This window comes from Mandrillus leucophaeus, unplaced genomic scaffold (genome assembly GCF_000951045.1).
Source record: "Mandrillus leucophaeus isolate KB7577 unplaced genomic scaffold, Mleu.le_1.0 Scaffold925, whole genome shotgun sequence".
NCBI classification, from domain to species: Eukaryota; Metazoa; Chordata; class Mammalia; order Primates; family Cercopithecidae; genus Mandrillus; species Mandrillus leucophaeus.
In genome coordinates, this window is record NW_012110086.1 from 362,113 (window position 1) to 434,201 (window position 72,089).

The following is a 72,089-nucleotide window of genomic DNA, read 5'->3' on the forward strand; positions in this document are numbered from 1 at the left end:
TGGAGAGATCTCGGCTCACTGCAACCTCTGCCTTCCAGGTACAAGCGATTCTCCTGCCTCAGCCTCCGGAGTAGCTAGGATTACAGGTGCCCACCACCATGCCCAGCTCCTTTTTTGTATTTTTAGTAGAGATGGGGTTTCACCACGTTAGCCAGGCTGGTCTCAAACTGCTGACCTCAAGTAATCCACCCGCCTCAGCCTCCCAAGTGCTGGGATTACATGTGTGAGCCACTGCACCTGGCCTTTTTTGGAAATGAGTTAACATAAGGGAAGGGTGGTTAAGAGAATGTCCACTCTATTTGCAGTTCTTTAAATGTTCATCTCCAGGTTTGGCTTATGTAGGTCCTTCCGCTTGAGAACCTCTTTCCTAATTATGTTTCCTACTCATTCTTCTTCATGTCTCAGTGCACTCATCACTCCATCTGATAAGCCTTCCCTAAGGCTCCGGCACTTAGATGCCTCACTTTGTGCTACTGTGTGTTTCTGTTGCTCTCTAGGTTTTCCCAACATTTTGGGGCAGATGATGCCTTTTGGTTGGGTCTGTTCTGTGCCTTATAAGTTGTTTAGCAGCTGATCTCCCCAAGATGCCACTAGCATCCTTCCCCCAGTTGCAACACTCAAACATGTCTTCAGATATTATCAACGTCTCCTTAGGGAACAAGATTGCTCTGGTTGAGAATGATTGCTATAGATTACAGATGTTCATTGAATGACTGAATGACCTTAGTTCTTGGATTGCTGCAGAACTGATCAGCAATAAAGCAGCATATAAATTCAGGAAAGTGCTCACGTTCTTTTTAGAACAGTATCTCCATCCTGTAAAATACATTTCAGTGCATTTTTAATTTGGCTCAGTGCTGCTAACCTAGGAAGCTGTTTTTACTACCTACAGGAGAAGAGTGTTAGTGGTGTTTTATATAACTTACTCTGTCTCCCCTTCACCCCAATTTGCCACCTGCCAAAATCTTTGGCCCTCAGAGTGGGAAAAATACACCCTACCAGCCAACTGAAATCTACCAAGTGGATCATGGCCAAGTAAATGTTGAACTCTCTGCTCCTGAAGTTTTTGTGAGAATCAGTTTATGTAAGGGGGCGGGGCTGTGGAGTGAGGAGGCATGGGTTTGAAGTACAGTTAGCTTAACATCCCATCCTATTTAACAGTCTTTCTACACCCCTTGAAAGTAAACTCACCAAACTTCTAGGTGGGAACCCCTTTCCATGTCTCTGCTATCTATGGGACCTTTACTTATTTGTTTAATAAATATTTTTGGGCACCTAATATGTGGCAGACACTGGTTTAAATGCTGGTCATTATGCCTATGTTCGTGTGATTTGCCAAAATATCAGTTTCATTTATAGGGTTCTTGGCCCCACCTTGGGCTCCATGCTGGGCTGAATCGTCCCTGTCATCTGGTTTGTGGCTCCCACAATTTGAGAAAAGGTTGGGAAGTGATTCAGAGACAAATGAGTGGTTAAGAGGCTGGCTGTGTCTGTTGAGGAATTGCTAAGAACACCCACCGCGGCTGTCTCCTGAGGGAGAATCAGCATGAGGTGCGGGTCTATCTAGAAAAGGGGTCTCATACAGATTTTCAGAGCTTTGTTCTCCAAGTCCACGTGGCATAGAGAAGTGTCAGGCATGAGGGAAACAGGTGAGACGTGGCAAAGCACTTCCTGACATACCTGCTCTCTCCCACCAAGTGATGGGTGGTTCCCCGGACCCACCCTGCGACCGGGCACTGGCTGCCTTGCCATGCCTGCGTGCTGGCACCTTGGACTTCAGAGCCTGGGGAATTCTCATGGCAAATCCCTACCTGATAAAACTCTGCTGGGGGAAAACAGGTTTTGGTGCATGTTCCCAGGAGTCACTGTTGAGGGTTGTGTTTTTTTTCCTGTGAGCCGTTGGCAGAAGCAGGCTCTAAGACTAACGTCAGAAGGGCAAGGGAGCTTTCTGTTAACTGATCGCCTGCAGAGGATCAGGGAGGAATTTCTGCTGGACTGCCTGCTCTGGTCCACCCTGGCCTCGTTTTCCATCTCTGGATCCTTCCAGCCATGCAAACATACACAGCGTTGCCATGGCGACTCTGAGACAGACACATGCTTGGGAGAAAAGCGTGAGGCAAAATCTCTCCTCTGATGATGTGCTGGGAGGGAAGGAGGCCTTGAACAGGTTTCAAAAGCACCTTGTTTCACCTCCTGATTTTCACACGAGAGCAGCTACCCCAACCATAAACGCAGTGGCCTCTTTTCTTCTGCTTTGCTTGCTGAGGTGACTGCAGCTCTGGGAGACCGGAAGAGGCTCCAGGATGAAAGAGCCTCACACCCTTAAACCCACCCTCAGAATGTGTTGCCAGTCATCAGCTGGGGACACCACTGGATGATCAGGCTGTCCCTGGTGATTAAACTCATTACGCTCCCACCAGGACCCCTCACTTGTCCTTGTGAGTTTCTGACATGGTCCTCCTCTGTCTCTTCCTCGCCAGCTTGGCTGTCACCCCTCAGGCTGGGGTCACTGGGGCATGGCCCACCAGCGGCCTCTCCATTCTGGCCCAGCTCCAGCCGTCCTGTGAGCTCAAGTGGACTCAGCTTTCCAGGTCGTCCTGGAGAGATCTGGTCATGACCACATCACTCTGGATTCTGGTGCATTTCCAGCATTTTTCCCAGGTGAAATCAGGCTTAAATGAATATTACGCAGTGACAGGAAAAACAGCTGCTGCCTAAAGAAAGAACACACACAGCAGAAGAGAAATGATGGTGGCGATGGAGGTGGGGTAGATGTTCAGTGGGGTCCCTGGAGGCGGGGGTGGGGTTGGGGGAACAGCGCAGGGTTTATTTGTCAGCCCCCACCATGCTGGGTGTGTCCCGAATGCCCGTTCTGATTACTTGGTAATGTTTTTTGGGTGCTGTGCTGAGAAAGTGTGCGAGGCTGCACGAGGTTTTGCAGTAGAGAGCCCTGGTGCTCCATGACCAATACCTGTGACTGGTGCAGCAAGAGGGACGTTCCTCCCCTGAAATGAGTGAGTGCATCTTCCCTGAAGGTGGGTGTGGAGAAAGTCCATCACCAGGGTCCTGTTTGGAGGAGAAGCAGCAGATCTGAATCAATCAACTTTCATCAAGTCACACCATGGCTCTAGGAGAGCCAGCCCACTTTGTCATCAAGCCCCACATTCCCTGGCTGGCTGACTTTCAGCCTCCAATTTGACCTGGCTCAGAGCAATTTCAACTCCTGTTCTCAGCACACCCCTCCTGCTGTGGTCGGGCACGTGGCCTTCTTAGTCCTTGAAGGTAGCCCCCAACACCTGTTTCCATGCTCTAGTCCAAGGCCCGCTCTCCTTCCTCTGGCTTCCCGAAATCCCTCACGTTGAAGGCCAAGTTCAGGACCATGTCCTCCACACACCTTGTAGACAGCACCACCCGTGGTGGTCTCTCCTCTTCTGCCCTTTTCTCTGTAGTCTGTGCATTCCAGATCGGCACATGAGCTTTTGTGTGTGTGTGTGCACAGTGACTCCTGGGAATGTCCAAGGTGCCAGCACACAGGCATGGCAAGGCAGCCAGTGCCCAGTCCCTCTCCTGGCTTCCTTTGTGTTAGGCACAGATGGGAATCCAAGGCAGAGATGATGTTCTGCCTTTACTTCATTGCTGGAGATAGGATCAGACTTGTGGGACCTGCTTGGTTACCACCTGCTGAGATTCTATTTTCTTTTATAATTTTATATGGTAGATGTAGCACACTCTTGGTTGCTTACCCAGTGTGCATTTCCCTTCTCTGCCTTGGATACAGAACCTAATTTTATTTCAGTTAGTGCGATGCCCAGTTAAAAGGCATCCTTTCCATTTTATTATAAAGCTAAGAGTTAACATTGAAATGTGAGCAAACGTGGACAGAGATGGATGTATTACAAATATTTTCTCCCAATGTGTGGCTTGTCTTATTTTCTTAACAATGTTTTCCAAAGACTAAAAGTCTTCCATTTTGATGACTTCCAGTTTATCGCTTTTCTCTCTTCTAGGTCATGTTTTCTGTGTCATATCTAAGAAGACTCTTCCTGACCCATAGTAACAAAGATTTTCTTCTAGGGTTTTTGTAGTTTTAGCACTTAGTCATAGACCTGTGATCCATTTTGAGTTCATGTTTAGATATGGTGTGTGGTAAGCATCAAGGTTCAATTTTTATTCTTAATGTATTGTTATTATTATTGTTTTTGAGACAGAGTATCGCTTTGTTGCCCAGGCTGGAGTGCAGTGGTGCAGTCACAGCTCACTGCAGCCTCAACCTCCCATTTTATTTTTGTTTTTGCAGTGATTCCAGCACCATGTATTAAAATCACCCAGAGTTTAACCTAGCATTAGAGACCTCTGTGGATTTGCTTAGGGAGTTTTGGAACACTTCAAGTTGCTTGGAACTTTTTGAGTGTATGTGCTCGTGTGATTTGGGGATGGAAGGGTGGTGGAAGTGGAGATGACTAACAGCTTTCACCAGATTCTGGAAGATGCTTATCTCCCAGAAGCTTAAACATCTCCACTGTAGTGTAACAAGCAAGGCCTTTTTCTTCACCTCACTGAACAAAGGGAGCTACAGAAGAGAGAAAGGGATGTCAAAGACTGCGTGTGAGCTGCTTTTGAGTTCCTGGGAAGAAAATAATATGAACTTTGGGGAGTAAGCCTGTAAAAACATACACAAATTATTCTTAATAATAGCATTAAAGCCAAGGCAGTAAAACTTTGTTAAATCTGATACTAGGCATCTTTAACATAGCACATAATTCAAAGCAACTGCATGGTTGTTTTAAGTTCATTCTTCTGGGCCGCTGTGTTTTAAATAGATGAACCTTACTGAGCAAGAGAGTTTAAAATCTAAGTTGAAAATGAAATTTTAATTAAGGGGATTTTGTGAATATGGCTAGAATGAGTATTCTGCATTCAGGATCTTATAGTCCCCAAATGTCAACTAGGTCTAATCACCAGAGATCATTGGCCCCCTCACTCTATTGGATTGTTCACAAGGCTCTGAAAACATGAGCTGCCTAACTCCTGGAGCTGCAAAATGTCCGTTTCCCTGGGCTAGAGCAGCAGCAGCCACTTCCCCATGAGGGTGAGGAAATTCAATATCTTCCTGATGGGAGACAGAGCCAGACTCCCACCGGCTGTTCTTTCACTCTAGCAGCTGCTTGCCCTACATTTTCCACGTTTCTGGTCAGGCCGCCCATCAGCCGACCCTTCCAAGTCACCGCTTCCTGAGAGCCCTCCAGTGTGACTCAGACCAATCCCATGGGGCTCCCTTGAGCCATGGAAGGCGCAGAACCAGAGAGCTGGACGGAATCTTGGACGTGAGCTGCTCTGAGCCCTTTCATTTTCAGAGAAGAAAATTGAAGCCCAGAGAAATAAGGCCGGTTGCCCAAGGTCACACAGTTAGAGGTAGAACTGAAACTAGATGCTGGGTTATCCTGACGTGAGGCCAACATTCTTTCTATGATAGACGGAGTAGAAAAATGGAAAAAAGCACAAACTTAGGGCTCAGACAGATCTAGGTTTGGATTCTGACTTTTTGTTCACAATCTGTGTTACTTTGCGAAAGGCACTTTAGCTTTCTAAGCTTTAGTGTCCTCATTGGAAAACAGAGATAAATATGCGGCAGATATTAAGTTCCTTTTCTGGACTGGCACATGCTATTTTTGGTTCTGAGTACATAGCTGGAAATGAAAAGAACCAAGTCCCTTGGCCCAAGGCATAGAACTTACATCCCAGTGTGTGAAGGATAATACCAGTGCTTCTGAGGTTATTGTAAGGATTCAAAGAGACAAAAAATGTGAATGTAAGCCCAGTTCCTGGCAGAGTAGGTATCTAGTAAATGGTAACAGCAATTATAATTATTACTTTATGTTCCAAATGTCAGTCTCCACAAAGAAGGCGAACTCCTGGGATATAAGGGTTCTGTCTCAGTTTCCTCACCAGCACCCCAGTATATAGGACCCCCAGGAAGCCCTGGCAATCTTCGGTGCTCAGAATCCTGCCCTAACCTACCGTCAAACCCTTAGTTCTTGCTTCTGAATTCATCTGACATCCTATTGACTGACCTGTATGCTACCTTTGCTTCTCAGCTGGGACTCCTTTGGAGAGCCTGAAAGGTGGTCTTGCTGGGACTGGAGACCACCTGTCAGCCCACTGTGTCCTGCAGCTTGGATCATCCCAATGGCCTGCTTAGCTCCCTTGTGCTCCCCTGGCCTCTGAGCCACAGCCATTAGATCCCGGCTCTGGCCTGCCATTTGGCTCCTGACCCCTCATGTGGGGTTGGCTTTCTCTCTCCTGTCCAGCCCCAGCCCTGCCTGGCACCTCTTGAGCTGCCAATGATGCAATTCCTATTGGTAGTCCAGCAAAAGGCCTTAGAGTTGGAAGCAGTTATACCCTGCCTTGGTCTCAACCATGTCGAAGTCCATAGTCCATTCTGAAGTAACAAGACTCACATGTAGGGAGAGAAGCCCTTGACTTCAAGGAACCACCCACTCTGTACTCTTTCCACCCTCCCCTCATATATGAAGCAAGGTGAGCCATGACTTGGGTTGATGGGTGTTGTGGCAACTTTCAGAAAAGAGAGGAAATGGAAATTTGAATGACCCATGTACACATAGCGGAATGCTGCAATCACCTGCCTTTCCTCTCACTGCCAAATCTCAATGGTGTTCTTACGAATTTTTCCTAATATATTGGAGTCTCCAATCCCCATTCAATCCCCAGGCTCTCCAAAGCAGAAGATATTGGGACTGGAAAATGAGCAATATATATTTAAGGGAGTATGTTTCTGTACAAGAAGCCAATTTCTGAATAGTTCATCCCTCCTCGCTTTCTCTTTAGTAAAGATAACTGAGACTCAGGTAATGATGGCCAACAATTATGAAGCACTCAGAGATCCTGTTCTAAGTAGTTTACATATATTAATCTATGTAAGCCTCAAAACAACCTTGTGAGGTAGGCACTATCAAAATTCACTTTATTTCAGATGAAGAAACCAAAGCACCAAGAGCTCAAGTAATTGGTCCTAGGACACAGAGCAAGGATAACAATGCTGGCAACCTGGCTCCTGAGCCATTATGCAATACCACCTATGATCCACTTTCTGCTCAGTAGCCCACACAAGAGAAATGTCTTTTATCTTATCTCAGACAAAAGCAGTAATTTAATACGAGTGTGCATTCCAGCCACATTTTGTTGTCAGAAACCGTTACCAGGGGCAGCAATGGAATGTGAGGCATGATGGTATGTGCCAGGCTGTGGTTTCTTTCCCTGTTGCATCAGGGCACCTCCTTTCTCTCTTCACTTGGAAAGTTAGGCTGCAGCCTGCTGTCTCTCCTCAGTGACAGCACTGAGGAGGACAGAGTGGGGAGGCCCTCTCTTTGCTCAGATTGTCTCTTTTCAAAAAGAACTTGGTTCCCAGAAGATTTGTAAATCGAGGTGTGCTTGAAGGGGAAGTGACAATTCTGATTGGTAAATCGGGGATCAGGAACTGGGCAAGTGCAGCTCAGTCCCTCCCCTCTCCTCATGCTCCTTGTATCTACCCAAGGCACTAACAGTCTCCTCTGCTTCTGCAGCAGAGATTTTAGAGCGTAGGTTCTGCTTTTGCTGATGGGATAGAACTGCTATGGCTGAGAGGTTAGGTACATTGGATTTCAGAGTTCAGTGTTAGGAAGCCTGTTATTGCTGCAAATTTAGGTTGTATTTTCTAACAATTATGTCAGTAATTAAGTTGATATTTGGATCTTCCAGCCTCAGTTGGTTCTAAACACAGACAAAGAAAAGAGCAGATAATTATTGTTCACCCCTCATTCCTAACCATTTCCTTTCCTATCACTGGAGTTGGCTGAATTGGTCATGAGATATAGTTCAAAAATACATAGGTACATTTGCACAAATATATGTAGAGAGCTAAAAACCAATAATCGCAAGCATTTCAAGGAAGGTTGTATGTGGTGGTTTCATTACTTCTATCAGTTGAGTCTACTGTGTTTGCAAGCTAAAATCTGAGAAGACTGAGTGTTCCAAAGTAAATTATCTATTGTCTGTGGGTCTAAGTTGTCTTTTAAAGCTGTCTTTTCAAGTAGGCAGAATAGATTGCAGAAATAGGAAAAGAGCAGTGGTAGTGCCAAAACAATGCTGGGCTTGGGTCAAAAACAAATACGAGCTTTGGTTAGCCTAGATTTGGTGACCCCATACCTTGGCACACAGGAAATAATTAATTAGAAAGATAAATAGGTATGTGTCATTTAAAAGAATGTGTTCACTGCCACAATTTATATAAAATAAATACCATGTTCCTGGGTTTCTATTTATAGCAGACATTTTCACATTCACCACCTCAGTTATTATCATGACCAACATTTTGAGGAAGCTGAGAAACAGAGATTGAGGTTAAGTGACTTGTATAGAATCATATAGCAAGAGGTGAGATTTGAACTCATGTTTATTCATAGCAGGGTATATCATCTTTCCACTATATGATGTTATGGACACAGAATTGCATTAAGTGTGGACATAGTCACTATTTTTAGGAAACTTAACACTTGAACTGAAAGGATAAAAATACACCCATGATAAGAAATTAACAACCAAATATGTTCAAAGAGCTAAAGGAAAGCATAAACAAAAAACTAAAGAAAATCTGGAAAACAATGCAAAACTGAAGTGAGAAGATGGAAATTATATAAAGGAACAAAACAGAAACTCTGGAGCCAAAAATATTGTAACTGAAGTAAAAATTTTAATAGAGAGATTTAACAGCAGATTTGAGCAGGCAGAAGGAAGAATAAGTGGATGTGAAAATAGGACAATTGGAATGATCAAGTCTAAGGAACAGAAAGAAAAAGAATTTTAAAAAGTAAAAAGAGCCTAAGGGTCCTGTGCACGCCATCAGGTGGACCAACATATGCACTGCATGAGTCCCAGAAGGAGAAAAGAGAGAAATTAATAGAAAGGTTATTTGATGACACAATGGCTGAAAATTTCCCCACTTTGATGAAAGATATGAGTCTACAAATCCAAGAATCTCAACAACTTCAAGTACAATAAACTCAAAGAAAATCACACTGACATGTTATCATCAAGCTCTAGATTCTTGAAATAAGCAAGAGATTGTGATTCATCGTTGTATTAGTCCATTTCCTTGCTGCTGATAAAGACATAGCTGAGACTGGGTAATTTACAAAAGAAAGGTTTATTGGACTTACACGTCCACATGGCTGGGGAGGCCTCACAATCATGGCAGAAGGCAAGGAGGAGCAAGTCGCATCTTACATGGATGGCCACAGGCAAAAAGAGAGCTTGTGTAGAGAAGCTCCTGTTTTGAAACCATCAGATCTCATAAGACCCATTCACTGTCACGAAAACAGCACAGGAAAGACCCGCTCCAAAGATTCAATCATCTCCCACAGGGTCCCTCCCACAACACATGGGAATTATTGTAGCTACAAGATGAGATTTGGGTGAGTATACAGAACTAAACCATATCAGTTATGCACATCGAGTCCTCAATAGAATTATTAGCTAATTTTTTATTAGATAATTTGGAGGTCAGATGGCAGTGACCTTAAAATGCTGAAGGAAAAATCCTGAAAACCAAAAATCGTGTACTGGCAAAACTGTCCTTTAAAAATAAAAGGGAAATTAAGCATTCTGGTAAACAAAAGATGAAGGAGCTCGTTTAAACTAGCACTGCTCAACAAGAAATGCTAATAGGAGTTCTTCAGAATGAAATGAAGGAATGCTAAATAGTAACTCAAAGCTGTATGAAGAAATAAAGATCTCCAGTAAAGTTGAAAATATGGGCAAATATAAAAGCTGATATTATTATCATTTTGACTGATATGTTTACTTTTTATTTTCTATAGAATTTAAAAGACAAAGGAATAAAATAATTGCAAATTTCTTAATTAGACAATGCATAAGATGTAATTTGTGACATCAGTAACATAAAAGAAGAGGGCAGAGCTACATAAGATTAGTTATGGTATGTGATTAAGGTTAAGCTAGTATTAATTCAAAATAAATAGCTGCAAATTTAGGATATTATATATGACCCCCATGGTAACCACAAAAAAAGTATCTGTAGACTATACAAAGAAGGAAATCAGAAAGGAGTCAAAATGTGTCGCTACAAAATATCAACTAAACTCATACAAGGCAGTAATGGAAAAAATAAAAGACAGAAAACAAATGCAAAATGGCAAGAGTAAGTTCTTTCTTATCAGTAATTACTTTAAATGTAAATAGATTAAATTCTCCAATAAAATGGCATAGATTGGCAGAATGGACTACAAAAAAAGATTCAACTATATGCTATGTGCAAGAGATTCACTTTAGATCTGAGGCGACAAATAGATTGGAAGTGAAAGAATGGAAAAAGATATTCTATACCAATAGTCACCAAAAGAGAGCTGGGTGGTTGTATTAATTCCAGGCAAAACAGACATTAAATCAAAAATTGTTCCAAGAGACAAAGAAGTATGTTGTATATTGAAAAAAGAGTCAATTGTCAGAAAAACGTAACAATTGTAAATATACACACATCAAGCATCAGTGTTCCAAAGTATGTGAAGCAAACACTGGCAAAATTGAAGGGAGAGTTCAATATTCCACTTTTAATAATGGGTAGAATAATCAGATAATCAGTAAGGACATAAAAGACTTGAACAACACTGTAAACCAGGTAGATTTAACAGACTTACATACAAAGAATACCACCCAACAATAGCAAAATACACATTTTTCTCAAGTATACCTGGAACGTTCTCCAGGATAGATCATATGTTAGGCCCCAAAATAAGTCTTAATATATTGAGAAAGATTCAAATCATACAAAGCATCTTTTCTGATCACAATGGAAACTAGAAAGAGAAGGAAAACTGGAAAACAGAAGGAAATATATGTGGAAATTAAACAACACATCTTTTTTTTCTAACCCAAGAGTTCATCCCAGCTTTATTCACAGTAGCCAAAAACAGGTAAAAATCCAAATAAATTTTCATCAACAGGTGAATTGCAGTCCATCCATACGATGGACTTGTTTGGACAATAAAAAGGAACAAATACAGACAGAAAACAACATTGATGAATATGAAAAAAATGGCATGCCGAGTGAAAAAAGCCAGACACACAAGGCTACCTCCTGGGTAAATCTATTTACACAATGCTCAAGGACAGGTCAAACTAATCTATGGTGGAGAAAAACCAGAACAGTGGGTGCCAGTGGCAGTGAAGGTGGATATAAATGAGATGGAGCAAGAAGGATCCTCCCAGATCAATGATGGACACATTTGTTAGATGTCCATGAGAGGTACAATTATGATTGAAGGATGTTACTGAATGCAAATCATTAAATAGCCGTTAATGACTATTCATCAATACTGGCAAACACTAAATACAAGCAATAACCAAATACTAGTAAACTAAGTTCAGGAGCATTTTTTAAACTTTTATTTTAAACATGCACAGCAAACCCCCCAGTGACATGCAATTTATGTGTATAACAAACTTGCACATGTACCACTGTGCCATGCAGGTTCACTATATAGGTAAATTGTCCACTATATAGGTAAAATACACATAATCATCTTATTGTAGAAGAATAATTTGACAACATTCAGCACCCTCTGAATTTGGTGTTTGGTGTGCAGTTTGTTTTGTCATCCAGGTAATAAATGTAGTACCCAATAGAAGTTTTTCAATCCTCACCCTTCTACCACCCTCTACTCTAAAGTAGGACCTGGTATCTGTTGTTTCCTTCTTTGTGCCCACGTGTACTCAATGTTTAGCTTCTACTTACATGTGCGAACGTGCAGTATTTGGTTTTCTGTTCCTATGTTAGTTCACTTAGCATCATGGCCTCCAGCTTCATCCATGCTGCTGCAAAGGGCATAATCTTGTTCTTTTTTATGGCTACATAGTATTCTGTGATACATATGTACCACATTTTCTTTATCCAGTCTACTGTTAAGCACTTAGGTCGACTCCATGTCTTTGCTATTGTCAATAGTGCTACAATAAACATACACACGCACATGTTTTTATGGTAGAATGATTTATATTCCTTTGGACATATATCCAATAATGGGATTTCTGGATTGAATGATAGTTCTACGTTCTTTGAGAAATTGCCAAATTGCTTTCCACAGTGGCTGAAGTAATTTACACTCTCACCAGTAGTGTATAAGCCTTCCCTTTTCTTCACGACCTCACCAGCATCTGTTATTTTTTGACTTTTTGTTAATAGCCATTCTGACTGGTGTGAGATGGTATCTCATTGTGGTTTTGATTTGCATTTCCCTAATGATCAGTGATGAGTGTTTTTTCATATGCTGGTTGGCTGCATGTATGTCTTTTTTTGCAAAGTGTCTGTTCACGTCTTTTGCCCACTTTTTAATGAGGTTCTTTGTCTTTTGCTTGTGTTATAAATTTTGTTTAAGTTCCTTATGGATTCTGGATATTAGATCTCTGTTGGATATATAATTTGTAAATGTTTTCTCTCATTCTGTAGGTTGTCTGTTTCTTCTGTTGATAGTTACTTTTGTTGTGCAGAGGCCCTTTAGTTTAATTAAGTCCCATTTGTCAATTTTTGTTTTTGTTGCAATTGCTTTTGTCATCTTTGTCATAAAATCTTTGCCAGGGCCTTTGTCCAGAATGGTACTTCCTAGGTTTTCTTCTAGGATTTTTATAGTTTTAAGTTTTACGTATAAGTCTTTAATCCATCTTGAGTTGGTTTTGTATGTGATGTAAGGAAGGTGTCCAGTTTCAATCTTAGCCAGTTATCCCAGCACCATTTATTGAATAAGGAGTTCTTTCTCCATTGCTTGTTTTTGTCAACTTTGTTGAAGATCAGATGGTTGTAGGCGTGTGGCTTTATTTCTGGTTCTCTATTGTGTTCCATTGGTCTATGTGTCTGTTTTGGTACCAATACTGTGTTGCTTTGGTTACTATGGCCTTGTAATATAGTTTGAAGCCAGGTAATATGATGCCTTCAGCTTTGTTCTTTTTGTTTAGAATTGCTATTCAGGCTCTTTTTTGGTTCCATATGAATTTAAAAATAATAGTTTTTTAAATAATTATGTGAAGAATGTCATTGGTAGTTTGATAGGAATAACATTGAATCTGTACATTGCTTTGGGCAGTATGGCAATTATAACAATATTGATTCTTCCAATCTATGAGCATAGAATGTTTTTCCATTTGTTTGTGTCATCTCTGATTTCTTTGAGCAATGGTTTGTAATTCTCATTACACAGATTTTTTTTTTTACCTCCCTCGTTAGCCATATTCCTAGATATTTTAATCTTTTATGGCTACTATGAATGGGATTGTGTTCTTGATTTGGCTCTCAGCTTGGATGTTGTTTGTGCATGGAAATGTTGCTGCTTTTTATACATTGATTTTGTATCCTGAAATTGCTGGAGTTGTTTATAAGATCTAGGAGCTTTGGACAGAGACCACTGGGTTTTTTAGTTGCAGAATCATATCTGCAAACAGAGGTAGTTTGGCTTCCTGTCTTCCTGTTTGGATGCCTTTTAATTCATTCTCTTGCCTGATTGCTCTGGCTATGATGTCCAGTACTATGTTGATTAGGAGTGATAGTGATGAGAGTGGGCATCCTTGTCTTGTTCCAATTCTCAAGGCTAATGCTTTCAGCTTTTGCCCATTCAGTATAATGTTGACTATGGTTTTGTCATAGATGGCTCTTATTATTTTGAGATACGTTCCTTCAGTGCTTAGTTTTTTGAGGGTTTTAACATGAAGGGATGTTGCATTTTATCTGCATCTATTGAAATGATCATGTGGTTTTTTGTTTTTAGTTCTGTTTGTGTGATAAATCACATTTATTGATTTGCATATGTTAAATCAACCTTGCATTCCAGGGATAAAGCCTACTTGACCTTAGTGGATTAGCTTTTTGATGTGTTGCTGGATTCAGTGTGCTGGTAATTTGCTCAGGATTTTTGCATCTATGTTCATTAAGGATGTTGGCCTGAAGTTTTCCTTTTTTGTTTTGTCTCTGCCTAGTTTTGGTATCAAAATGATGCTAGCCTCTTAGAATGAGTTAGGGAGGAGCCCTTCATCCTCAATTTTTTTGGAAATAGTTTCAGCAGGAATGGTATCAGCTATTCTTTGTATATCTGGTATAATTCAGTTGTGAATCTATCTGGCCCAGGGCTTTTTCTGGTTGATAGGCATTTTATTACTATTCAGTTTTGGAACTCACGATTGGTCTGTTCAGGGTTTCAATTTCTTCCTGGATTAATCTTGGGAGGTTGTATGTTTCCAGGAATTTATCCATTGCTTGTAGATTTTCTGGTTTGCGTGCATAGAGGTGTTCATAATAGTCTCTGAGGGATTTTTTGTATTTCTGTAGGTTCAGTGGTAATGCTCCTTTGTCATTTCTGATTGCACTTATTTGGATCTTCTCTCTTTTTCTCTTTATTAGTCTAGCTAGTGGTCCATCAATCTTAATTATTCTTTCAAAGGACAGACCCCTGAATTTGTTGATCTTTTGTATGGTTTATTGCATCTCAAGAGCATAGTAAAAGGATTATACTCCTTGATCAAGTGGGTTTTACTCCTACAATGGAAGGATGTTTCAACATCTGAACATCAATAAATGTAATATACCACATTAATAGAATGAAAAAAATACACATAATCATCTTATTGTAGAAGAATAATTTGACAACATTCAGCACCCTCTCATGATAAGAAAAGACTCAAAGACTAGGAATAGAAGGAAACTATTAGTAAAGGCCATATATGAAAAACCCATAAGTAATGTCATACTCAATTGTGAAAGACTGTAAGCTTTTACTTTAAGGTTGCAGGAAGAAGATATGGATGCCTGCTTTTGTTATTTCTATTGAACTTAGTATCAGAAGTTCTAGACAAGCAATTAGGCAAGAAGAAGAAATAAAATGCATTCGAATTGGAAATAAAGAAGTAACATTCTCTCTGTTTGCAGCTGATATGATCTTATATGTAGAAAACCCTAAAAATTCCAAACACAAAACAGAGCTAATACATGAATTCATTAAATGTGCAGGATACAAAACCAATGCATAAAAATCAATTGCATTTTTATTTACTGGCAATGAATAATCCAAAATGAAACTAAGAAAACAATTTCATTTCTAATAGTATCAAAAAGAGTGAAATATTTCGGGATACATTTAAACAAGGAGGCAAAAGACTTGTATGATGAAAACTAGAAAACGTTGCTGAAAGAAATTAAAGAAGACGTAAACAAGTGGAAAGACATTTCATGTCCATGAATTGGAAGACTTACTATTGTTAAGATGACAATACTACCCAAAGAAATCTGCAGACATAATATAATTCTTATAAAATACCAATGGCAGGTTTCTAAAAAATAGAAAACCCCGTCCTAAAATTCATATGCAATCTCAAGAGACTCTGAATATTATTCAGCCTTAATAAAAAATGAAATTTAGCCAAGAAGAAACGGGTCATACTAACGCATCCAAATTCTTTTTTTCTTTTCTTTCTTTCTTTCTTTTTTTTTTTTTTTTTTGAAAAAATCTGACTCTGTTGCCCAGACTGGAGTGCTGGAGTGTAGTGGCATGATCTTGGCTCACTGCAAACTCTGCCTCCCAGGTTTAAGCGATTCTTGTGCCTCAGCCTCCTGAGTAGCTGGGATTACAGGCATGTGCTACCACCCCTGGCTAATTATTATTATTATTTTTTTTAGAGACTGGGTTTTGGCGTGTTGCCCAGGCTGGTCTCGAACTCCTGACCTCAAGTGATTTGCCTGTCTTAGCTTCCCAAAGTATTGGGATTATGGGCATGAGCCACCACTCCCAGCCTCATCCAAAGTCTTTTTTCTCATTCTCCTCTGTGGTCAATAGCATCCAGAGTCTTGGCAAGATGGCCAGCTGAGCTTTGTGGTCCATATGTGAAATCACATGTGGATTCATATGCATAAACCTTAGAAATAGTACGCTAAGTGAGATAAGTTAGACACAAAAGGACAAATACTGTATGATTCCACTTATATGAGTATCTAGAAAAGGCAAATTCATAGAGACAAAGTAGATTCGAGGTTACTATGGGCTGTGGGTAAGGGTTAAAAATAATCTTGGGAGTTATTGTTTAATGAATATAGAGTTTCTGTTTGAAATGATAAAAAATTTCTGGAAATGGATAGTGGTGATGATTTCACATCATTTTGGGATGTGCTTAATGCCACTAAATTGTAAAATTGTACACTTAAAAGTAGTTAAAATGGTAAATGTTATGTTTACTTTACCGTAGTTAAAAATCTCAGAAAGATTAACTCTCACTTAAAAGACAGCTATAATGTTACGAGTAATATTTTAATTTGTATTTTCTGAAGAACAATAGATCATACTAAATCATCCAAATTCTTTCACCTGTTCTCCTTTATGATCAGTAGCATCCGTGGCCTTTGCAAGATGGCCAGCTGAGCGTTGTGGGACAGTCGGTCCCATATGTGGGGCAGTTCTGTCATTCCTTCAACTCCCCACCTGTCATATATATGAGTCTAACATACTGATATTTGCTTTAAAACATACATATATATATTTAGGTTTTGCAAATTGGGATGTGGACAAACAGTACATATATATAATGCAGCAGCAATTTTTAAAATTACTCCCTCTGAAAAACTAGTTAAATTGAGGATTCATCTTATAATTGGTGATATATGTAAATTAAAAAGATATAGTTGTGACCCCAAAATATGAATGATATGGGAAGGTCATAAAGGACTAATAGAAAGGAACCAATTAAGAAAACAGGTAAGGAAGATTTCTTGGTGCTAACTTCTGGGGCTGCCTAGAAAGTGGCACAAATTAGAAGAAAGGAGTGTTTACCTTTTAAATAAAGCGAATAGATTAACTTAGAGAGTATTTCTATACTTGTGTCAGGAAATAATGTCAATCAGCATTAAGATCTTTATAGATGCTTATCCATAACCCTCCTAACAAGAGTATAAGGTGGATATTATTATTAACCCCACTTTACAGATGAAGAAATTCAGACACAGAAATCCCTACAAGGTTTCACAGCTGGTAAGTGGCAGAACTGTGATTTGAACCCAGGTAGTCTGTCTAGAGTTCACCCTCTGACTACTACTAGCTCTACCTGCTTTTGGTAGGAGTCATTAAAATAAAAATGGAAAAAGAAAAAGAAAGGAAATATGTAGTTACTGGATGCTTAAAACTACCAGCAAATGATCATTGAAATTATGTACAAGACACTGACTATTCATTGACCAAGTCCAGCACATTGGCTTCAAAGGGACTGCTGCTTGGGGATCTTGAGACAAGTGAACACTAATATAGGAAGTCAGTGTCAATCTGGAAATATGTTAGAGGTATTACAAGTAGAATTTAGCAAGGAGTTAGTCTGAGTATGCCTTATTGTATCTTTGGCAATAAGATAAAAAGTTTAGAGTGTAATGAATTTATAATGGTCAAACACCACAGCCAAGAAGAAAAAACTTCCTATTACTGTGAGTAGGCTACTTCTTATGGGTATATTTTGATCACTGAACAGTGGAAGCACTGTTGGACTTTAGGCCAGTAGTAGGTGAAGGTGCCTCCCTGTGTGTGTCGGGGGGATCTCCCCAGATGGAATGAATCTCAGTGTGTTTTGGGTGTGGGGATATGAGAATGTCTTGGATATGCAGGAGTTATTATATAGTCATTGGTGAATTATTAGGTGCTTACTTTCATGATTTTCACTTTCAAATAAGAAAATTGAGCCTTAGAAAAATGAAGTAACTCTCTCACAACTGCCACCCCAGTACAGGTCTGTCTGACTTGACCCCAGTGCACTGAACTGAAGAGTTAAGGCAGTCTGAGTCTTTAGCCAGACATATTTCTGGAGCTTTTCTCCAAAAAGCTTGGCAAGTTTTGTGTTGTGCTTTAGTAAGGGAGGTATTCTCTTGTTCTTTTATGTGCTGATTAATGCTTTAGAGTCATTCCAAAGGGAGGCCTCCAGGGATATAGGACTTCCTGTGTTACCCACAAGCTTGATATGTATATCTTTTATGTCTTCCTATGTATATCTTTTATGTCTTCATATAATTAACTGATAAAAATGTTTAATAAGAGATGGCTAGAACTGAGTGGTATTTCAATATAACCTCAAAAGACTGGAATTAAGGGCCAAAACCAATACGATGAAATTCAACTGGTAAAATGTCAAGTCCTGACTTGGTGTAAAGAAAAAATCAGTTTACATAAGTATCAGGTGGTAAAGACCTAGTTTGAAATTTAGTTGACTGCACACTTAAGATAAGCCCACATTGTGAAACAATGAATAAAATAGAGCTTGAATTCTTAGGTTGTATTGCAAGCAGCAGTGACCAGAGCAGGCAAAATGGCAGACCCATTGTACATGGTGCTAGTACCCCATCTAAAGATCATGTTCGAGTCTATATAAAGGAGGCATTGACAACCAGATTCTGGTCAAAGGGAGAGGGATGGTGACTGTTGAGAAAATCATGTCAAATAAGGAATAATTCGGGAAACCTGAAGTAGTTATAGCAGGGCCTGAATAAGAGAAGCCTTGAGGATAGATAAATTACATATTTTCTCCTGGAGCTCACCAGAAATTCTGAATATCTCCCTAGCCAGCAGGCATAGGTGTGGAGAATCATGAGGAAAAGAGAAAGGAAACAGTAGAGGAAAAGGAAAGGGGGCTATATCAGTCCATCTGCCCCTTTCTAAACCCACACATCATGCTGCCGTTTAACTATGTATGTCTTGGGGGAGCGAGGCCTTCACATCCTAGAGTCCCGGTTGGAAATGGGGCTCAGTCTCCTTTTTGCTTTCAGCTTCCCACTCGGTCCATCCAGGGCCTGTATTCTTTTGCCATGTGCCTGCCCCACCCTGAGGCCAAGACTTGGGTAGGCATGGCCTCCTGATGGAAGAAACCCATGGAGCAAACTGTCCAGATGCCTGTGTGGTCTGCACATTAAGGTGTTTTGTAATCCTCTATGATCCGAGCTGACCACATTTGGTTTTTGATACTTACAGGGAGCGTTCAGAATTTAGAGAGAATCTTTCTTCTTTCAACAAAGTCTATTGTCCAGCTGAGAACCCAAGAAAGAACCCAGTAGTTCTTGAAACCACTGCAGCTTGGCTTCTAGGTACATCTATGGAAATTTCTGTCAATGCTCACCTTCTAACTTCCAACTCTTTCCAGGACTCTTTTCAGTGCTATTTTTTTACTGAAATCCTGCAGCATTTGCTTATCCTCATCACTCTTCCTTTGCAAAATTTCTATTCCCTTGTCTTTTGTTCCATACCTCTGGCATGCCTTCTCTTTCCCTCATACAGTTCCTTGCCTTTGCCTGCCCCTTAAATGTTGATATGTCATACGTTCTCATTCATGACCAACTTCTCTTCTTATCCTTATCCCCTTTGGGGTGATTTAATCCACCTGCAGGGTTTTAACTATCACTGATATGTGGATGATGCTCAAGTCTAAATTTCTAGCCCACATGTTTCTTCTGAGATTCAAATTCAACCTGCCCGAAGTGGATCTCCTCATCCTCTAAAATACACCTGAAATTCTCTATCTCATTTGATGGCACAGCTGTCCGTATAGTCACCCAGGATAGGAATCGTATGTAGTTGTTGACTCTTTCTACTGTCCGTATAGTCACCCAGGATAGGAATCGTATGTAGTTGTTGACTCTTTCTACTGTTTCCCTTTTCGCAGAAGCTCTTGAACAGTCTTTTCTTGTCTATCCCTACAGCCAAAGTTTTATATCAGATCCTCCTTTTTTTCTGCCCAGATAATAGAAACAGCCTCAAAACGGGCCCTGCTGTGCCCAGATCCGTTCCCCTGCAGTTCACTTTCTGCAGGGCAGTCAGAGTGACCTCTTTAAACTTCAGCAAAGGATGTCACCACCCCCAGTGACTTCTCCTTTGACTACAGGCTCCATACAGACCCGCGTGTCTCTCCATCACCTTCCTCTCCAGTGTCACCTCCCATCACTTCTAGGCAGACCCCTCTCACTCCAGCAATGAGCAATGGCAGTACAGATGTTCCCCTACTCATTCTGCCCCGCACCCTGGAGCCCCAGCCCCTGTCTTCTCTGTCTCTCCCAACTCTGACAAAAGCTTCCATGTTCCTCCCTCAGGATTCCATACATACTACATCCTACCAGATAGAATTCCCACCCTCTGCCCAGCCCTGCTTGCGTGTGCTCAGGGGAATCAGGTATTCCTAAATGCTCAAGGAAGATCCTCTGAAGACATACACCACTCATTATACTGATTTAGCAAACTTATTTTTCCTATAATATTTATAATTTTTAAAGTGATTGAAGTGCTATAGCATACTCAGTTCAGAAGACCTGGAAGAAAAAACATCACTCACCATCCTACTAGTCCTAGGAACTTCATTATTAAAATATCAACAGTGGAAATATTATTGCCATCACTTTTGTGTGTGTACGCATACATATAGATTTGTAAGTAATGTGGTGTCATTCAAAATATATTGAGCATTTATCATATGCCAGGAACAGGCCCTACCCTCATTCAACTATAGTCTAGTTGGAGAGTCAGACATTAATTAAAGAGTCACACAAATAAATGCAAGTTACAACTTTATTTACATAGTTGAGAAATGCTAAGAAGGTGAGGCCATGGAGCTCTGAGGACATAACTTAAAGAGAACTGACCTTGTAGGAGATGAGGATGAACAAATTAAGATTTAAAAGAAACTAGGAGTTAACTAACTCAGGAGGGTGGTGTATTGTTGAATTTCTGCATTGAAAGCTTCTTTTCTTCCTTTAGGATTTGCACTTAGCAATAAATTGCAAACATTTTCCTGGTAAAAATTCTTTTGTGACACACAAGTATTTTAGGTATAATATTCAATCATATGGATATATTGAAGTTTAATAAATCCCCTAACATCAGATATTTAAAAGTTTCCTACTTTTTATTATGAATTATGCTGCAATGAATATTTTTGCACATATGTATGTCTTTATGTATGTCTCCAATAATTTCCTAAGGATATATTTCTACAAGTGGGAGTGCTATGTCAAAGGGTGTGCATATTAAGGTTTTTGCAATAGGCTGCCAAATTGCTTTCTGGAAAGGCTCCACTGGTCTGCTTTTCCTTCCATCAGCCACAGCCGGGAATGCCTGCTTCTCGCGGTGGTCACCAGCACTGCATCCTTGCTTCCTTTGGAATCTTTACAGATTTTAATTACCCCCAAAATTGTGTCTTACTGAAGTTTTAGTTTTCATGTCTTTGCTTCCCATCAAGGCTGAACTTTTAAATACATTTTTGGCAGTGCAAATTTCTTTTGCTAGCTGCCTATTTTACCACCGTATTATTTTCAAATTGTCGTTTCAGATCATCATTTTAAAACTGCCCAAGTGTTTGTTTCTTAATAGATCACTGAGGGCAGAGGCTCTTATTTTTGCCCAGTGTATTACTTTAAGCCTAATAAGTACTAATAAGGATATTTTTGAAGGTGATTTGGTTTCTAGAGCACCACCAGTTCCCTGACCAGAATGAGTGTGCAGAATCAGGATCGCTTCAGTCTTGTTATCCTAGACAATTGCCAAGATTAGAGAATTAATATTTTCTTTCTAGATCACATGATTCAATCATATGTACTATTTTCACTTCTAACACTATATAGCTCCAGGTACCTAATCTTAAAGACCTTTTGAGTATAAGAAAGAACCGAACTTAGTGGTCTACAATATCTCTTCAATATTGTCTTCTCCTTTAAACCTCTGGCTCCCTAAAGGTGGTAACAAACCCTGCAGTTCAGGACACCCTGGCTCTTCCCAGAGAAGGACAATGGGAATACATTGGATAGCTGATGGCTCTCAGCTGTGGACCTGACATCTCTAGGGGCTAGGAATTATCAGTCTTCAATACCCAGAAGAAAATAAGAATGACTGAAAGGATATAAAAGCAGATGATGAAATGAATGACTTAAAGATCTGTGGGCATTTAGCTGATAAAACAAATGATTTCAGGAGTGAGAAAATACAAAACCTGTCCTTAAATTCATTTTAATTATAACACACATTTTTCTTACCTAAACTGGATATAGCACTATGGATTAATAAAGGACATGATTTACTTTGCACCCGTTACTGTTGCTTGTAAGTTGGTTCATTCATTCATTCAACAACTCTCTAGTAAGTTCCTAACAGGAGCCAGATACTGTGGGAGGTGTTACAGACTCGAAGGGGAACAAGACAGCCATTACCCCCGCTCTCACAGAGCTTACAGCGGATCGGGAACAGAAACTGGCTGTGCTCTGGGAGGACATAAAGTGTCGTGTGTAACACACTGACTTTGAGTGGCTTCATTTATGATAACAGTGGAAGCGAAGGGTCTAGAAGAATTAGTGAAAACACTGTGTTAATGACAGTGCTGGTGCCCATAGGAGCCACAGGGAAAGATCTTTTGATAAATGGTAAATGTGAACAGATGCTGGATTTACTCAGTGATGTTTAAATTTTAAAACAGTCCACTTCAAACTGTATATCTTTATTGTCAAAATGTCTTCATGAAACAAACAAAAAACCCGTTTTGTTATCTTGAGTCTAAAGTTCTCCATCTTTAATTTTTCCTTTCCTTTTGAACACATGATTTGTGGATGCAGGTGTTCCTGGCATGCTGCTAATGAATGATAGGACAGACCGCTTTGAGCTCTATCTCTTGTTCTGCATGCCAGGTGTCAGTAAAGACCAATGACTGACTGCCAGCTGCAGGGAAGTAGTTTTTGGTTCAACATTAAGGTGAAGAATTTTGCAATGAAGGGAAAACAGAAAGGAGTTGTTTTTTCTTTTCTTTTTTTTTTTGAGAATAGTAGTGAGCTGTCTCTCTAATAATAATAACGATGCTGCAATAGCAGTGACCATTTTACTGTACACTCACTACCTCCCCTGGGTGTGCTCAAAGGTTTGCATGCATTATTTCATTTGATCTTCTCAAAAATAGCTAAGAGGTATTACAATGCATTTATATAGACGACGAAACCAAGGATGAGTGAGGCTGAAATATTGGCCCAAAGTCATGAAGTTACAAAGTGTCGGCACCAGGGTCTGGGCATGGAAGCGTCTCCTCCCGAACCCCTGTTCTCAATTACTGAGCTGTTCTGTCCGGTTTTCATCACTGGAGGAGTTCAAGCGTAAATTGGATTATTGCATGAATGAAACTCTACAGACAGAATTCAAGCTTCAGATGAGGATGGAGGTCACAGGGCTAGTTAACAGCAAAGTCAGCAGCTCTAAACATTTTTAGTAATGGGTTTTGTTGGGAATTTGACAACAATCTGTGGGCTTTCTCAAAAATACATGTGTGCACACAGGTGCAACCTATTACGATGTAAAAGTTTGAAGATGCTCATGAACCTTTTGATACCATCTTGGGGTTCTAGATTGAAAGCCCTTGCTTGAAAGACACTTTTGCTCTGAGATTGTATATGCAGCTACGTGCTTTTGGAGGTGAATTTCCCTCCAAGTTATGACTACAGGTGTTGAGATGGTGCTATCACCTTGTGGCACTATGAGAGAAACAAAACACGGAGTCATCTCCCTTCCAGAAGAAAGAGAAGCCTTCGTTCCCCATTTCTCAAAGTAGGCTTTGTGTGCCGCTGAAAATCTCTCCCTTGGCTGCTACAACTTCAGGTGCATTCAGAATGACTCAGAAATAGAGACCCGAACCATATGTACAGTCTCCATTCATATTATTATTTATGGGGCACAGGAGCCTGTCTCTCCCCAGCAAGCCCCATTGCCAATAAAGAAGTGAAGGGAGACTGGGGAGGAGGGGCGAGATCACGGAGTGAAAGTGTCTGTGCAAGGCAATATTTTTATATGTTGTTGATTTCTGGTTCCTGCCTGGCCTGACAGCGCATGTGTTTCCAATTGGGAATGAACACGTGAGCTCAGTATCTACAGAGAGGCTTATTGGGTGAAGGACCCTCCTCTCCTACCCTGCATTCCACTCCCACCTGCACTCAAGCGTATGGGAACTCTGGTCCTGGGAGTTTGGAAAACATCCCACAGCGGGCCTGGGCTCCCTCAGTCTGGCACCATCTCAGAAACATGTATGTGTGTGTCTGTGAGTACATGTGCATTGTATGGGGGTTCACTTAAACCTTCTCCTTTGGACATTTGGGTTGCAGCCATTTCTGGGAGATTATGGATGCAGGTTAGGGCCTTCTGGGTCTGCTGGGGAAGGCTATGGTGTTTATCCTCTCCTCCAGCCTGCCTTCCATTTTAATGCATTGTTACATGCTTAATTGCTTTGGCACTGGTCCTTAGAGCAGCTCTCAGCACAGGTTCCTGATGATTCCTGCAGGGAGGCTCTGTGGGGAGGTGGGTTTGCCAAACAGGAGACAGAAGGCCAAGGGGTGTGCAGAAAACAGGTTTTGCTTCTGGCCCTGCTTCTGCTCTGCTTTGGGCCCTCTTATCTCTCATCTAGCCTGTGGGAATAGCCCTTTCTCTGCCTCCACTCTTGCTACCATTCAATTCGTACTCCACCCTGCTGCCAGAGTCACCTTTGTCAAAGGCAGAAGTGTCATTATGTGGCTTAAAAGCCTCCTGTGGCTTCCTGGTATCTTGTTAGAAACAATAATCACGATATCTTCTACCAGTTTTGGAGCCCTCCCTCCGTGCCAGGCACTCAGCAAAGGCACTTGCCATGCACTCCCTCTGATAATCTTTCCAACATCCCTGCCAGGCACAGTTTATTGTTCTCCACGCTTTACGGATGAGGAAGCTGAGATTGTGAGTATGTAACTAACCTGACCAAGGTCACAAAACTGGGAAGCAAAGACAGTGCATAAGGTTGCACCGCTCACACTCTGCCCAAGGGCACCCAGCAGCGGGAGGCCTGAGGACTTAACTCCAGCCAGGCCTCTGCTGGCCAAGCTGTATGCCTCGGAGAGAAGCCCCTTGTCTAAATTGTCCTGTTTTCACGGAGCAACATGAATTCTTTAGCTCTTGACTTTCTGCCACCTGCTGTTACTGCTCTCCAGGCTATTCCTTTTGGTGCTGGTGTGACGTGAGCTGCTAGGGATACAGAGGTAATCAAATATAGCTGCTAATCTTTGAAACGTATAGTTCTGTATGAGGGGCAGATGGTCACAGATAGCTCTGTTTCCGTGGGTTAAGAATAACCATGAACTATGAGCAATGCATGGGAGCACAGAGGCAAGTCATCTTATCCACCTTGGACCGGGAGTAGAAGAAGGGTGAGAGGTCCAGGAAGGCCTCCTGGAGGAAGGCGATGCTTGGGCAGTCTTAATACTGAGTCCTGGTTAGTCAGATGAGAGTGGAGGTAGGCAGGAAGAAGGCATTTGAGACAGTAGGAAAAAGAGCAAAACAGGAAGGTATAAACAACATGGAGTACTCAAGGCTCTGTTTTGAAAAACAAAAACAAAAACATTGGTAAGTAAATTTGCAGTGGAAAAATGTTACATCTTAAGGCAAAACTTGGTTGGAGACTTAGATCACAGTAAACGTATGAAAACAAAATTTCAGTCTGGGCACGGTGGCTCACACCGGTAATCCCAGCACTTTGGGGGTCCGAGGCGGGAGGAGTGCTTGAGTCCAGAAGTTCAGGACCAGCCTGGGCAACTAGTAAGACTCCATCTCTACAAAAAGTTTTAAAAAAGTAGCCAGGCATGGTGGCAAGCACCTGTGGTCCCAGCTGCTCAGGAGGTTGAGGTGGGAAGATCGCTTGGGCCTAGGAGATTGAGGCTGCAGTGAGCTAGGATCACACCACTGCACTACAGCCTGGGCGACAAAGTGAGACCCTGTTTCAAAAATAAAAGATTACTGAAATAAGGACTGTCTGCTAAAGGCCAGTGACATTTGCTATGACTTGGGCTATTCTGAATAGCAGTCACCGTGCTGTCAGACTTGATGGTCTACCTTCGTTGTGGATCTGATGGGATGTGGTGAGGTCATGAGGCTTGTATGAAGGCAACGCACCATCCACAGGCCTTGGTTGCATTTCTTCCTCCTTTCTGATGTCTTGTGCCTTTCAGATTTCACTTCGCCTGCCTTCCTCTTGCCAGATCCCAGTGATACAGAGACTTGGGTGGAAAAAGCATGAGTCAGTTGTCCACGTTAAGCTGCACATGATTTCCGGGCAGGTATTTCTTAGACCGGGGCTTTATAGCCTTCATTTTGCTCACTCTGCACTTGGTGCAAAAGCTCATCCTGCCTGCCTGACTATCCCACCTGTCCCTGCTCCATTTCTGCTCCAAGCTAACATCCCTTCACTTCTTTATCCCCAGGGTATCACTATATGAAGATTCACTCTCATTATGCCTTTTCATTTCCCTTCTGTTCTCGCCCCACTTAAAAAAATTAACCAAAGTAATGCATAAAGTGTCAAACAGTGTTACAAGACTTACGACAAAAAAAACCATTCCACGTTCCACCTTTTCTCTTCCCTAAGTCCTACCCTTGCGAGGGTGTCATTGCAACTCTCGGCATTTTTGCCGGGTGTTTGCCTCCGTATTTCCTTACTCTTCTTGCTGTGAACCGCACCACTGGCTCCCCACGCCTGCCACACCTGCTACACCATTATCCTAGGGATTACCTTTCCCAACTTCTGATTCCAGCCCCTTAATCCTGAACACTTACTATATAGACTAAATGTTTGTGTCTCCCCCAAATTAATATGTTGAAACATATCCTTATAGTGACAATATCAGGAGCTGAGGCCTCTGGGAGGTGATGGGGTCATGCAGGTGGGGCCCTCATGAATGGGATTAGTGCCCTTCTAAAAGGAACCCCAAAGAGCTCCTTCACTCTTTCTGGCATGTGAGAAAAAGCACGTCTAGAAACCAAGAAGTGGGCTCTCACCAGACACTGAATCTGCCAGCACCTTGATTTTGGTCCTCCAGTCCCCAGAAGTGTGGGAAATACATTACTGTTGTTTATAAGCCACTCAGTAAGTTATTTTGTCATAGCAGCCTGAATGACTAAGACAATAGTACCTTTCTTTCTCTCATTTTATTCTTTCCCTCCCTGACTCTTTTTTGGTGAAGAAGTAGCTTCTTGAGAAAGGGTAGATGGGAGGTAAATTTTCAAAGAGGTCGTTATTGTATTCTCACACTGGACTGAAAGTTAGGCTGGCTTTAGAATTTTAGGTTGGAAAAAAATTCTGCACTTAATTTTGAAGGCATTGCTCCATTGTGTTTTAGCTTCTATTGTTGCTCTCGGGAGGTTGATGCAATTCTGTTTCCTAAGTCATTCTATGTTAATTTTTAAAATCTTTCTCTGGAGGCTTTCGGACCATCTTTTTATCCTGCCCATTGTGAAATTTGATAGCTCCATGTCTTTATGTGGATCTTTTTCATCCTTCGAGGCCTCTTGTATTCTAGAAATTCACTTTACTTTTAGGGAAAATTCTTGTATTCTTTCTTTAATTATTTATTTCCTTCAATTTTCTATGTTCCCTCTTACTGTAAATTAGACATAACATTGTCTAGATTTGCCTTCTAATTTCTTACCTTTACTGTTTTTTATTCTTTAACTTTTGGCCCCGGATAATTTTCTTCACTTTACCTTCCAATCCCTTAATGGCTTTTTGGTTTTGTATTTTTAACTTTCTCTAGCACTTTCAGTCCCCAGGATCTAGCCCTTGTTCTCCGAATCTGCCCTTCTTCTAATCACATCCCATTCTTGGGTCTTCTCACCAGTATGAGGCTGTTCAGAAAGTTTACTTGTAAAGTATTTTTCTGCTCCTTCTGACCCTGTTTTGTGTGTGTGTGTGTGTGTGTGTGTGTGTGTGTGTGTGTGTGTGTGTAATTTTTCTGTTTATTTTAGTTTCTGTTCTCATGCTAGAGACTTTCATAAAATATTTAGTGACCTCAACTGGCCACTATTATTTTAGAGAGAGGCACTGAAAAACTCACTGGCCGCTCTGGTGTGGGGTCTCAGTTTGGTGACTGGGGAGTTTCACGGTGAAATTCTTCTGGTGGGGGAGCAGGAGGCATCTGCAACTGATGGTAGGTCTTTTCTTTCAGACCAGTCCATTTATCCAGGGAGGAGCTCCTGACTAGGGTGCAAGCCGGCTTCTCCTGGCCTGAGTGTTTTGGTGGGGTGTGTGAGCTGGGCGGCTCACTCTCAGCCCGTAGACTTTCTCTTCATCCCGCACTTTCACAGAGCATGGTCCCCGCTGCCCTCTGTCATGCAGGGTATCTCCAAGCACACAACCTCCCTGCTCCCCTGTTTCCTGCCAGTATTGGGAAGAGGGAAAAGGCTGGGGGAGGCCTCTCACTCCTCCTAATACAGATTCTCAACACATTCTCGAACTTTATTCTCCACCTTCAGTTCACCAGGTGCCACCCGTTTCTGAGCCCTTTTGAGGTTCTGTGACCCAGATTGCTTTGCTTCTTGTCTCCTGTGCTGCAGTTTCACCCCTCTGGTAAGTCAGTTCCCATTCATTTATCCATTTTCTGTCTTCCAAAGTTTGGTTGTGTCTCCAGTCTGTTGCCATCTTCTCTCATTCTCTTTGTCTTCTCATGAGTTCAAAATTCCTACTTCCATTTTAATAGCGTTTCAGAAGAGAATGTAGATTGATGATGTTCAAGCTGCCGTATTGAACTGAAAGTTATTTTATCTCCTTTTCTTCTTCTGACTTTTAATTCTTCTCCTAAAAATTACTTACAACAGCAGTAACTCCCTTTTGAATACATTGGTACTGAAAAGCTTGCATGCATTGAATAGGTAGAAAAGAGAAAATTCATATATTCTAGAATTGAGAATGAAGAAAACTGGCCAAGGCTTTGGCGTCTGAAATAAATCCAAGGCAATACAAGTTCTCAACTCCCAAAGGAGGCAGTGTGGTCTCTTGGAGCATGACACTAGGCCAGTGGTCAAGACACTTGCGTTCCTATTCCAATTCCAATCTTCCTACTAGTTAGCTCTGTAACCATGGGCAGGTTAGTTCTCCTCTCTGGGACTCCATTTCCTCCAGAGGACAATTCTTCTCAGTTCTTGACTTTCATGCCTGTGTTTTTAAGTTCTTGAGATTTAGCACTCACCTGAGGAATATCAGTTGCTGGGATGAAATCATGTGTGAAGGCAAACACCTATAAAAAGGGTCCTTGTTCCAGTGTAGTCTGTAAGTTTTATTAATTTTCCTCTACGTAGCCTCAAATAATATTCCTTTCATTCAAAGAAAAATACCTTTTCCTATTGTCTCTGAGTAATTCCTGGCTTTGTTTTGAAATCATCGTGATCTTTGCTAAAAATACCATATTGCTGGGTAGTAGGTGCTTACACAGGCAGTTCTGGCCACCCATTTGGATTTGAGCCCTTTAGAGACTCCTTCCCCAACACATGCCTCAGAGCCATCTCATGTTGCTGATCCCCTTCTCTGGAACACTCTTCCCTACCCTTTGCTTTGAGTAATTCCTACTTACCCTTTAGTCCTCAGCTTCATATCCACTTCTTTGGACAGGCCTTCCCTGACTCTACAAACTCCTTTGGCATATGTTCTCCTACTTCCTTACATATATATCTCTTTTTTTAATAGTTCATTTCACCTTTTAAATAAAGAGTGCTGCTTGGATGTAGCTGTTGCCTCCATTCCATGGTAGGCACTTTCTCTCTTTTGCCTCTTCTCTGCTAGGTACAAAGTTTGGCTTCTTTACAAGTTTCCATAAGAAATCAACCACACTGTGGATGTTAGTAGAATTTACTCAAGATTTGGAGGACGTATCAGTGTGTCAAACCCTGGAGGATGGGCCTGCCTGCCCTTCCTCAGCCTCCCTGTCTTTCTACCTTCCTCTTTTCTCTCATGGATGCCCTCGGGAGCTCCACATTCTCTTCTCCTGAGCAGTGGCTCCCCTTTCTTTGCAGCTTTGGTGCCAGCTGACTTCTGGGCAGAAGAGTCTTGGTTTCCACACACATAAGAAGACAACCCTTGAAGATAGAAGGGAGCATGGCTGACTGGGGGGCCCTGTCCGACTGTAGTGGAGGGACACAAGGCCACACTGTGTGCAGGGGCTTGTCAGATGCTTCTGCAAGGAGACACCTTTCAAAGGCAGCTGTGGCGAAGAAAGGAAGCTGCCTGAGAGCACAGCTGGGTGCCTCCACGGCTCCGTGTTCACTCATTCCCAAGGCCAGAGGCCTGGAGCCCACAGAAGCTGCTGGTTTTGGAAACTCTGGTGAGCAGTGTCCTTGGATTCCCAAGCTCCTCAAATCCCAGGGAATGAAGATTAGAAAAAGCCACAAAGACATATGCAGTGTCTATTATGTGATGTCAAGCTGCTAGGGGACCACAGAGGAGCCACTAGGGTGGAGACAGGCCCGAGCAATTCAGCTCAGCTGTCTAGTCCCCTCCTCCAATCTACTAGGACATGCATGAAGATAATGTAAACATAAAAATGGATGCTTAGGATGATGAAAATAATATGATGCACAGAATGTGTAATAATATGATGTCACAGAAACATTTATCAAGTACTACAGAAAATGTCTGATTTTAGCCATTTTGTAAGCTCAGACATGGGTTAGATATTTTCTGTCTCCCCAAGAAACTTAAGTCTACCTTGTGAGAGAAGATATACATGGAAAGCTAGTCCTTCAGGTCAGCATAGGGGAGAGGCAGCGTGAAGCAGTAAACCTAGCATGGCATGCTTGGTTTCAACCTTTTTACTTGCCCTATGATCTTAGCTTTGTCTTTAAAGCAGGAATGCTACCATTACCTTGTAGTATATTAAATATGAAATGAGGGGTCAGGTGCAGTGGCTCACATCTGTCATCCCAGCACTTTGGGAGGCCGAGACAGTATGATTGCTTGAGCCCAAGAGTTCAAGACCAGCCTGGGCAACAGGGCAAGACCGTCTCTACAAAAAAATACAAAAATTAGCCAGACATGGTGGTGCATGCCTGTACTCCCAGCTACTTAGGAGGCTGAGGTGGGAGGATCACCTGACCCTGGGAGGTCGAGGTTGCAGTGAGCCATGATTGCGCCACTGCACTCCAGCCTGGGCAATGGAGTGAGACCTTGTCTCAAAAACAAAAGAAAAAAAAATTAAATGAGGAAAAACCATGTAAAGCACCTACGTCTGTATGAGGCATGTATTGAGACCTTAATGGCCATTAAATCTAATTTTAATACATAACTAATAAGTGGTTAGATTTGTTTCCCAGGGCTGCCATTACAAGCACCATGAACCAGGTGGCTCAAGCTATAGAACTTGTTGCTTCACAGCTCTGGAGGCTGAAAGTCCAAGTCTCAGTGCCAGCAGGGTTCGCTTCCACCAAGGGCTGTGTGGGGAGCCTGCTCCAGGCCTCTCTCCTAGCTTCTGATGGTTTGCTGGCAATTGTAGGCTCTCTGCCTTGGCTTCTACTGCATCACTCTGATCTCCACCTGCATCTTTGCATGGTGTTGTCTTGTGTGTGTGACTTTGTCCAAATTTCCTACTTTTATAAGAACAGTAGTAGTGGATTAGGGACCCGCCCTACTCCAGTGTGACCTCATTATGACTTCGTTAATTACACCTGCAATGACCCTATTTTCAAACAAGGTCACATTTAGAGGTACTGGGGTTATGATTTTGACATATAAATTTTGGAAGACACAAGTCAACCCATAACAGTAGTAAAAGAATAAAAATCTAGAAAAGGTGGGAGAGATGGCAACAAATCCTTAGTACCCAGGGCAGTCAGTGGAACCTTCTTAGATCACCTGGAGCTGAATCCAGGACTGGGCAGTTGGCAGGAACTTGTAGTGGTGGGCATGGGGGCACAGCAAGGAGAATGTGACATGCAAGGACACAAAAGCAGAAATGTATAGGCATGTTTGAAGGGCAGTGAGGAAGCCAGCCAGGCTGGACTGGAGAGTGTGGGCCGGGGAACACTTTGGAAGCCTTTGACTCATAAAGGAAGGAGTTTGCACTTCAGACTCTTGGCACAAGGAAGACAGTGAAGGATTAGGATGCGTACCGCTGAGACAAATAAGCACTTAAGACCCGAAGATGTAAATATTTTCTCTGGTTATTGAAAATGACACGAGAGAGCCGTATTACTAGTGCATTCACTATGACTTACTTTACAGTAGTGAGATTGGATTGAGTGGACTCATTCCCTATCCGCCCTGGTTCTCTCAGCATATATTTGCCCTCTTGGCTGGTTGAACGTAGAGGTACAGTCTCTGATCAGATGAGAGCTTATCTGCGATCCAAGTGACCTGATTTACATGGAGATCAGTCCAAATTAAGAGCACACAGTGTTCTCAGAGCTGGTGGGAGGATAACAACAGAAGTCTGGCTGTCTATGTTCTTCAGGAAGTGCTGGCAAGGAATAGGGAGCTCTAAGAGAGGAAGAGGTGGTCTGCTGAATGGAGAGATGGTAGAAAACACAAGTAGTGGTCTCCGGAAGCTCAGGTTTATAGATGACTGCAGCTCACTGCGTTTATCCTTGCTCCATTAGGATCTCAACACCTAGGTTATACAAGAACAAGTGTCTCATGGAAAAGTAAAAATCTATCCAACCAATCAATTGTTTGGTCTATGTGATGCCAACTAATTCAAGGGAAACTACTGTGTAACCTCAGTCTCCGGTTGCGGTGGCAGTAAGTCGGCACTGTCCTGATGTCTGGCACATCTGACACATCACTCAGCATTGCAGCAACATCTGGCTCCATGCAATTCTTGTGGGCAATTTCGCAGTCACCACAGACAGTGTAGACTCGTAATTAACTTGTCAACACTCCCCACCAGGAATTTCCACTGGTCCTGGAGGGCCTAGCTCAGGGTATGAGCCGCAGCGCAGGAAGAGTTTCTGGTCCTGACTCCTGGAGCCAATCCTGGCAGTTGTGGTGGGTGAGTGTGCTGGAACCAAGTCCGGTCCACTGCTTCTCTATGTACTTTCAACTCTGCAGACTTCTCCTTAGAAGGGATCTATGTTGGTTTTTTAAAGGCTGCTACTATAGATGTATCACAGAGAGAACCCATACTCAAAGCCAATGCAAGCTGACAACACTGGTCTAATGTGTAAGTACTTTGATTTGGTATGTAACTAGCATGCTTCATTGCATGTTGAAATACATGGGTGCTCCCCACCTGGGCTTCTTTCTCGAAGGTCTTCCACTCACTTGAGAATGGGATGCCACATCTGTCTCCTTTTTACAATGACCTTTGGCTCTGACTGTTCCCCAACATTGAGAAGATGCATGGAAAGCCCACTTATTACTCAGCCCTTGATATCTAGCAAGCTCCAAATAAACGGTAGATAAATACAACAATACAACCAACCCCACAGTGTGCCAATTGTTGTATCAGTGAAGGCTCCCCCAGTCTAGGTATTACCTTCTGTTTGGGTTTCTTATGAACAGTCAGGTCCAAACTGCAGCACTGGTTGGAATTATCAGGGAAGGAAGAGGTGTTGGCTTCCCTGGTGTAGCCAGCAGTCATGGAATCAGCTGTACGTAGTGCTCCAGGAAGGGAGTCGGTGCCTTGCAGATATGACAGGGATTGGTGATCCCTCTTATTTTCTTTATCAGTTCTAAGTCATTCACTAGAAAGCCTGAAGAAATCTAAAACTAGAAGATTTTGTGGGTAGTAGCTGATAGTTCCTAGTTTTTCCCATTTGAAAAAATTTAGTTAGAGGAATAATCATTCCTCATTTTGTTTATGACTTAATGCCTTTGGTGTTGTGCAGTGAGAGACAGGAAAGACAGAAGACACAGTTCCTATGATCAGAAGTTTACCATCTAGTTGGATACAGAGGGCATTCATACATAAACACAACAGCTGCAGGAAAAGGTTTTCAAAACTTCCCAGGCACTACCCCAAAGGATTCACAGATTTAGTGCAATTCCTATCAAAATACCAATGATGTTTTCTGCACAAATGGAAAAATCTACCCTAAAATTCATAAAGAATCTCAAGGGACCCCAAATAGCCAAAACAATCTTGAAAAATAAGAATAAAGTTGGAGGACTTATACTTCTGATTGTAAAACTTTCTACAAAGCTATAGGAATCAAAACAGATTGAAAGTGGCAGAAAGACAGACATATATATCAATGGAATAGAATAGAGAGCTCAGAAATAAATTCTTGCATATATGATCAGTGACATTAAACAAGGGTACCAAAACCATTCAATGGGGAAAGAAAAGTCTTCTCAACAAATAATATCGGGAACACTGGATACATGCAAAATAATGAAGTTGGACCCTTACCTAACACTACATACACAAATTAATTCAAAATAGATCAAAGACCTAAATTTAAGAACTAAAAATAGAAAACTCTTAGAAGAGAACATAGGGGAAAGGATTCATGACATTGGATGTGGCAATGATTTTTAAAGGTATGAAACTACAAGCATAGTCAACAAAAGAAAAAAACAGGTAAGTTAGATTTATTAAAATCAATAAATTTTGCACATCAAAGAACATGATCAACAGAGTGAAGAGGCACTCTTCCCCCATGGAATAGAGGAAAATAGGCAAATCATATATCTGATAGGGGATTAATATCCAGAAAATATTTAAAAAAAAAAACTCTTACAACTCAATGACAAAAACAACCCAATTAAAAAACAGACAAAGGATTTGAGTAGACGTTTCTCCAAAGATTATACAGATGGCTAATAAGCACATCAACAGATGTTCAGCATCACTCATCATTAGGGAAATGCAAGTCAAAACCACAATTACACAAAGTCATTAGAAGAGCTATTATCAAAAATAAAAACAAAACAAACAAGCATTGGCAAGGACATGGAGACATTAGAACCCTTGTGCATTGCTGTTCAGAATGTAAAATGGTGCAGTGCTATGGAAAACCATATGGCAGGCCCTCAAAAAATTAAACAGAATGATCACATGATCCAGCAAATCTACTTCTGAAAGAATTGAAAGCAGGAACTCCAGCAGGTATTCATACATCAATGTTCATAGCAGCGTTTTATTCACAATAGCCAAAAGGCAGAAACAGCCCGAATGCCCATTGACGGATGAATGGATAAACGAAATGTGGCGGGCACATACATGGGGTATTACTCAGCCTCAAACGGCAGTGAGATTCTGATACATGCTACCTCCTGGATGAACCTAAAGATGTTACGCTAAGTGAAATAAGCCAGACACAAATGAACAAGCATTACATGATTCCATTATATGTGGGGCTGGAGGAAAGGAGGTGTGGAAAACTGTTGTTTAATAAGTACGGAGTTCAGTGTGGGAGGATGAAATGGTTCTGCAGGTGGATGGTGGTGACGTTTGCACAACCATGTACATGTATTTAATGCCACTGATCTGTACACTTAAAATGGTTAAAAATGTCAAATTTTATGTTACATTTCTTTTACCACAATTAAAAAAAATTTCCTGAGAAATCCAAATGACAAAAGTGATCAGCCTGAGGAAAATGGAAATGGATGGCTTCCTGGGGGAGCAGAGTCTTCAGGGAAGTCATGAGCGCAGAGGGAAGGCCTGGGGTGCTTGTCAAAGGCTCACAGTCAACTCTGCATCAGCTGTGTGTGGACAGCGCAGGGAGGTCTTGTCTGGCAAGGGCAGCAGGTGTTGGGGCTCTGGGCGAATGAAGCTGGGTGAACATGGGGCGGTGGTGTACAGTCTGCAGGAGGAGGGCTGGCTGGTGGGGCTGGGACAGAGCCCAGACAGGCTGGTGGGAAGGGCTGGGTGCTGGAAGAGGGACCAGTGCTACTGTGTTATCAGAACAGTCTGGGAGAGAGACAGCAAGGGAGGAAGGCTGGGTGAATAGTTAGCACCTGTGGCAGCAGCCCAGGCCCGAGGTGTCAGGGCAGGGGGTGGTAGCAGTGGGGATGGGAGGCCGTGGCAAGCCTTGGCAGACAGGCATGATTCCCATTTTTCTTCCTGGTCACCAGTGGATGCCCAGATCCTCTGCCTTGGGAAGGGCTGTGTTGAAATACCACTATCCTCTTCTTTTTGCAACTTTTGTTCTTCTGGTGGGCTCCTTTTGAGGTAGGTGTGTACGAGGACTAGACTGAAGGGTTTATCTGGGGAGTTTCTCCAAGTGCTTCTCTCATATAGTAAATGAGAAAGTTGGGTTAGATGACAGCTACAGCTCTTTCCTGCTTTTAAACACTGTGATTCATCTAGTTGATTGATAATTCCTCAGTTCTTTCCATGTGCCAGGCACTGCATGAGCTCATAGCTCATACAACAGTGACCAAGAGGACAAGCATCTGCTCTTGTGCGGCTGCCTCTCCTGCCTTTGTGCCATCCCTGTTAGATGAACTCGCGTGTGCCATGGTGCCTAGCTCATACCTGGAAAGAGTAGATGCTACCCATGGTGCTCACTGCTTCTCCTGGCTCTAGGTCCCACATCGACTCATCCTTCATCACATTGTCACTTCTCACGTGTGCTGTTTGCCCACACACCTTTCCTTTCTCTTTACATTTGTTATAATGCTAAACCCAGATCACCAGCAGACACCGCCCCAGCATAGCTGTGAGCTCACCAGGCTTGAAGCAGGCCTGGCATTGCTTAGCAACCGTGAAAATAGCTCCAGCAGACCCCATGGGACGCTCGAGAACCTCATCCCTGGGGCGTGTGGGAACGGAAGAGCTTCAGTTGAAATAAAGATGCAAACAAACTGAATTGGTTCCCAGACATCATGCTTCATGTTGCCTGACACTCAGCAGAATGAGATACTTGTGTCCCGCTCTCTCAAGCACCAACCTGTACCCAGAAGGGTAGATCAGAGGAAGCAAGCAGTCAAGGCTGGAGAATCTGCAAGCTGTCTCTTAGGGATACACACACAACTTCACACACAGACACACAATGATGTGCAAATCCAGCTGCACATGAGTACCCAGTTGGGGCTGACTTCCTGTTCCATCAGTCTGCATGGAGTCTGGTTGCTGTTTGCATGTCAGAGCCCATGGGTCATCGTGAGTGTTTGATCAATGAATGAGGACAAAGTGGCTTCTGTCAGAGATGTTATGCAATTACATGTGATGGATGCTCGCTCCCCTCCCTTGTTCTTCTCCACTGCGCAAACTTTGTAATACGTGGGAAGATTCAAAACCCTTAAAGGCCAAATGCCACACCAAGTGGGGAAGTAGGGTGGGTGTTAAGAAACTACTTTCTCGCTCTGCACCAACTGGTACTTCTGGTTTGCTTCTGGAGATGCTTTAGGTGCTCGTTCCTGTAAAAGGTATGATCTTAAGGTGATGGAAAGATGTTTCAGCAGGAAAGCTATGCTGAGGAATTTTCTGCTGTATCAGGAGTAGAAACAGGGCTGAGTGAGTGATTTGGTGACCTCATGAGGGTTGCCTCCCCCTGAGACCCCAGCTGTGGAAGATGATATGATTAGGAGAACGGCACATTGCTCTGACTTCGGAGTCTATAGAGGTCCAGTCTCCACCTCTGATTAATGATTCGTCACAGCAGGAAGGAGTGAGGTTGGCCGAGCTCACATCTTGCAGAACGGCATTGCAGGCCCTGGGTCAAGTGGCCTGGGACAGAATTTTGGTTCTACCACTTACTGTCTGTGTGTCCAAGGCAAGTCTTCATATGTAAAATGAGACTAATGATAGCTCACAGGGGAGGCGAGAGATATTTGGGGCTGTATGCATGTGGTTAAAAGCCCAGACTCCAGCCAGCAGTGACTTCTGTCACTATAACTTACACCCAACATGGTATAAGTTTCTCACGCCCCTGTTCACCTTGAATGCTTCTGCCTGGCCAGGTGTCACTGGCTCTCCTGTTGCTCAGTCGTGATGGCTTTACTTCTGCTTAATCACATCTTGTCTTTGGGCAGGTTCTTTAATTCCCCCTCCTTGCTCCCCTTGGCTTCCTTCACACCTCCTTGCCCCAATTCCGTTGGCATCAAGTTACCTCTATTTTTCTGAGCTTGTAGTTGACTCCCAGCTTATTAGAAAATTACCTACATAGAACTTTATGAGATAATTTAGTATCACAAGGTTTCAAAAATATTGACCCAATTCATATGAGCTTAGATTTAGTGCTTTTACTTCTCCAATCATTTCTCTTAGTCTTGGGGTTGGACTAGAGCCAGGATGCTTTGCTTCCAATCTTCTGACACTTTCTTCCCATGGAACTGAGGTGAGAATTAGGGTGACCCTAGATGTGTTGTGAGCCAGAGCTAACCCAGGATAAGTCTGGAATGAAACAGGGTCTGTAGAAATGGCTGTCTCCACATTCTTACCTTTAATTCACTCTGTATATCACTCCAATTTGGCTTCCACTGTCACCATTTTACTGAAATAGTTTTTGCTACAGGCGATAATTATGTTGCCTTCCCCTATGAATATTATTTGTCTTTTTTCTGTTCTATTTTTAATATCAACTTCTATCTATTCAAAGTAGAAGGTATATCTAATTATTCAAAATCTTTGTGGCTGATACAAGCACTAGAAAAAGAATGCATAGTTAATAACAGTGAGTATGGGCAGTTTCACAGATTATTTTACTTTCTGGAAATCTAGAATCACTAGAATGTATTAAAGTTATAAAGAGGTTAAATTAACTCATTTTATTTTGGTAAGAACACTTAACATGAGATCTTTCCACTTGAAAAGATTTATGTGCACAATACAGTATTGTTAACTAAGGACAATATTGTACAACAAATCTGTAGAACTTATGCGTCTTGCATAATGAAACTTTATACCCATTGAACAGCAATTCCCATTTTGGCTAAATGTAACCACATTAAAATACTTGACATTGTCTTTGGTCATGAAGCATAAATGTATAATGGTAGATATATTTTAATCCTTATTCAGGAATGATATTTAAACAAAACTCTCACTAAGATACACATGACTACATGTTAGGAAAATCACATTCTAAATTTTATAGAACACTCTCAGGTGATGTTAACAGATTTAAAAATAAGGACAGCCAATGCTGTCGTATACATCTTTAAGCTGGGAAGTTTCTCAAGCAGTGGAGTCATATTCAGGAAGTAATATTTAAAATATAAACTCTTAATTGCAATTGCTTCTCTGTTAAGTCCATCTCTTTCAGATTCTTCAGTTAACAACAATACTCTAAAAATCTTCAATTGTAAAATTTTAGCTTGCAATGTTTTGATTTTTTCCTGAATTTTGAAATTTTTAAAGTGCCATTACATGTCTTATTAATGAAATAAATTAAACATATTCTTGGGAGACTACAACTCAGGAGCAGCCAGATGAGATGGAAGAGATCCCCAGAGAGAGCCGGCGGGGAGGCAGGACTTCCACGCCCTCTCCTGTCCCACCGCCTCTTCAAGGTGCGCTCACCAACCTGGAAGCCCACACCGCTCATCTTTCATCTCTCTTGTCCACGATGGGGTTTTAAGCTCCACTGACCATTCCTTCTTTCTTGGAATGCTCTGCTGCCTTCTGGGACTCCACACTCTCCTGGTTTGCCTCCCACATCTCTGGCCATTCATTCCCTCAGTGTCCTTTGAGGGATCTTTTTCTTCTGCCAAATCTTCAATGTTAGAGTTCCTTAGGTTTTGATCCTAGACTACCTTTTCTTCCTACGCTACTTCCCTCTGGGAGATCTCGACCACTTTCATGCCTTCAAATAGTCTCTGAAGATGATGACTCCCGGTGGTGCATCTCTAGATAAGCCTGGTCCTCTGAGTTCCACACTCTCACATGCAGCTCCTGTTGGCTCTGTCAGCTCCCTCAGTTCCATCCACCTCTCTCCCTCCTCAGCCCTACTCCTTTGTCCCTCACCTGGATAACTGTGATGACCTCTAAGACGCCTCCCTGCCTCTGCTCTGATGTCTTCTGCACTCAACTGCTGAAGCGATTGTTTATCAATGCAAATCAGATTCTGTCATTCACCTGTATAGAACTCTACAGTTGTGCACCATTCTTAGGGTCAAGTCTAATGTTATTAACACAGCCTTACGGGCCCTGAATGATCTGACTCCTACTCATTGCTTGGGTGCTTTGGCTTTCTTTCAGTTTCTTGAATTTTCCAAGTTTCTATCCATCTCACATTCCATTTCCTCACCAGGTGTGTCCTTTAATACAGTCATAAGTGCCATGAACTTTTTCTTTGTGGCACTTGTCACAATTGCCACTAGATAATTATTTGTTCTTTAATTTTTTTCAGAGACAGAGTCTTGCTCTGTTGTCCAGGCTGGAGAGCAATAGTGCCGTCATAGCTCTCTGCAGCTTTGACCTCCTGGGCTCAAGCGATCCTTCCACCTCAGCCTCCTAAGTAGCTGGGACTACAGGTGTGCACAACCATACCAGGCCAATTATTTATTTATTGTCCATCTCTCCAATGAAATGGTCCTGAAAAGTAGGTATCATGTTTGGTTCAACTCTTTATCCTTATCCTTAATGCTGGGCACCGTTTTATTTGCCTCAGTAAGACCTTCTTGAATGACTGAATAAACCAGTGAGGGGAGAGCGGGTGGCAGGATGGGGAAATCCTGACATTGAGCTTTTGCCTGAACCTTGAAAGTGTTTATGCAGATTGGTGCCTGGGAATAGAAGTGATGCCTAACTTTCTGCCAAATGTAGATCTTAAACTCCCACAGAGGGGACTGTCTGTATCAAGGTGCCCGGGTGGTCCAGAGGACAGCAGTGTGTATAAAAAAGCCCAATGACAACAACTCTGTGAGCCTCTGGGCTTTCCTGTTGGGATCAACAGAGGGGAAATTGTGACCTTTTTTTTGTTTTGACACGTAATCAGGTCATAGTATAATGCTGTGAAAAGAGATTAGTTTAGGCTCAAGCAACAAATAAACCTCATTTGAATCCTGACTCAACAAGCTAATAGCTTGTAAAATCAGGCTAATTATTTAACCTCCCTGAGCCTATTTTATAGGCTGCTGCGAGGATTAAATAGTTCGTGTTAAACGCTCAGCTCAGTGTTTGGTACATAGAAAGAGCTCCCTAATTGTTGCTGTTGTTGTCGCTGTTAATATTACTAGTGGTCCCAGCTCTCCAATAACAAATGATTTGACTAGGCTGCTTCCTTTAGCTGTAAGATTACCATCTTTTGGGGGACAAGATGACCTCTGCAGTCTCTCTAGCTCTAGGATTCAATGATCAGGGGACTTTTTGGTCTCCCCCATGCTGGAAGTGTTTGAAGCATTTCCATGGGAAAGGAAAGAATCACTTCTCTTTGCAGCCATGCTCAAATGGATTGTCCTGGAAGATAAGCAAAAATGACACATGTACGAGAGGAAAGTCCAGTTCAGTCTGGCTCAGACCCTCCTGGCATCTGGTACTTTTGGGTGGGACAGGAGACAGATGTTCCATGACAGCCAACATCGTGTACTTCAGACTTTCTGGGAATGATGGCAGGAGAGAAACCAGAAGAGCAGGGTGACTTGAATTTATTTTCTTGGAAAGACTATTTTGTTGGCAAGACTCATCCCTGGCCTCATAAATGGACCAGAGACTGATGGACTAGGAAGAGCTGCTCTTGGGCCACTCTCTCCCTTCTGGTCAGGCCCAAGAACGTTGCCTCCGAGAGTATGGACCCTGGCCCCAACCCATACTTGCCTTCCCCTGAGGTTGCAGGCTGTCTTTCTGCCCCTTTGGTGATCTGTCATTAATCTGATACATGTGTAATTTGAATCCATTTGGATGAAATTGTAGAGGAGGAAAAGAAGAGAATGTAGAAAGGAACAATGACATTAAGTAGTATGGGCAAAGAACAGAGGTGTCTTGTGCAATAGATAGGCCTCTATCCAACTGAGTGACAGAAAACCCTAAATTATAGTAGTTTAATCAAAGTTAAGATTTATTGGTATCTCACACTAAGTTGTAGGGAGGCAGACGAGACTTGTAATTGTGACTCTGCAGTCATCAGTGACCGCCCTTGTTCTATACCACTCCTCTGCCATCTTCAATATTTCTATTTTGTGGTCCAAGACAGTGGCTCTAATTTTTGTCATTACATCTGCATTCTAGCCAGCTGGAAAAAGAAAGAAAAGGGGAAGGGAAGGGCACATGCCTTCTCTTTAAGGACACTTCCCAGATATTGAACACATTGCTTTAACTTATATCCCACTGGCCAGTACTTAGTCACATGGCTACATCTAGCTGTAGAGACACTGGAAAATATGTCTTTATTCCAAGTGGCTGTGTAGTCGGCTAATTTTTATAAGGGTCTGTTATTTTTTAAAAAGGTAAGAACAGGCATCAGAAGACAAGTAGCAGTCTCTGCCACCCTTGGAAACAAGAGTGGACATTACAGATTGATGTCATAAGAATAGCCACAGTCAGCCTTGGGTGTAATCTCTAGAGCCAGGTGGCAAGAGCCAATTGGAATCTTATTCTGACCAGATGCTAGCTAGGCAATGCTGGGCACATTGGTTAATCTCCCTGAACCTCAGTTTTCTCTTCTGTAAATAATAGCAATAACAATGACTTCCAAGAATTGTAAACAGAACGAAATGAGTGATGTGTGTAGAGTACTTTGTGCCCTTTTTGTATGGGGTCATGGGCCGGCAGTAAATATTGAGGATAACTCTATTTGTTTTGGATGCATAGCCTCCCTGAGGATGCTCTTTTCCTCGCGATTTCTAGTATCATCATTCTTGTGACTATTACCCACACCCTTCAGAAAAGTCATCATTTTCTCCTAGATTAATCTCTTTCTTGAATTTTGAATTCCCCTAAAAGCCAAAACCTCCATTCTGTCAGGGCAGAACAGAGCCCTCATGTTTCTAAAGAAATAACTTACAACCAGAAAGTATCAGTAAATTCCCTTTTCCATGTTGCTTCATTCTGTCAAGCATGCATGTCATTTAACCTTAGAAAGTGGTTATTGTCCACTTACTGATAACTGCTTATGAAAACCATGCCTGGGGCCTGCGGTACAGGCATAGCCCCAAGAACAGCTCCAACCTCCCCTTTACCTTATCCTACGCCGGCTACCTAACAGCCAAAGTCCGTGCTTCTCCAAGAGGACTGTAGAAACTGTTATCATTGCAGGAAAGGAGCCTGCCTAGACTGCTTCTTCCAACTCCATCCCAGTAATGAACTTGACCCTAAGATGCAAGGCGTGTAATCGCTTGAACCCGCTTGAACCCACTTGAACATATCTGCTGGACCCATGTCTTCTGCAGGCTGTGGATCCTGCCCATGGAATGCATGTGCTGCCAGACGGAGGCAGGGCCATGCCCTGAGTGTTTTTTTTCACATGGCACCAGGAGTGTTGTGTGTGATTTCTGATAAAATTGAAGAATAGCTAATGATATTTGACATTTGTTCAGAGTTTTGCGGTTCACAAAACATTTTCATATGTCAGTAAAAATAGCAAGAATAATACTAACCATGTATTGAATATATATACTAAGTATTTTTTGTACATAATCTCAAAATTTTACATCAAGTATTACTGAGACTGTCATATACCAGTTTTACAGATGGGTAAATTGAGGTTCAGACAGTGGCCTCTCCAAGGATACAAGCTTATAGGAGGCAACTTTTAAAACAGGCAGACTTGGGACGCTATGCATATTCCTGATTCTGGTATAATATTTTTGCCTCTGAAGGAAGCTAACTAAGTAGAAGCAAGAAGAGGACAGATCTGGGCCATATGAATGTTAGGAAACACTTTAGAACCACAGCTGAATGGTTGCTGTAGGAAGGTTCTGCAGGCTCTGAGCAGCTCGGGAGCTGCTCATTCTCTTGCGTTCTCCAGGCTTCTTTCTGAGCTGGGGTTTGAAGTTTGCTGACTAGAAGGGGTTGGAGAGAGAGATGCCCCCTTCAACAGGACAGTCCCTAGCTCAATATGATTGGTCACTTGAGTTAAGAGCTTTGCAAACACGGTTTCACTGATTTCTCACAGCATTCTTGAAAGGCAGATACTACTCTCTATTTTACAAATGAGGAAACTGAGGCTCTTAGAGGTTAATGCTCAAGGATGCATAGCTGGTTCTTGGTAGACCTAGGATTTGTGTCCTGGCAAATTAGTCAGATTCCGCCCATGCATTTAATTACTACACTAAATGCAAATAAAGTTCTTACCACGGTGAATCGCCAGGTGAAAAACTAGGGGACTGAAATATAGCAAGCACTAAATAACTTGTAATTATTATCTTATCAACAGAATTTCAGCTCACTGCGGGCAGGGACTGACCATTTTGTATACCTCTTTCCATGTTTCTAAGAGGACAGTGCAGGACAGAGCTGTCAATGCTTCATACTCACTGGCCACGATGACTTCAGAAGTGATAGCATCCGTGGAGAAGGGTTGACAGTACCAGCACAGCACAGCTCACAGCATGCGACGTGAACATGTTTGGTGATGACTGGCAGCTCAGCAGTCCCATGGGAACCCAGCTGGCCGGGCTGAGAGTCTAAGGCTCTCCAGGGAGTGAAAGAGCCTGGGAAAACCTGCGACGAGGAGCAGAAGGGTCATTTCCAGCTGTAAAAATTCTAAGATTTGGTTTCCAGAGAAAAGAGAGAGGATATGGGTTCACTGAGTTTTGAGACCTCAAAGTAACCACAGGGTTTTCTTAATTCCAGCAACCAGCCACGGATTGCAGTGAGTCAAGGAGGTGGCAGGGACACAGGAGAGACGCAGAAAGCATTCGATGTCCCTTTAGGGAGGGAGTGTCCAAAGATGATTCCAGTCTAATCTCCCTCCCAATCATTGTAGAAAACAGCTATGGGGACTCAAAGGAACAAACACTGCATGTTTGGACCTGACATCCTCCAGCATCGGTGGCAGCTTCCTCCCTGGCACAACTGTCTCCTGTCTTTACAGGGCTCCCCTAACTTCAGTCCAGCTCCAGCTCCCGGTTTGCTCTTGGCCTGTCTTCTATTGGGTTCACTTGGGGTCACTCTTCTTTTTTTTTTTTTGAGATGGAGTCTCGCTCCATCACCCAGGCTGGAGTGCAATGGCGCGATCTCGGCTCCCTGCAACCTCCACCTCAAGGGTTCAAGTGATTCTCCTGCCTCGGCCTTGTTAGTAGCTGGGATTACAGGCACCCGCCACCACACCCAGCTAATTTTTATATTTTTAGCAGAGATGGGGTTTCTCCATGTTGGTCAGGCTGGTCTCAAACTCCTGACCTCAGGTGATCTGCCCACCTCGGCCTCCCAAAGTGCTGGGATTACAGGTGTGAGTCACCATGCCTGGCCTGGGTTCACTCTTTAACAAAGGGGAACTTCTAATGAATCAACACTTTTTGCCAAATACCCTGTAGGTCAGACGCCACTTTTGTCATGAAGTCTGCAGACAACAGGTCAAGTCAGAAAACCCGGGCGACTTTGAACGATCCTCCTTAGCCAGAGAGGGACAAGAGCCGGCGTTCCAGGGAAGCTCGGGGCACATGAGGTCCACGAGAAAGGATTTATTTGCTTTTGGTAATGGGCCTTCTCCGTCTTTAGATGCTGGCAGCTAGAGTGAGTCAAAGGGATTTCTGAGAGGTTTGTTTTGGGGGGTTTGAAAGCTCCCCTCTCTTGCTCTGTTTTTCTTTTTAGGCAGCTTTGCACAAGGGGCAAGTCTCCTGCCAAAAGCCCTCGTCATGCCCGTCTTTAGGGACTGAATTTATCCGCCCAGCTGTCCCCTGTAAATTTATTCCCGTGTGAGATGTTTCCCAAACCGTTCATTCCTCCGCTTAGCTCAGGCAGCTGGAATGCAGAAAGAAATACATTTTTTCTCCCAAGAATGTGCCTTTTGTGTGCTTGGAGGGGCTGGGCTAAGGCGAAAAGAAAACAATCATGTGCAGCGATGCACACACACACACCAGACTGTGATGCACACACACACACACACCAGACTATGATGCACACACACACACACACACACACCAGACTATGATGCACACACACACACACACACACCAGACTATGATGCACACACACACACACACACACCAGACTATGATGCACACACACACACACACACACCCCAGACTATGATGCACACACACACCAGACTATGATGCACACACACACACCAGACTATGATGCACACACACACACACCAGACTGATGCACACACACACACACACCAGACTATGATGCACACACACACACACCAGACTGTGATGCACACACACACACCAGACTGATGCACACACACACACACACCAGACTGTGATGCACACACACACACCAGACTAATGCACACACACACACACACCAGACTGATGCACACACACACACACACCACAGTACGATGCACACACACACAGCGGACTATGATGCACACACACACACTGGAATATGATGCACACACACTGGACTATGATACACACACACACACACCCCCCCCCGAGCTATGATGCACAGGCACACACTGGGCTACTAACAGCCCCGCTGGGGCTCGGGACTGCCCTGGGTGGTGAGGGCGGCGAGGGGTCCCTGGCTACCAGTGCCCAGCGTGACTGTGGTGTGGGCTGCGGGCCCTCTGCCTGGGATGTGGCCAGAGCAACACCTCACTGGCTGTTTCCACAGCAACATCACAGTCTCACTGGAGTGGAAAGCCACGGTGATTCGGAGCCAGGAGAGGCTTTCCAGCTGCATGTGTGCACAACGAGGGTCTGTGGGGAGAGGGGCGCTGGGAACTTTGACTTGATTTTTCCTTGAGCGATTACAGTCTCCCAGGCAGGTGAGGGCTGTGGCAGGAGCTGGAGGTGACATATGTGCTTAAGGAATTCAGGCTGCCTGAGGGGCAGGCAGAATTTTCCTGCAAACCATGATGACTGAGGAGACCTGGGAGACTTGGCGGGGATGTGAGCCCGCTGACCTGTCCATCCTTTGCACAGCTATGATGTTTCTCTGCCGCGGTATCCCAACACATAGAGATGGTTGGAAGTTTAGCAGCGATGGCAGAAGAGTCAAGGACAGGAGTTTGCCCCATTTTCTGGAACAACAGTAACAAAAACCAACCATGTGCCATGGTGCAAAGAGATTCTGCGGGAAGGTCTACGAGCAGGAGATGAGAAATCCGGGTGTGCGGCTGTCTGATCCTCCAGCTGCAGTCCAGGCAGGCGGGATTCACCCCAGCACCCAGTTCCGGGTTCACAGCTATGTCCTTAGCATTTTGCAAGGGTTTCTGCCAAGAACTTCTGCCCTGCCAAGAATCCAAGTCTTCCCTTCAGAGCAGACAAACAATTTTTAGAATCAATGAGCCTACAGCAGCCATCATTTTCTGCCTATGGAGTAGATACACTTTTTGGGTGCAGGTGCCACCTTAGTTTTTTTGTTTGTTTTGTTTTTTAGAAAAAAGGTCTCACTCTGTCACCCAGGCTGGAGTGCAGGAGTGCAGTGGTGGGATCATAGTTCACTGCAGCCTTGACTTCTTGGACTCAAGCAATCCTCCTGCCTCAGCATCCCAAGGAGGCAGGACTACAGGCATGCACCACCACACCTGACTAATTTATTTTTTATTTTTTGTAGAGACAGAGTCTCACTATGTTGCCCAGGCTGGTCTTGAACTCCTGGCCTTAGGCGAGACTCCCACCTCAGCCTCTCCAGGTGCTGGGATTACAGGTGTGAGCTGCCGGCTGACAAGTGCCACTTTTAGCCCTACAGCACAAGAAGATTTGGGGAACTTAAAATATCGTTGTGGTTTTTCTTGTATTTCCAAGGGCCTTCCATGCACCTGCTGGCCAGAGCTAACCTGTGTGGCTGCGGGTTTAGGAACACATCACTTCTTCTAGTTTGAGCTCCTTATTTGCCACTGGGTTGATGGGACCCGATTGACTGTAGGCTACACCCAGGAAGAGGCAAAAAAGAAATGGCTGATGAAGACTCTGTCTTTAGGGAGATGGCTATCTTATGGGGAAGATGGTAGGAGCTGAAAGGCAACATCAGACTGGAGGACAAGTCAGAAAGGGGTGAGTCGCAGGCTTCCCACGCTTCCCGGACCTGTTCGGGAAATGTGGTGTGGCTGGGATTCTGCCTTTCTCATGAGCTCTGAGTAAAGTCAATACAGCTGATCCACTAGCCACTCCAAAAAGCACGGAGCTAGAACACTCACCCAATGGGCCAGGGGGAAATTTTGCACTGTGGAGAGTGGGTGATACTCTCAATACAACTTTCCTGTCATTGCTCACAGGCAAGTCGGTAGCTTCTTTTTTGTTAGCCTGTCTTTCCGGGTCTTGCCCTCCCAGAAACACTAAGCAGTTCAAATATCCATTGTCAATTTCAGCGTGCCATCCCCTGGAATGAATGGGTTTAAGGGCAACTACCGTTTGTTCCTGAAACTGCAATATCACCAATGGCTAAGAGCACTTGACGTTAGTCAGACCTGGATTTGTCCTGGCTCCCCCACTTATACGGCCATGCAAACTTGGAGAAGTTAACCTGTTCTCCTATCAACTTAATTTCCTCAACTGTACAGACTAAATGGAATAATATGTGTGAAGCACTCAGTTAACGTCAGCTATTATCATGACAGGTTATGAAATAATTGATGCGTATCAGAAGTCATGAGCTGCAGGTCCAGAGGCCACATCTGCCATTCCCCAGATGGGTTTAATTTGGCCTGCACAGTGTTTTAAATAACATTGAGTTGGTTGCCAACATTTTAAAATTGGGAAATTTCACATAAAAATCTGAATTTGGGGCTTATATTGAAAAATCATTAGCTCTGACAAACCTGGCACCAATTTCTTACGTGGTAACAGTGAGTTAGCACAGGGGCTGAGCAGGGCTGGCAACTTTCCATGGCATCTGCACCTCCAGTTCACCATCGCCCAGTCCTCCCTTTGTGTTACCTTCTCCCTGTGGACGTATGTCCTTGGGTCCCACATCTATAGGGTCCCGTATGACTCCAGAATTCTAGCTATTTTGGCTCACTGGTGTGTAGTAACGGCTTCTGGAACTCAATAAGAAAATGCAAGGATTATCTTGCCAACAATGCTTCTACTGCTTAAATGAAAGAAATCTGGTAGTCCTTCTCTGAGATCCAACAGAGCCGGTGCATTTATTGCTGTCAGCGGTACCTCTGGGGACCAGAACCTGCTGGTTCTAGAAAGTGCCCCTCGCCCATTGCTGCCCATGGGAGGCATCAGCAGCGTGTCTTCTTTGTTCTCTCCCTGAAGTGTAGGATGCTCATGACCTTGGCCTTGCAGTTTGGGTAGGTGCACCTCCTGTCCTGGTGCTGACATCTGGATGATTTATGAACATCATTACCCTTTCACTGGACTCTTGCTCTTTGGAGTCTTCAGAGCTGCCTGGGCCTAGCGCCCAAGAAGTTCGCTCCTTGCGTCAATGGCAATGCTAGACATATTCTACTGGCTGTGGCCCAGAGGTACTCCTGGTGCCTGTGTGGGAAGGGCCACGATGGGAAGAACGCTCCTTGATTGCTCTCATTCTCTCAGCTTTTTATTTTTTATAGGCTGGATGTGGAACTGCAAGAGCAGAGAGGAGGAGAAGTCTCACCATGAAGACAAAAGAAGTCCTGAGCCTTGGATTTTCTTCCTCTAGGTCTGTTTTGTGGACCCACAGACTTGTAGAAGTTCTCTGAGGGCTGCCTGCTCCCCATCTGCCCCAGATGGATCCCTTAAGGTGGGTGAGCCCTGGGGAGGTACTGGGTCTGCTTGTGGAGAGGGTTCTTAGGGGTCAGGCCCGAAAGAGCCCGTGCGGCTGTTCCTGCGGGTGGGTCAGTTTCTCGGGTGCATAATGAATAACGCTGCGTGGGTTCTGGCGTATCCCTGTCCCCACCCTTGGGGTGGAGGTTTTCAGTATTCTTGCAGGCTCTTGGTTATGTGGACAGTGAGAAACAGTGGGGCTGCTCTTGGGAAATGTGCTCTAATGACTCTTTACCTACGTGTCGAATTCTCTAACCTTGGAGACAGGTGCGCCATGAATTTGGTTTTGTAGGTTTGTGTATGAGGGTGGATAAGAGACTTGTTAAAAGAGCTTTGAAATTCCTGCCATAACCTCTAAACAGTGGGAGTAGAGCAACCAAATTCTCCGAAGACACGAGGAAAATACCCCTTTGGGCAGAGTCAAGCTTGCTGTTCTTTAAATTCTTTCAGCTGGCTCAGCAGGAGAGGCGGGGATGGTCAGAAGTCACACCTGTTTTCTGGAGGGTTGATAGCCTGAAGGTGCGTTCCCTGATCTAAAGATGAAGAATTTTCATGGACTAGAAGTTGGGTTTACTAATCCTGTAGCTCTGGAAACGAATGGCCTTGTCTTCTCTAACTGCCCAGCTACCTGGCATCATGTAGATAGGCCCTTCAGGTGACTGAGGGTTCTGGAACTCAGTGGCTAGAGGCACACACGAAGAGCCTGCTCAGAACCTCCTGTGTCTCCTATAGACACAAGAGACGGGCAAGGCAAGGGCCCTAGAGCCTGTCTAATCCCTGTCTCTGCAGGGGACAGGTTCTGTCACACCGAGTGTGGGTAGTTTTCCACTACAAACTCTGCACCAGAATCACTGGAAGCTTCATGAACAGAGATTCTTAGGTGCCACCAGTGCACCGAGTCAGCACTCTGGAAGTGAGCCGGAGACTGCACTTTTAACAAGCACCCCAGGTGCCTCTGAGCTGAAGAACCGCCAGTCTCCTGTGTGGACTTCATAATCTCATGCGGAGAATGTTTCTCATTGCTCAATTTAAAACCCTTTTTAATGGTGTCTCCGCTTAGAGTAGAGACATTCCAGGAAGAGAAAACTAAGCACAGGGAAGCTAAATACTGAGCCCTGGAGGGGTCAGGATCCGGGCCTCATCATCATCTCATGCTGTTTCACACTGCGCTCGGGTCAGGTGAGTGAGAGCCCCATTACCTGGGATACCCGCTGTGCAGGAGCGTCTGTAATCTCTTCTGGATGGCCCAGCTAAGCCTGAATTGTTTTTTTAAAGGCTTGACCCAAACGCACCCTGATTCCAGGTGGAACACATTTTCACGTAAACCATCAAATGCTGACTCTGAAGGGAATTTAGAGATCCATTCCAGAGCCCTTGTTTTTTATGTGTATATATATATGGAATTATAGGTTAGAAACAGACAAGAAAAAGTGCCATGATGATAAATTCCTGAATGTACATTCAAGGAGCTTCGTGGAGAGAGGAACTTGGGAGAAGAACAAGCAACTATGAACAAAATCATTTTCACCAGATTCAGCCAATGACTGGGCATCAGTGGCCTCTAGTTCCCTGAGAATCCCTCCAAGGTGGGGGCTGCACTCCAAGCAGGGACTGTGCAGCTCCACGTCCTCACTGGGCTTCTTGTGCCTATGGCCAGCTTGCCTGGCCCCCTCTGCCTGGGCAGGAAACTTCCTGGCTCTTTCACCAAGAAATGTAGGCACCCTAATTTGCATGGGGTAGGATTTATTCTGTAAATACTGAGTGCCAATTATGTGCGATTAACAGGAGAGATGGGAGCTACTCTTGCAGAGCTTACTGTCTTATTCTAAACTTATTAAATTCTGTTTATGTGTTTTTAGTTGTATAGTTTCTGCCTGTAGAGAAAATGTTGGTGCTTTGGGAGTTGGGGTGGGGGTGGTGAGGAAGCCTTTTCTGAAAGGGTCACAAGTGAAGTGAGATTCGAGTGACAAAGGGAGCTGCTGAGAGAAGAGGTGCGGGGTACGGCAACTGCAAGGCCCTGAGCAAACTTGGTTCTGTTCCAGAAACTCAGAGTGGAGCAGCGAGGGTGGAGAAGGCCCTGAGCAGGTTGTGGAAGGGGTTTTAAACTATGAGGGGACCTCATCCCATTGACATTTCTAAAAGTTCCTTTTGGCTGTTTTGAAGAGAATAGATAGGGTGAGGTAAGGACAGGAGCAGGAACAGTATTTAGGAGACTCTTGCACCTGCAGGCAGAGCTGGCAAGGGCTGGAGCCTGAGGGTAGCAGAGGATGTACAGAGGGCAGGTGAGAGCAGGACGTGTTAAGGAGAAACAGCAGAAAGGGTTTGAGGACAAAGGTCTTCTTACGTGAAAACCCTGGCGAGAGTATGACATACATACTGGAAGACTGTTATTTTCTGGTCACTTCAGCATAGGCTTCGGAAAGGCAGGTGCCGTGCCTACTGAATGCAGCGTTGCATACTGTTGGCAAGTCACCTCTTCCTCTGAAACTGCAGTTTCCTACCCTCACCCAGGCACCCCTTCCCCAAGCTCAGGACACCTCAGAGGACTGGTGCATGGGCTGCAGCCAGCCTGACCCAGCTCTATAAAGAAGCTCACGCTTTACAGATACCCCAGAGAGGCCCCCACCCTGCCCTGCAGTCAGCTTCCTGGGCAAGTGGGATCAGGTCAGTGCATGTGCCTGTCCTTCCCTGAGCATAAAAGGGGGGCGTGGAGGGAGATGGTATTTGAAACGTGGCAGTGGGGACCCACACAGACATCATGAACAATCCCTTTGGCTTTCCATTTGCCAAGTTGTTTCAGGGTCCAGGGTTTGTGACTCATCCTGAATGGAAACACTTGTACAGCTCCGCATGACTGCTTTCTGCCCCTGTCTGGGCGGCAGTGACCCAACCAGCTCTGCACTTTCTTTCTTTCCTTTTAATGTATCCATAGGCACCCGGGGTCTCCCTCCTCCAGGGTTTCCTGAAACATGATGCATTCAGCCCTTGTAGAGTTGCTGGGGAAGTAGAAGGAAAACAAAGGTGGCTCTTGAAGCCCCAGGAGCTGACCTTAGATCCTGACACTCCTGGGGTGTGCAAAGGTCTGAGGGGATGGTCAGATTGAGGTAAAGCAGCAAAAATCTGTGCTTGTCAGGAAAGTAGCAAGAGTCGAGTTCTACACGAGCAATTGACTGGCCTGGGGCAGCCTGCAGCTGCACAACTGCCTTGTACAACGGCAAGCACAAGCAGTATCGGTGATGTAGCAGACTGCTGGGAACCTGGGAGGCATCCTGCTGCTGCAGGAGTCCTGTGCAGAGCAGAGGGCAGTTTGGAAAGTGCAGGGGCCCGCTCTTCTTTTGGTTGGTGGCAGGGAGCCGGTGGGGCCTAACCTGGGTGGGCGGTGTCTGCCTCCCTTCTGTGCATCTTGCGTTGGCCTTAACTGGTCCTGCCGGGGTAGTCACGAAGCCTGACCTTTGTTCCAGGTGAAGTGCTGCATGTTTCATGTGCACAGCTGATTTAATCTTCACAGGACCTTATGAAGTAGTTGTTACATCTATTATCGTCACAGAAAAGAACACTGAGCCTCAGAGAGGTCAAACAATTGGCCCAAGATCACACAGCCTGCAAGAAACAGAGATGGGACTCAGACCTTGGTCTATTTGGCTCCCGTGTGCCTTACTACTCTGTTATACCCACCCCTCCAGGTGAGATTGGGAACCAGCTGTGGAAAGACTTTAATAATGGGATGGATGGACTGCCAAGCTCTCCCTCTGTCAGGATTGATTCTGCAGCGAGACTGTGAGCTTAACGAGAGCAAAACTCAGGCCTTATACTCCTTCATGTGCCCTGCAGACTCCAGAAGTGCTAGGAGGTAAGAGGCAGACAAAAGAGTGATGTTACTGCTGTGAACTTTCATTAGGATGTGTAGAGTTCTGTTATATGTTTGGAAAAAATCCATCATCTCCAGAGGCCATATAATGCTCAGAACAGCTTTAGAAATTCTCTTTGGAAATTGCTTTCTGAGCTCCAGGCACATAAATAATATTTTTATATATATCCTCAATCATGGCAAGTCTTAGTCCTTTGAGGGTAGCTTGGAATTCCATAGGAATCTGAAGGTAACTCAGAGCCAAACTTGGTGAAGGGGGTGAAGTGTCAATTTCAGATTTGCAGTTTTGTTCAAAAACATGTTGATAAAGCAGCAAGGCTGATGGTCATGAGTAGCTCACGAGCTGATTCAGAAGACATTTCTCTGCTGCAGCCAGCCCTGCTTCTGTGACTTCACTCACACTTTCCATCCGAGTGGAATAGGTCACCCTTACCTCTTTCGCACTCAGTCCCCTCCATCCCACACTCCACCCATTCCCCAAATTCCTGTTCGTCGTTCCACGTCCTCCCCGAGGGTTAGTGAATGGCCTCATACCTGAAAATTCTTTGCTTGAAGCATACCCTGATTCCCCCAGTCCTAAGGCCCTGCTCTCACCCTGCGTTTTCACCCATGCTGCTCCTTGGGCTCTTCAGACGTGCTTTCTCCTGCCTTGCTGTTTGTCTGTGCTCTCCACTGGACCATGAGCTTGCTGAGAAGAGTGTCTGAGTTGCTGTAGTCCCAGGATCTGCAGCCTTTGCTGAATTGACCTGGGTAAATGTACTATTTCAAGTACATTTGCAGGAAAGGGTGAGGTTTGTCCTGGAGAGGGAATAGGGCCAGAGACACACAGTGTCCCACCATTCAGGAATTCAATGCCTACAGCAGGTGTCCTGTGGCTCCCTGTCCTACACATGGCTCACCCAGAGTTTGGTAGCTTGATTTTGGAGGCATACTTAGAATGGCCGGAATTCTCAATTTCTCAGAAGGTAAGATTTGGGAAAAAAACAGAGAGTGGAGCATCAGAAATGTGAGAAGAGAAAAGACTCAGGACCCCAAACCCGTGCACCTCAGCTGACAAAACCAACGGACTGTCACTAACCTAAATCCCAAACCCTCAAGAAAGAAAAGCAGCCAAGGTCTGCAGCTTTCTCATCTGCTGGGTTGGTCAATGTGGTGCTGGTGTGGATGCAGCCAAGCATTTCAGCTATGAGGCCATTCACTCACACTTCACCCTTATTTCACTCTGCTTGTTATGGTCGGAACTGTGTCCCTCAAAATGTGTATGTTGAAGCCCCAACTCCCAATATGACCCTTGAAGAGATAATGAAGGTTTAATTAGAACCTTAAAGAGGGAATGAAGGGTCAATTAGGGCCCATGGGTGTGGCCCTAATGCAATATGACTGCCGTCCTTACTAGAAAAAGAGACACTAGTAATGCCAGTGGACAAGAAGCCCAGGTACAGGGCCGCCATCTGCAAGCCAGAGAGGGAGGCCCCCAAGAAACCAAGCCTGCTGGCAGACTTCCAGACTCCAGAACTGTGACAGAAAAATTTTTTATTGTTTTAGCTACATGGCCAGTGATTTTGTTTTGGCAACCCCAGCAGACATCCTGCTTTCATTTTCTTGTCCATCTTTTTCCTATTGTTTTATTCCCACCTGCTCAATCTCTATCTTTTATTATTTATTTCTTTGTAAAAACAACAACAAGAGTATAAATGGATTTGGAGACAGTGGTTTAGAATTCTACTAGGTAGATAAAAATCAGCAAACTGGACGCGTGGGTTTCTGTAGTTACAAATCTTCCAGCTAAAATCTTGTTTCCCAGGCATGAGTTCCATTAGGACTTTTTCTGTGCATATAAACATACATATATGCTCACAATTGCATGAAATTTTCATCAGTCTGATGGGTGCACCCTTCCTGATACAATTCTGGGCTTTCACTCAGTTCTAATGTGACTGGAAACTAAATGATTAAGAAATGTGAATGAATTCAGCACTCCCTAACTCAAGCTGGGGGCATATTTTCCACTCTGACTCTTGTGCCCTCCACTCAGGAATTTCAAGTCCCAAGAAATGGTCTCCAGAAGGAAATCCTTTGCCATCCTTCTAACTTTAGTATTCAGTGATTTCTGGAATAGAACTTGCCTGTTACAGAAATGGGAAAAATATGAGGACACGTGCAGTAAATAGAAAAAAACTTTAGAATGAAGAGGAGACACAACCTAAGCAGAATTTATTTTTCATTTTGGCTCATAGGTAATTTTATCCTGGAGTGTCCTAGGGATAATGATGGCATGCTGGTTCACTAGAGTAACTGAGTGAAAACATAATAATGATGAAAATAATGACTAATTTTTTAAAAATTCACCTTGTAGCTTTGTTATCTATAGATGATGTCATTAAAAGTTCTGAGAAATAAATATTACTAATTCAAGTTTACAGATGAGAAAAAGGAAGATCAGAGGAGATAAGGGATTTGCCCAATGCTAATCAATGAGTAGGGGAAATGACCAGCGTTGGACCTTCCACTCTGAGTGTAATACATCTTTCTCTGCAAGAGCTTTGCCTTCTTTTTCTTTCTCATTCTCTATTCCTTGCCTTCTGGGATACCAATTGCATGTTTGTTGGACCTTCTCTCTGTGTTTTGAACATCTCTTATAATCTGCCCATTTCTTTCCTCCATATGCCTTTCAATATATATATTTTTTTCTATTGGCATGTCTTGAAGTTCAGGGACTTGACTTCTGCTATGTTCTATCCACTGTTAAACTCATCTAGGGAGTTCTTATTTTCAGAGATTGCAGTTCTAGAATGTCCATTTGCTTCTTCTTCTTCTTTTTTTTTTTTTTTTTTTTTATAAATTCCATTCCTCTGTCAAAATTACTTATCTTTCCATCTGTTTTTTCAACCTTTTCTCTATTTTTAAAAATGTATTTATAATAATTGCCTTCAAATCCTTCTCTGCTAACTCTAACCGTTGGCTGCTTTGTGCATCTGCTTTCTCATATGTCTTCCCATTTATCGTGGGTCACATTTTCCTTCTTCTTGTATCTCATTACTTAGGGTTGTTTGTCAGATGTTGTTGTTGTTATCTATAAAAGGCTACTGAAGTTGATGTTCTTCTCCCCCAGAAAAAGGTTGCCCTTTCCTTAGCTAGGCAGACAGTACAGGGGTATCACTGGATGCTGTGAGGAAGTGAACTAGGTCACGGTTGGGACTGCAGCTGGGTGTAACGCACTCTGGTTTTGACCATCTCCTGGGGGACACATGGGGCACAGGTAGCATGGGCCTCTTTCTCTAGTGCAGGCTGGTCCAGCTCATGGCCCACAGGCTGCGTGAAGCATGGGACAGCTTTGAATGCAGCCCAACACAAATTCATAACCTTTCTTAAAACATTATGAGATTTTTTTGCAAATTTCTTTTTTTAGCTCATCAGCTACTGTTAATGTTAGTGTATTTTATGTGTGGCCCAAGACAATTCTTCTTCTTCCATAGTGGCCCGGAAAAGCCAAAAGATTGGACACCCTGGCTCTCAGGGGACTTTGACTGTTAAGGAACATGATACTGAGGGGGATTTGACTCATCTCTCCCAGTCCAGCCCCCTTCCTGTATAAACCACCCTCCATCCCAAACCCTCAATAAAGCTGAGTCAAGTTCTCCTAGGCTTTGGATTGAGTTCCTGTTGTGTCTCTGTCACCTCTTCCCTGAAAGCTGAGCTCTTTAACCTCCACATCACGTGGATTCAAAATCTGCCAAGTGTTCTCATTGGGGTCCCATTGGGTGTGGTTGCCAGCCTCTTCCTCTACTGTGACTTTGACTCCTAGGCACTCTGAGGCTATGGGAGATTTCACTCTTCCTGGTTGGCTCAGCCCCTCAGTGTTCTGTCCCACCCCAGATGCAATAACTGCCCTGCAGGGAAGGTCAGCCATGCTTTAGGGACTTCTGGATGTTCCATTCTTATGCCAGCCTGCAGGGCCCTGGGTCTCCTCTCTCTTCTCTTCTGCTCACAATAAGGCCACTCTTCAGACGACCTCAGCAAATGCCCCTTGGAAAGAAAACTGCCAGCACACTCATTTCACTCTGCAGGAGCTATTCCCCTCTGGAATTTTCATTATTTTAGTCTCCTTTGCCTCTATGATTCTCCATACTGTTTATAAAAACATGATTTTTGTGATATATCATTTTTCCCCCTAGCTGTTGCAGTCAGAGGAATGCCTTGCTAAATCTTACTCAAAGGCAAAAGTTGAAAAACTGACGGTTAATTTATTTTTTCATCAGTGAGAGCACACCAAGTCATACTTTTTGCCAATATTTTATTATGAAAATTTGCAAGCATACAGCAAAGTTGAAAGAAGTTTACAATCAACAACTCACATACACAGCAGTGTGTCTGTAAACTGGCTCTCTGGAGCCAAAAAATCTGATCTGTATTGTTGGCTGATTTCTGTGGTGGGAATGTTTTTGTCATTGCTAATTTCAAGTTACCAATGTGACTGGGGGGAGATTTGTGCAATATCAACTCTGGGGAGCCTATGTAAGCCAGCTCAGGCCCACCACTGCATGGAACCATCACTTAGAATCCATCACCAACATCTTAGGGTGCTTGTTGAGTCATGTGCGTATCTTGCCCTCTATCTACTGTCAATCCGTCTTATTTTTTTAATGTATTTCAATGTAAATTGCAGATATAAGCAGAATTCTTTCTTCTTAAACATTAACTAGAGTTCACTATTTGTTTTTCACTAACTTGTTTTTTAGTAATTAATGTTTTACTGTTTGTTTTGATGTGAAATGAAACCTTAGTCTTAATTGCGCATTCACTGAGTTTTGACAAATCCATACACCTGTGTAATCCACTCCCTATCAAGATATAGAATACCATTACTTCAGAAATTTCCTTTAAAGCTTGGCCAACTAAAATTTTCAGCTTTTTGGGACATGGACTGTTACTAAACAAGGCCTCCTTCATTATATTTGACCAAATGATCATTCTACCCTAAATGCATGTCTTTATAATTGTTCAATTTTGCACTCACCAGGATGAATGATCAGAAATTTGCTAATATATAAATTTGAAAGTAGATGCACCATAATAGGCTGAAAGCTTCAGTACCCAAAGTGTACACCCATGTTGAGTCATGCCAAGAAAACATCACAGACATTAAACACAGACCAAACCCTCAGTCCCCAGGAAACAAGGGGACGTACAAGCAGTCTCACATCCATCGCTTCTGATTCCCTGCAGCTCCAGCTCCCACACAAAGTACGTGTGAATCATTCTGATAATAATCCCATGACACAGTTGTCATCCCAAAGAACAAGTCTTTCCAACCTCCTGCCCTGGCTGATTCTGACCACACCTCACTTGGCAATATATGCATTTGGCTTCCACCTGCCATAAGTCAAGGAAAAATATCAGGCAACGCTGGAAAACAAAATCCAGGAAAATATTCACCAAGAAAAAGGAGAAAGCAATCATTTGCCTTCAGTTATGGGGAAGCATATTTTAGGCTCAAGTGGTGAGAAATATTGGACAGTGTTTCAGTTCTCAACCACAAAACCATGTTCCAGATGAAGAAGGCAGGTTTGGAGAAGAGCAAATACAAATCTCTCACCTGATGGGCCAAACTAGAAAACATTTTCAAAAACAATTTCATATATTTGAGATATTAACCATGGCAGTAATTGGGACATAGGTTTGTCTTTTATTATTTGAGAGCTGCTAAGATTCTGATACCTTGCCCATATGTCATAGCTGATGAAGCTTTTGTGCTTTGCTACTTAGATTCAACCACTAATATCTCACTCACCAGACCTGTAAGAATGGATGATGCAGATTTCTTTAACCATTAGAGCTGTGTAATAATTAAATGGCTTATTGCTAGAAGGTTCCATATTTCTTGACTTTATGACCACATGACTTTCTAGTGACCAGATTTTCCAAGGTGAGTTTGGGTCATTTTCTTTTGCCAAATAAAAATATGATACCCAGAGATAAAGAATATTCAAGAATGTATTATTTAGCTCATTCAACAAATGTGTATATTTATATGTTTACTTCTGATCTCTTTTTCACACATTGACAGAGTTGGCTTTGTAGAATAATAATTTGTGAATAATACCATTTCCCTGCTATTTCACATTTACGATGTTTCCAATTTCTTCATATGACAGGTATTGCCACAATAACTAACAAGGCATGGAAAGCCTTCTCTGTATGTTGGGTTATTACTTAAGCACAGATCGAGGAGTATAAACCTTTTTAATACCCTTGAGCAACAGCATAAAATCCCCTTCCTAAAAGATTGTATCAGTTTACAAACCTATTTTAAAAAGTCTCTGAGCGTCCATTTCACTGCAGCCTTACTGGCACAGAGTGACGGTAATACATTGAACATGTCAAGTTTGAGTAGGGCATGCAGATCCAGGCTGGATATTACCACGCCAACTTTGCAGAATGTTCTGAAACAGGCCCTGATCAGTAGGCTTAGCTTGGGTGAACTTTAAGGTCCCAGCCAACCTTCTATGATTATATTTGCAACCCAATTTTAATTATGACACAGCTAGTTATACTATGATTGTTTTAATAACACAGCAATTGTTTTCCGTAAAATATTACAAAAATATGCAGAAAACACCTGAATTAGTTCATATGGTAGACATTGGTATAATCTTTTGGTTTTCAGAATATTTTGAAGACTAAAGTGGGCATGCTTACAGTTAATTGTTTCAAGATGCAAATTATTTTTACTGTTTAGGTATATATGTGTGTGTATGTATATATCTAAAATATATATAGGTGATATATTTGCTTGGGCTGCCATAGCAAAATACCATAAACTGGGTGGTTTAAACAATAGAAATTTATTTCTCACAGTTCTGGAGGCTAGAAGTCCAAGATCAGGGTGCCAGCATGGATGAGCTCTGGCGAGGATTCTGTTCCTCGCTTACAGGTGGCCACCTTCTCACTGTGTCAATGAGGTGTTATATGAGGACATAATAAAAGGAGAGAAAGAGTTGAAGAGACAGAGTGGGGAGGTTTGGGGAGAGATAGACATATCTTACAAGGCCATAGTCCTATTGGATTAGGGTTCCATGTTTAGGACTTCATTTAGCCTGAATCACCTCCTAAAGACTCTTTCTCCAAAGATAGTCACATTGGGAGTTAGGGCTCCAAGGTATAATTTGGGGGAAACATGTTTTAATCCACAGCAGTATGCATCTCCAATAAAAATGTATTGTTGGGATAATAGTTGAACAATACTAAAGCACATCTTTTTGAGTATAAATCATCAAGTTGATTTTGTTTTCAGTCTCAAGCGTTTTTCTACGACTTCTTGTCAAGTCTCCCTCTAGGTCACCAGGTGGCATGGGAGGCCACCTCTCCAAGTCAGAGGAGGTAAGCCGTTGTTCCTGAGGAGTTGACTTCCTTCCTATTTTGTTCCCTGGATTTATGCTAAGACCTTATTATGATTATCTAGTACGACATAACAAATCGTTCCGAAATTTAGTGGCTGAAACCAACGGCGATCATTTTATTATCTGTCACGGTTTTTGTGGGTCAGGACTTTGAGCAGGACTTGCCTATATGATTTTGGCTTGAGGACTCTCACATGGTGGTAATAGATGGAAGGTGAAACTGGAGCAGAGCAGCGAAGTGGCTGGAGCCGCAGGAACTGGCCGGGCATCTCTTCCCCTCTGGCTATACAGAATCTGGGCCTCTTCATGGGGTCTTTCTGCAGGGCTGGTTGTGCTTCCTCACTGCATGGTGGCTCAGAGCAGTCAGCCCACCTGCGTGGTGGCTCAGCACTCCAGCACAGTGTCCCAGCACTCAAGGTAGAAGCTGCATCGTCCTCTAGGGCTTAGCCTCTGAAGCCATGCAGTGTCACTTCCGGAGCATTCTGTTGGTTATAAGTAAGGCACAAGCCCATCCAGATTCAAAGGAAGAAGAGTTAGACTCCATCAGTTAATAGGAACACGGCAAGATTCTAGAAGAGCGAATGGGATAAGAGTTATTGTTGCTACAAAGCCCCCTCGTGGAGCACCCAGATCTGAGAAAGGGGTGCTTTCCACTGAAGTCTCTGTGGCCAGTCCCAGTCTTGAGATGCAAACAGTTCTGAGTGTCTCTTTTAATCGAGACGTGTGAAAAAATGTGGAAGCTCATCCTTGGAAGAATAATCATAGAAACTAGCTGCATTTATCCTGGGTAAGAGATGAAGAGGAGACGGGATCACTATCCCAGCACATGTGAAGAGGGGAACAGGCTTGTCCTGGGGCTGCTCCAGAAGGTGGATGGTGCAGGAGTTTTCATGGACTTGGAGAAACTCAGAGGCTTTCTTGGCTGATCACTTTTTTCCCTCTCTTTTTCAGCTTTATTAAAAAACAAATGACAAATAAAAGTTGTATATATTTAAGGTATACAATGTGATGCTTTGATACATTGTGAAATGATGACCTCAGTCAAGCTAGTTAAGATATCTGTCACTTCCTGGAGGTACCTTCGTGTGTATATGTGGTGAGAATATTTACAACCTCCTCTCCGGAAATTTCAAGCATACAACCCGTTGTTATTAACTACAGTCACCCTGATGGATAAGAGAGCTCTTGGCTAGTAAAAATAGAGCAAGTATTTTCCATAAAAATATGGAAAATAAGCAAGTGTTTTCCATAAATAGAGCAAGTATTTTCCATAAAATATCACTAAGCATTTGCAGGAAAGGCCTGAATTAGTTCTCCTGAAAACCAAAATCTTTTGGTTTTCAGGATTTTTTGAAGACTAAAGTGGGCATGCTTACAATAAATTAATTTAAAAGTGATATCGGTTTTGCATGTTCTGCATACAATTTTCTTTTTAAGAGTATCCCATGGGTTAAAATATATCTACAGAGCAACCTCTCCTAACAAAAAAAAATTTCAAACCATTAGGCTTGGTCAGACAAATGAATGTTAGAGGGGTAAAATCAGGTGGAGTGAAGGTTAGTCCATTGCAGATAGAAACTAGGACTGTGTCTCTCCAAATAGGAGAGTACCAAATAGGGTACACCCCTGTACCCCAGGGGTGTCTAGCAGTGTGCTTGTGGGTCCTAGAAGATGTAGAATAAGTATGGTACATCATCACAACAAGTAATTTAGGACTTTTTTGCAGTAAAACAATCAATATTTATTATGCAGTTGATGCAATACCCACATATATTTTAAATTAGATGCTCTAAGAGAACTTTCCACTTGCTAATAGCTAGGCAGGTGACCCTCCAACATTCCCCCAGGATACTGTGTAGACAAGTTTGTATTGACAAAAATAAGAATTAGACTGAAGAGCAAGACTGTTGGGTTCAAATCCTGGCTCTGTGACTTACTAGTTGTATAACCCTGGGCAACTTAAACTGTTCATGCCTTAGTTTCCTCATTTGTGAAATGGAGATATTAATAGTAATAATACTCACCTCATGAGGTGATTGTAAGAACAAAATGAGTTAATTTTAGTGTTTAGAGGAGTGCCTCACGTGTGGCAAGTACCATGCAGATGCTCATTAAATTAAAGCTTGAGAACTATGAGGGAGCCTCTCAAAGAAGGTCATGAATGAGCACTTAGTCTGGGTGATCATGAGCAGAGGCTGGAAGTCATGCATTCTGTTGACGGAATTGCTCAAGGGGCGGCCACTCCTCCAAAAGGAATTCTAAAAATCTAAGACTTGAAGCTGAGGTCCCCCATCTGCTGGGTAGTGTTTGATGGTCTAGACTGGGGGTTTGCAAACTCTTTCTGCAAAGGGCCAAGTAGTATATACTTCAGAATTGTGGGTCATCCAGTCTTTGTCATATCCATTCAACTCTGCCATTGTAGTGTGAAAGTAGCCATGGATGATACACACCCGAATTAAATGGACTGCTGTGCTGGACTGGGGCCACAGCAGCACAGTTTGCTGCTGCTTGTCTAGATCCTGTGGGGCCTGAGCAAGTGAACTGGAAATAAGGTGGCTGTTGAGGGGGCTGAAGAGCGACAGGAAGTGAGAAGGGAAGGGAGATGGGTGCAGCACCACTACAATGCCACCTCTTTCCTGGTGTGAACTCACTCAGACTTTGAACAGGTTCTCTGCAGAGATGACTGAGACACTTGGAGCCATGTGCCTGCAGAGACACAGTGGGGAACCATGTTAGAAATGGGAGTAACGAGTCATTCATTCTTACTGTATGTTTCGGTATTGTATCGCAAAGGCTTTGAAAAGAAAGCTGAGGCTTTTATTTTCCCGTGAATCAGCTCCAAGCCCCTGGAACAATGCTGTTCATTCTACGGATGCTCAGCAAGCCCTTGCTGACTGTCTTTATTTCTTCACCTGCAATAAGATCCCCCCAGGCCCATATGGAAACGTAAATGTTCATGAGGGACTAATTCAGTGAGACTCTTCCAGGGGAAGTTCAGTCCCCTTGGGAAGTGATTACACACTGATGGAATTTTTGCACACTGGATGGAAAGATGATCTTTGCCTCTTGGCTGTGTCACAGTAATAAGTGGGAGACTGATTATTTCTAAGAGTGCAGCTCTTCCCGGCACTGATAAGAATGGAATGCAGCGCTACCATGGAGATTCGGGTCACTAATTAGTCCCAGAAGCCTCTAGGCCTTGAATCACTGTTATATTAATTATGCATCAAATTAGAATGTTTGCAAAGGCTCAGAGCCAACTGTACTGCAGAACCCGGTGACGGCATGGAGAGATCAAGGAGTGTCCCGCCCAGCACACTGCAGGGACCAGCAGACAAAACCATGCGGCCTGCCTGAGCGTGCAGTGACCCCGCCTGATCTCTGAGACAGCTGTTCGCAACTCCTGCCAGAGAGCTTGTTATCGGCACAGGGTAGACAAAAGAAGGAAAGGAAGACAACGATGGCTTCCCCTAAGTTCCATAATCTAAGCTCTACTGCAGTAATACCCAGCTGAGAAAAGACACAGGACAATCATTTGGACACTTTATTTCCATGGTAACAAATAGAAGATTCTTCCAGATGTTTGCTAACATGATGGAGATAACATGTCTGGACCCTTGTCTGATATTCAGTTGTTATAGCTGGGGAGACCTGGCTTTAGCTTTGGGTAAACTATTCTGTCTCTTCCTCCTCTTCCTCTGCCTCCTTCTCCTTCTTGTGTTCTCCATGAGCATAAAACCAAAATACACTGATGCTTAGTTGTAAAATAAACAGATGATAAATAGCAGTCTCTGTGACTGTTGGGTTATAATTCCATCGAGAGCCGGGGTTGAAATCATAAACCACAAGAAGTGAAGCGTGACCCACAAATAGCCTTCAGGATGGAATTACAGCCCCATAATTCAGAGTGGCCCTTTGAAAAAATAACTCCTAAACCTAGCTTTAATTTGGAGAAAGAGCCATGACAGTGGTGACGTCTTCTCTAATCAGTTCATCAGGAGACAAATTACTCCTCTTTGTTATTCTGATGATATTTTTTAACGCTGGGGTGAGCACTCGATCTGTCTTCTAGGAGGTTACTGTTGAAACCAGGTAGCAGTCGCCCAAACAGAACCAAAGAAAGTCTCACAGTAAGCAAGTTCTCGCACAGATGAAGGTCAATGAGCATGAGGTGAGGAGAGACATTCGTACTTCGGGACTGATGAGAAATATTGATTCCTGACCACAAGAGTAGTGGCCGAGTTTGTTCTGCGTGGAATGTGACATAAATTCCGTCCCTGTTCTACTTCTCTAAATGTCTTTGCTATTTTCAGAACTAATTCTGCTTGATCTCATAATTTGTTAAAGCAAGTTGATCTCACGCAACCCAAGAGTTATGAGAAGCTTTTTCATGATGGTTCTTGCATGATGAAAATAAATTCTCATTTATTACAGAAAAAAATAAACCAAATCTGACAATTCTGTAGAAGGTGGATGTTTAAATGGCAGTTTCTTGTGATCATAAATTAAACCATCAAAATCCCATAAGGTTTCTCTGCAGCCTAGATATTAAATAAAACAACAAAGGTGCAAGGACTGGCAAATGGTAAGGGCTTAATACATGGTCATTCAGTGCCATAATCTGTACCATGAAATTCAGAAAATCTTTATGTGCTTGTGTGTTATTATCTACTTCCTCAATGACGCTGAAGACATGAGGAGAATAAGGGTCTCATTTGACTCATCATGCCTTTCCACATAGACAATGTAGACTATTATTTAAAACAGAGTCTACAGCATGAGGAAAATAGAAGCAACAGAAAACAATAAGTTAATATAAAGTATTAGGCCAAAATGGACAAGGAATATGATCACTTAAAAGTCCAACTTATTGAGGTATAATTTGCAGATATGCTTTATGTTTAATTTGCTCCTTCTTTCCTAGTTTAAGGTGGAAACTTAGATCATTGATTTGAGATATGTCTTCTCTTTCAAACACAAGTATATAAAATTGTGAATTTTACTCTAAGTACTGTTTTGGCAACAACACACACATTTTGATATGTTAGGTTTTTATTTTTGCTTTGGTTCAAACTATTTTCTAATTTTTCCTGTGATGAAGTTTGAGGATTTAACAATAGAAAACAGAAAACAAATATTTCTGTTATTGATTTCTATTTTAATTTTGTTATGAGCAGAAAACATGCTTTGTATGATTTAAAGTCATTTAAATTTATTGAGCTTTATTTTATGACCTAGATATGATCTTTCTTTGTGAATGTTGTGTCGGCATTTGAAAAGAATTTGTGTTCTGCTATTGCTGGATGGAGTATTCCATAGCTGTCAGTTAAGACAGTGGTTGGTAGTTCCATTTATTGTCTATGTTTTTCTGTATACTTATGTATCTGAGAAAATGATGCTGAAATTTCTAACTATCACTGTGAGTTTGTCTCTTTCTCCTTTTGGTTCTGTCATTTTTTTGTTTTATTTGTTTTGACATTGTTAGGTATTATTAGGTGCATGTACATTTGGAATTGTTCTGCACTCATGATGAGCTGAGTTCTTTGTTGTTATAAAATGTCTCCCTTTAGCCTACATAATAATATGTGTTCTGAGGCCTACTTTGTGTGATACGAATTACAGCCATTCCAGATTTCTTTTGATTAGCTTCTGCATGGTATTTTCTTATCCTCTTTGTTTTAACTTATCTATATATTTATACGTAATGTATATTTCTTGGAGACAAATATAGGTATGTCTTGCTTTTTAAAATCCAATATGACAATCTGCTTTTTAAATTAGAATGTGAAGAATTTTCTCTAATATTTCTTAAAAGTGGGTCTGTAGTTTATGGATCCTATCAGCTTTTATTTGTATACAAATATTTTCTCTATTTCTAATTCACTCTCTATTTTGCCTTCTTTTTTAAAAGATAATTTTCCTGGGAATTCTATGATGACAGTTCTTTCTTTAAGCACTTTAAGATATTCATCCATTTTCTTTTGGTTGGCATATTTTCTCATAGGAAGTCTGCTGTCATGCTTGTCTTTATTGCTCTGTAAGTAATATGTCTTTTACCTCTGGCTGCTTTTAAGATTTTTTTATCTCTGATTTTTAACAATGTGATCATGATGCATTTTAGCATGTATGTTTTTATATGTATTCTGCTTGGGTTTCATTGAGTTTTGTTGACATAGTTTTCACTAAATATAGATAAACTTCTAGCTATTATTATTTCTTCATCTACCTTCCCTCTTCCTTTTGGGGACTCTAATTTCACATGGTAGACAGCCTTGATATTGTTCCTTAGATACTAGATACAACATCTTTTTTGTTTCTCTGTACTTAATTTTGGATATTTTCTATTGGCATGTCTTCAAATTCACTAATCTCTTTTTCTGCAGTTTCAAATTGGCCACAAAACTGTCCAGTATACTTTTTGTTTCAGATCACATAATTTTCATCTCTTCAGTTCCATTGTGGTACCTCTTTCTCTTCTTTAAAATATATTCGTTTCTGCTCCCCATTGTGTTGTTTTTCCCTCCTCCTTGAGCATATTAAGCATGTTTATGATAGTTATGATAGCTGTTTTAAAATTCTTGTTTTCTAATTTCCAAATTTCTGTCATTTCTGTTTCACTTCAACTTATTGGCCTTTTCTAGGTATGGGCCATATATTTCTGCATTTTTGCATACCTGATAAGTTTTTATTTGATGCCATACATTGTGAGATTTTACATTGTTGTGTGTGGATTGTGTTATATTCCTTTTAATAGTGTTGGACTTTGTCCTGGCATCCAGTCAGAACAGTGATTGCCCCTGGGAAGTGGTGAGATTGATGTTCAAGGTAATTGAATGGCTCTATATCTAGATCTGGGTATTGGATACATGGCTGTGTGCTTGCTACAAAACTCATCCATATATACACACTTACAACATGTGCATTTTACTCTAAGTAAATTACACTCAAAAATATTATAAAATGTTATACGTGACCATTTAAAAAATTTGAAATAATACAATTATATAAAGAATAACAACTGAAAGTCATATCATCCTCCTTCTCAATTGCACTGCCTCTTCATTATTCCCTCTTCCCCCAAATCTTACCATTCATAAACCAGTTAAATAATTTTCTATATCACCTTCAAAATATTTATCTATGGATTTACACACGTAGCATCATGGTTAAGACCACAGGCTCTAGAAACAAGACTGCTTGGGACAGAATCATGGCTCTACTACTTAGTAGATTCATTTTGCCTAGTTTTGAACATCATACAAATAGACAGAAAAAGGAGGCATTTCTGTATTTGACTTCCCTCAATGTCATATTTTTGAGGTTCATTGATGTTGCTTATGTCAATAGTTTATTCCTTTTTCTTGTACCCAGTTATATATACCATTTTATAAATATAACACAATTTTCTTATCTGTTCTCTGATTGATAGACATTTGGGTTGTATCCAGTTTGGGCTATCATGATAAAAGCTGCTGGGAATATTTTTATACAAGTTTTTGGTGGATACATGTTTTTATTTATCCAGAGTAAATATTTAGGAGTGAACTTGCTGGGTCACAGGGTATGTTTAAATCTATTTTTAAAAATCTAACAATTTTGTTGAACATTGCTTTCAATAAAGTATGAGAGTTCCAGTTCTTCTACATCCTAACCAGCACTTGGCGTGGGTCAGTCTTTTATATTTTAGTCATCTAATAGGTGTGTTTTGATATCTTTTGTTACTTTAACTTTCATTTCCCTGATTACTAATGATGTTAATCTTTTCATTTGCTTATTTACCATTTGTATATCTTCCTTTGTTAAGTATTTGTCCAAGTCCTTTGCCTATTGTTCTGTTCTATAGTGCAGTGTAACATAGATAAACCCATAATTTGTTGGCTTAAAGATTAGTTTTACATTTTGTTTACAAATCTTCCATTTGGGCAGGATTCAGTTTGGTCAGCTGATTTCTGCTCCATGTGGCATCAGCTGGAGCAGCTCAACTGGGGCTGGGTGTTCTCCCATACGGCTTACTTCCATGCCTTGCAAGTCGATGCTGTCAGCAGGAAACTTAGCTAAGGTTATTAGCCAGATGCTCTTGTTCCTCTTCACTTGAGTCTGTCCATTTGATTGCTTGGACTTCCTCAAGCATGAGGGCTGTGTTCTAAGGATATGTGTTTTAAGAGAATAGGAGTGAATGCTGTCAGTCTCATAAGGTCGTGACTTGGGCACTGGATTAGCTTCACTTCCATCATACACTGTTGGTCAAAGCAGTGCTCAGATTCACTCAGATTCACAGGGAGAGGACATAGACTCTGCTTCTCCATGGATGGAATGAGACCACAGTTAATCCACCACAGTCCATCCTCTGATTGAACTGCATGGTTGGAATATGTGATTTGCATCCATCCTGTGTAAAAAATAGAATCAGTTCCTCTTAAGGCCTATGAAAATTTTACATTTTGTCTCTAAGTTTCATCCTCCAATCAAATTTGAAGCTCTTAGGAAAAAGCCAGTTAAGTATGGATTCATCCCTTAAAATTTCTTATTATTAAGTTACTATCAGCTACATTTCTGTTTGCTTCCAGTGCTCTTCAGTGTTTTCAAACAGTTGGTTTTTGTATTTTGTACATAGTTTATAATTGCTTTTGGCAAGATTAGTATAATAAAAGTTTCTCCACCTATTGTTGAAAACAGAGTCTCCTTGTATAACATACAAAATATATTTTTAAAATATTTATAATGAGGCCGGGCACAATAGTCCGTGCCTATAATCCCAGCACTTAAGAAGCTGAGGCAGGAAGATCCCTTGAGGCCTGGAATTCAAGACCAGCCTGGGCAACATAGTGAGATCCTCATTTCTACAAAAACAAACAAACAAACTAACTAACTAAACTAAAAAAAAAATTAGCCAGGTGTAGTGGTGTGTGGTTATAGCTCCAGCTACTCAGGAAGTAGAGATGGGAGGATCACTTAAGTCCAGTAGTTTTAGGCTGTAGTGAGCTATGACCACACCACTGCCCTCTAGCCTGGGCAACAGGGCAAGGCCCTGTCTCTAAAAATGTGTATATTTGAAATGAGGAAAAGTAAAAGTAACCCTAAATAATAGTATATAAAATGCAAACACCTAGTAAAAACAAAAAATGTTTACATGGGAAATGATTTCTAGTCTTGAACAATTTACTGATTATTTGACATCAAAGAGCAGCATTGAAAGTGACATAAGCAGGCTGCTTTATATGTTTGGGCTTAGATATTTATCTGAAGGACAAGAAGTTTAGATCAGACAATGTAAAGAATCCTTTAGATGTTTGAGGCCTATGACTGTAATAACCTTACAATTAAATGTAGCATTTGATTTCCATTTTGGTGAATGTAAAGAAAGCTTAAGAATTTATAATTTATATACTCAGTATGAAATCAGAATACATAAAACAGAAATTGCCTCAAACCCTAAAATTATCTTTTCAATGGAGCTTACAGTTCCTTTCTTCTCTAACAGGGTTCACAAGCTCAAGAAATATCTGAAATTGGGCTAGGAAATAGTCACACAGTAAACATGGCTTGTTTTCTGAGGGTATCAATTTTACCTTATAATTTTGAGTAAAATCACATTCATAAATCATATTGCATAAAAATAAACTTGGGTAACTTATGGTATAGAATATAAATATTATGTAAATATTTAAAGTTTAAAATTGAAAAAAAAAACCTTTAGGGCAACTATCTCAGATGCTGGAGGAGAAAGACTTTGTCTCTTCTGGTATTCTAATAGAAAAGTTTGAGAAATTCTATAAATTCACTGGGCGTTGGGCAATAAGTCTAAAATCCTGCTCTTTATTTAAGATCTGCAACCATCATTGGATCTATGCCATAAATATGTTTTATTTACTCAGACATCTGCACTATTTATTTAGCTTTAGTCACTGAATGAACCATTTTCATTCTGTATGAGGTGCTACCCTCAAAATTATTCGTCTGTTTCTCAGTATGTTTTCGGTTGATGGAGTTTGGATGAAATATCTGTTTCTCTGACCCTCCGCTTAAGGCAAAACATAGCAGCCTGCCCTTCCTTTCCAGCTGCAGACGCAACTGAGATTAGTATGAACCATTCCTTCCAGTTGACTACGAAGGGGTAAACTATGAAGAGTTTTGCATTGTGATTTAGGGGTCTCAAGTGTTCTCCCTTCCACCATGGGCCATGATAGTGCCTAAAGCACCAGTCCTCTGAGGTAGGACAGAATGATCTTGACGGGCCAATGCTATGAAAGATGAGAGGGAAATCCTCTCTCAAGCCATTTGTCATTTCTAAACATCTTGATTCAAGCTAGTTGCCCATAATTTAAAAATACGCCCTTAAATTATTTAACACTCTTCCCATTTAAAGTCAGACTCTAATTCCTCTTCCCCTGAATATAGTCCAGTCAGTGACTTGCTTTACAAGAATACACTTAGGCTGAACTGATGCTGTGTGATTTTTTTTTTTAAACTAGGGTAGGGAAGACAACTCAATTCTGCCCAGAGAGCTCTTTTTCACTCAACTGAATACACATTGGGAGCCATAAGTCAACATGTAAGGAATTCAGCTACTCAGAAGCTATCATGCTGGAAAGACCATGTAGAAAACTTATGGACATAGAAAAAGTTACTTGAGGGCTCCCCCCCAGCTGTTTGAGAATTCCATGTTCATGCCTCAGGCCTGTAAGCCAGGAGCTTTCAGATGATTCCAGTCTTCAAACCATCCCAGCTCCTGGCAAATGGAGCAGAGAGGAACCGTCCCTGCTAAGCCCTGCCCAAATGGCAGATTCATGAGCAAAACAAATGCTCTTGTTGTTTTATGCCACTGAGTTTTGAGATGGTTTGTTGGTTTGTTAGGTAGTAATAGATAAATGGATTCTTTCCTATTATCTAGTCAGATTCTGAGGAAATGGGACATAAGTAAATAATATTTTCATATACGTTTCCTATTTTAAAATTGGGTTGTTTGTAGATGAAAAGAGAAAGGCAAGGTGAGTTCAGAATCACAATGCACTAAAAGAGGGAAAGAGGTCAGAGAGGTGGAAAATGAATTACTTTCACAGATAGCTGCAATAAATATGCATGTGCACAGAACCTTGAAAGTTTTAAATTGGCAAGGATCTTAGGAATCATAAAACTGAACCTACTTTTCAAAAGTAAAGTTCAAGGAATTAACTCATTTGGGCAGGATTCCAGAGCCAGAATAGAACCCAAGCTTCCAAATCTGGCCACTGACTGCAGTATCTCTTTTCTCGAGACGTGTATAATAAACTTCACCAATTTAGCCAAATAATAAGGGCAGGATCAAATAA

The 72,089-nt window shown here is 42.4% G+C and overlaps 1 protein-coding gene across 1 annotated transcript; it reads left to right on the top strand.

The window, feature by feature from the left end:
• The first annotated feature begins 2,451 nt into the window (after positions 1-2,451).
• On the top strand, positions 2,452-40,161 carry LOC105531976 (chromosome unknown open reading frame, human C11orf44). Its single transcript, XM_011970035.1, is given in 5 exon segments — positions 2,452-2,661; positions 17,343-17,345; positions 39,168-39,219; positions 39,222-39,270; positions 40,110-40,161. Coding segments are annotated over 5 exon segments (366 nt in total).
• Positions 40,162-72,089: the final 31,928 nt, after the last annotated feature.